This window comes from Aethalodelphis obliquidens, unplaced genomic scaffold, assembly GCF_003676395.1.
Source record: "Aethalodelphis obliquidens isolate GAN/ISIS:26980383/991018 unplaced genomic scaffold, ASM367639v1 scaffold23, whole genome shotgun sequence".
In the NCBI taxonomy this organism is placed as follows: domain Eukaryota; kingdom Metazoa; phylum Chordata; class Mammalia; order Artiodactyla; family Delphinidae; genus Aethalodelphis; species Aethalodelphis obliquidens.
Window position 1 is genome coordinate 22470467 of NW_020837967.1, and position 65299 is coordinate 22535765.

The window sequence follows — 65299 nt, forward strand, 5'->3', positions numbered from 1 at the left end:
CATGTTACCTTGATTATTAGTGATCCTGTGGCTTTGTGTTGGTTTCTGTGCATTTGAGGAAGTAGGCACCTCTTCCGGTCTTTACAGATTGGCTTCAGCAGGGAACGCCCTTTACTAGTGAGACATTCCAGGTGAACCGTCTGGTGTTGTCTGTGGTTGGCCTTGCTGATGGAGTCCCTGGGCTGGCAGCTCTGGTGCCTGGATCAGCAGATGGGCAGGCTTGGTGCCTGAGTCCTTGTGGTCAAGCCTGGATCCTGGCTGCACAGAGCCAGCTAAGTGCTGTGAACCTGGGGTGAGCCCAGTGTCTGGGTCTGCAAGTGTTGGCTTGCTGCTAGGCTGGGCACCTGGCTTCATGGAGCTAACATGGTGCTGGGGTGGGTTGGGAGCCTGGGTCTGTGATAGCAGACCTGGCACTGGGCCTGGCCGGGAGCCTGGGTTCATGGGGGCCAGTCTGGTGCCAGTGCTGGGATGGGCTGGGATCCTGGGTTTACAGGAGCCCACCGGAAGCCTGACACCACAGGAGCCACCTGGGGCTGTGGAAGCTGGCAGTGCTGGGTTCTGCAGTGAAGCTGGGTGCTCACTTCATTCTCCTGCCACGGGAAGGATGTCTGTTTCCCCAATGGGCTGCCCAAGTTTAGGTAACTTCACATAATGTGATTATCTTTCCTGCCATCTTCAATGCTCTTTTCTTATTTCTGTGCTCCATCCAGGTGCTGTAATCCCTCACCTGGAGCTCTTAGCTCCTCTGAAGGTATTTTTACAGGTGGATAGTTGTTCCAGCGGATGTTTCTGAGAAAGGATGGGCACTGGGAATTCTAATACTGCCGTCTTGCTGATGTTACTCCATCCCATTTTGTTCCTGTGTTCTCCTGATTTTGCTTAGTTGTTTATCTGTGTTCTTTGTAGTCCATTGGGTTTTTTAAGATGATTAGTTTGAATTCTTTGTCCGTCTGTGGAACTCCATTTCTTTAGGGTCAGTAACTAGAAGTAAATGTTTCCTTTGGTGGTGTTATGTTTCCCTGATTCTTGGTGATGTTTGTATCCTTTGTTGGTGTCTGTGAATTTCAAGACCGTCTCAACAGGCTGGCTCCAGAAGGGAAAGGACTTCATCAGTGTGACTCAGCCTGGCCTGGGATCCTGGGATTCTGTATTTTGGTGGCATCCACAGGCAGGGGTGTTCACTTCCAGGGTCCTTGGGGTCTGTAGTTCAACAGTGCTTGTGGGGTTTGTGATGGGCAGGACTGGCTGGTGGGGTCTCTAGTTGAATGGGGCCGGCTGGTGGAGCTCTGTGGTCAGGTGGGGTCGTTTGTGTGGCTGCGGTGCCGTCTCTGAGATCTGTGTGTACTAGCCGCTGAAAACCCCTACTTGTTTTTAACTTCTTAACCGTCTCCAGGTGGTCTAGCTGTGCCAGTTTCTTCAGTTTTCTGCATGAGGTGAGACAGAAGTGGGCCTCCTGAGGAGTGCCCTGAAATGCTGGGAAAGTTGGATATGCACCTTGGTCTCTCTTTTCTCCACTAGAGAAATCATGGGCCAAAGGGGATCCTTCTTGGTGTTGATGTGCCGGCTTGGGGGGCGTTGGGGGGCAATGCAGACAAAGTGAAACTGTTCTTCTTATCCTTTTAAATGTGATTTTTCTTAGTTTTCGTGCTCTACTGGGGTGCTGTAGCCTCTTCCCTGGGTTCTGGAATTCTCACAAAGGCATTCTTGTCCATGGATAGTTGCTAAACTGGTGTTTCTGTTGGGAGACTAGGGCTGGGGACTTCCCATTCCACCATCTTGCAGATGTCACACCTTGGAGCAAACTTAAAAGTCTATTCTATTAAGACCTTTGAAGGAATCTTCTATTTCTCTAGCTAGACTAGTTTCTTGAGCTCGAGAATGTGCCTGCTTTTATTCAGGAAACTTTACCTGAACCTCTGGGTTGACCATGTCCCCTTCATCTCTGCACTGAAGATGACTCGGACACGCATCTCTCATTGCACTCGTACTGAAATGATTCGTGGCTCTGTCCGTCTCTTCAACCAGATCGTAAGCCTGTAAGGGCAGAGAGCATCATGTCTTGGTAATCTTTGTATCCTTGCATTAGCATAGTAGCTAGCATAGAGAGTCCACTCAGTTCATTTGTGAATTCATTATGTCACTCATTCAATGAATAATTATTGAGATCTTACTATGTGCTAAGCACTAGTCTAGTATGAGTATATAACAGAGAGCAAAATTGGTAAAAATTCCTGCCCTAAAGAAACTTACCTTCTAGCTGGGGGAACAGACAATTAACGTAATAAATAAGTCAAATAAACATTATGCTATTAATAAGTAAAAAGAAAAAGTGGGGAGAAGGATAAGAAATTGAAGAGGGAGAATATTGGAGTTTTGGATAAGCAGTCTCACTGAGAAAGTGTCATTTAAGTAAAGACCTAAAGAAAATGAGGTAGTTGGCTCTTTGGATATCTGCAGGAGACAGCAGCAAGGAGGAAGGCTGGGTGAAGCCTTGACGCCTGGCGTGTTTGAAGAATATTGAGAGAGAGTAATAGGAAATGAAGTCAGAGAGAAATGTACTGAGTGGTAGGGCCTTGAAAATTCTGGTAAAGCCTTGGGCTTTTACTCTAAATGAGATGAGAAGCCAATGGGGGGCTTTTGACAGAGAAGAGATCAGCTGACTTACTTCATTTAATGTTTATCAAACTAAATAGTCCAAGAAGACATATTAATTATGTACATTTATAGTCTAAATGGTAATTTAGGTCAGAAGATTCCAAACCCACAATATCTTTAAAACTATCCTCTTAAAACAAACCAAAACAAACCTGCACCGTGCAATGGATTTAGGGAACGTTGCATTTAGGCCAACCACTTAGAGATTTTGTTCTAGCTAGATTAACCAAAATAACTGGATAATTGTCACTTCTGCATACTTTCTGAAGATATATCTACTCACATTGTTCTCAAGTTATTTTATCTTAAGTAAGGAACAGTTGGAGTGCTGCAAACCTACCATCATATCCTTAACCATGAAGATTTGGGAAATTTAGGTTAAATCATTCTTGTGAACTTTGGGATGAATATGCGGTAGTTAATTAGGGCTGCATCTACACTCAAATGGATTTTATTTCTTTGCTTAAATTTGTCACTTTGGAATACTCAAAAGTCAACTAGATTATTGTAGTCCCTTAAAAAATAAAAGCTGAGAATTACTGTAAAGAATGAAGTGACTTCCTTCCCCTCTTTAATATTCTAATTCTTAGGTCCCATTTATATACCACTACACACAATTTGTGTTTATATAGCAGGAGTGGGAAGTTTTAGTTCTTCCTTTCTTTCCTGTCTTCTTGAGATCTGGACAATTATGATAGAAAAAATTTTACAAGAGAGCACCATTACTTTTAAAAAGTAAGGACATTCTAGGGCTTTCCTGGTGGTGCAGTGGTTAAGAATCCGCCTGCCAATGCAGGGGACATGGGTTCAAGCCCTGGTCCGGGAAGATCCCACATGCCGCAGAGCAACTAAGCCCGTGCACCACAACTACTGAGACCACACCCCATAACTACTGAAGCCCGCATGCTTAGATCCCATGCTCTGCCGCAATGAGAAGCCCACACACCGCAACGAAGAGCAGCCCCCACTCACCACAACTAGAGAAAGCCCGCGTGCAGCAACAAAGACCCAACGAAGCCAAAAATAAATAAATAAATTTATTTAAAAAAAAAAAGTAAGGACATTCTATACAATTTGTTAATTTGAAGAATAAAGTCACTAGATACCAGATATTAAAAGGGTTACAAGAGTGAATACGCTGTCGTCTTTGCTCTTACAAAGTTGTTTATTTATAAATAGCCAGAGAGATGAAATTAATCCTTTCCCTATAATATGAATTTGTATAGTCTGGACTATGACAGCATAACATTAGTAAAGGGGCTTATATCACATGGTAACATAATCTTACTGAGTTTACTTCAGGTGATTTATTTGATGACATCATCTTATGAGGATCAGTAATGTATTTTGGACATACTCTTTGGAAATGATAAATAATCAGTAAATTAAGCATAGGGACACACTTTTGCCTCTTCCCTGGGCTCTTCGTAGATCCAGCTTGATCCCGAGAGCAGTTTCACTGCCACCAGACCCTGCCTTTTTGCATATCAACACCACATGATCACAGGAAACAAGCCACGGATATGCCAGAACATTCCTGGCAGTTTGTACATTTTGTTTCACAGAATGAAATGCCGAAAACAATGAGCAAAACTTGAGATTACAAATGATCTTACTAACAATTTAAGAGACTTTCAATTTTTGACTTCCTGCCTGCAGGAAGGAAATGACAGTTGGAAGTGTGGAGAACAGGTGCTACCCTGGACAGCATGATATCTTCTGCTTACTAAAATAAAAAACACTGCATCAACACTCCTGTGTGGAAGTGAGTTCTAACCACAAGACTCAGTCTTTCCACCACAGACCCAGCTTCAGAAAACCAAATCTGTTTCCTACCAGGAAGTTGTTAAAGCCAGCATTAAAGAGCAGACTCAGGGACAGATTTCTTCAAATCAGTCTTGTGCAAATCCAAGTAAAGAATTTGGGTGGTTTGAAAATGTCCCCCTCCGTGTCCTTCTAATTACTGGCAGTGCAGTTGCATGGTGGACTCATCAGGGGACTTAGAAGGGAAGGAATCAGGATTGGCATAAACTGGTCCCAGCTGAAGGGGTAGGTGATTGTAAACCCTCTCTTGTATCCCTTTGTCTTTGTCTCCGAGTCAGGGGTGTGGCATTATTTTTTCCCCAGTAGCTTAATGCTGGCATCATGGCTTTCTTTTTCTTTGGCAAGTTCGCTAGTTACTCTATCCCTCATGAAGGAAACTTCCCTGCCTCCCATTCTGTTCTGGAAAATTTAGACAAATGATACTTTGGAAGGGCTGAGGACCCTGAAATGATTAAAGGCTATGCCTCGGACCAGACAATTACCAGACAGTCCTCTCCAACGTCCTTCATTAACGATGCAAATTCATCATGGATATGCATTCTTGAGGGCATGTGGGTTGGAAAATGTTGGGAAAGACATTGTAACATTGGGACCTATAAAGTCTTTGTGAATGCTTGTAAGGGGCATAGTCTTTTCCGAACACACATCGTGAGATTAACAAGCTCTGCAATCCCTTGGAGCCATGGCTATCTAGGAAGGAGACATGGCGGCTGTCATTGGGACCACTCAAGGACATTGAAACTCATGAGCTGAGTGAACAGATTGTATTGGGACAGGTAGTACCTGACTTCTCCTTCTGAAGGGTCAGTGTAGGAACTGCATTCTCTTGGAATGAAAGACGAGTTAGCCATTTTCACAGCCTAGCACATTCTCCCCGCTGCCCCCCACTTCTCTTACCCTTCATCTGTTCATTTCTTCCTTTCCCAAGTATGTACTAAGGGCCTATTATGTGCCAGGCATTGTGCTTAGAAATGATGGTACAAAGATGAAAGCAGATGTTCTCTGCCTTCAAGGAGCTTGTGGTTTTGTAGGGAAACCAGTGTGCAAACATTGTAGGGAGACAAGTGCTCCAGTGGGAGTATTTGAAAGCTATTTTACATACAGGAGGAAATACTCGCTTCTACTTGGAGAAGGAGAGTAAGGAAAGGTTTCACGGAGGCTAAAACCCTTAATCTGAGGCTGAAGGGTGAAGACTACACTTATTCACACTGTCCTGTGAGGTCAGAAGACACTCAAATTCAACCCTAACTGCCCAGGGAGGAAACAGTTCTTCAGGGCATTCCCCCATCTCCTGCTTGCCTCTTGGCTATTTCACTGCTATTAACTACAGCCACTGCAGGGATAAGTGGGACTGAAATTTGTTCATTTTGCTTGGAAGTGAGGGAAAACAAATTTGTGGAGGGAAGATTCTAAAAGATAGAGCACAACATTTTTATTAAGCTGGGATTTCTTTGTTCAATTGACTTTTTTTTTTTTTTTTGTGGTACGCGGGCCTCTCACTGTTGTGGCCTCTCCCGTTGCGGAGCACAGGCTCCAGACGCGCAGGCTCAGCGGCCATGGCTCACGGGCCCAGCCGCTCCGCGGCACGTGGGATCTTCCCGGACCGGGGCACGAACCCACGTCCCCTGCATCGGCAGGCAGACTCTCAACAACTGTGCCACCAGGGAAGCCCCAATTGACTTTTTAATTTTTTTTTTTTTTTAAGATGTTGGGGGTAGGAGTTTATTAACTTATTTATTTTTGCTGTGTTGGGTCTTCATTTCTGTGCGAGGACTTTCTCCAGTTGTGGCAAGTGGGGGCCACTCTTCATCGCGGTGCGTGGGCCTCTCACTATCGCGGCCTCTCTTATTGTGGAGCACAGGCTCCAGACGCGCAGGCTCAGTAGTTGTGGCTCACGGGCCTAGCTGCTCGGTGGCATGTGGGATCCTCCCAGACCAGGGCTCGAACCCGTGTCCCCTGCATTAGCAGGCAGATTCTCAAGCACTGTGCCACCAGGGAAGCTCCCCCAATTGACTTTTATTAGTCTAAAATTATTTTCTAATTTTTGTGCTTGTGAAATATTCCAACTATGCAAATATTAATTTAAAAAACAACGCAAAAACCCCTCTGCCCCAACTCACCCATTCCCCAGGGATATCACTCTTAACAGTTTGGTGGACTATCTTTCTGGATCTTAAATTTACATTTAAATCTACAACTATAGTATTTCAGAACAAACATCCATTTCTTCTCTCTCCCACCCCTCTCCCCACCTCACTGCATCATGAAAATTCTTAAAACTATTTTTCAGAGAAAATACAATTATACTATATAAAGAAGATTGCTGTAACAATATATAGATCTTGCTTTGAGTCAATAGAAAAATCGATACATAAGTTCATTTGTGCCATTTTTTTTTAGATTCCATATATAAGTGATATCATGGGAAAGAATCTAAAAAAGAGTGGATGTATGTATATGCGTAACTGATTCACTTTCCTGTACAGCAGAAGGTAACACAACATTGTAAATCAACTATCCAGCAATAAAAATTTTTTTTAAAAATAAAGGTTTCTTAGAATTCCCCTGTGAAACCAAAAAAAAAAAAAGAGGAAAGAAAAGAAAAGAAAAATCAATGCAGGTCAAAATTCACCTCTAATCAACTTGACTTTGATTTTTTTTCAATCCTCTCCTCTGAATCATCCAGTAGTTTAACATATTGTATCTGTATGATATTTGACCCCTGCTCATAAACACATTTTTCTTTTTTTTTTTTTGTCTTATATTCAAGCCCTTTGGTTGCAAAGAATGGAAGCCCTGTTTTGTAAGAATACAGGTGACCTGGAGAGTCGAGCAGCTGGGGGACTGGTTTTCTTTGTGTGCTTGTATCGCCCCATCGATCTGTCCCAGTCAGCTCACTCTCTGGATTGACCTCTATTCCCTCACCATTTGGCTTCCATTTGTTCATTCATTCATTCACTCATTCATTCATTCACTCACTCATTCATTCAGCTAGTTACTGAGTTTGACCACATGTCAGGGGTGGTTCTAGCACATACAGTTTGAGCCGCTCTGATCCTGACTCAAAATCATGGCCTCCTTTAACTCCACTTGTCAAATTCTCCACGTTTTTTAGTTCAAATTCCTGTGGGTGAGAAAGTGATTGGCCTAGGTTATGCCAGGCCATGTTTAGACAGCTGGACCTTCTGTAGCCCCGTGCCTGTTCATCCAGATGTGGCTAGAGGAGGGGGGTGGAGGCCTGGGCAGGGTAGGGCTGTCCAACTCACTCCATACACCTTCTTAGGTCCTACCTGTGTGTCTGTGTCATCTCCCTACCAAAGCGCAAGTCACTCACTAAGCCTCTACCATGATCTACCATGATGTTACAAGGGTAACACAATCAGTCTTTCCTTTACATGGAGTTGGGCTCGTTGTGGGCAGAGGACAACAGTCATAAACTCCCTGCCACTCAAGGAAAGCACAGCTAGTATCAGGGCGTTCCCTGTGGTGGAGAACAGCTGGTCCCATCACGTGAATGTAACACTCTTGGCCTTATCTTTGAAGGTAAAGGTGAAGAGAAAATAGGAACTGGAGGAAGATTAGAGGCGAGAAATATAAAGTGAGTCTCAGTTTCAAATTCCCATACATGGAAATAAATGGAATTACAGTCCAGGTAAGAGCCAGGCTGTTTTTACTCGACACCTGTCTTCAGTTACTCAGATCACAATTCCTATTAATACACAAAATTTGTGGAAGAAATTATAATACATTGTAGCACTAGATGACTCAAGACCGAGGGTTAGGAGGTTAAAATCTAGTTTGTATCTAGTATCATTTAAACAGAAATTTTGTCAGGGATGATACAGAGAACTGATGTCGATGGCATGCTATTAGAAATAGTTGCCTTGACAGAACCGCTGCTCAGATGGTTTTCTGCCCCATCCTTTCGTATTCTTGCTGTCCTACCAAGTCTCTTCTTTCATTTGTGAGGGCTTCTGCTCCACGTCAGTGGATTCGAGGTCAAAGATGGTAACTTGACCGCTAGAGGAGCCACCTGTCTGATTACCCTGCGGTGGGAGGGCAGGAGGTGTGAATCCTCGGGGCCGCCCCCAGAATCCTGGGTGCATCCCGAGAGCCAGGCAGCCCCGGGGTCCCTTCTGCGAAGGGCCTTGGGGGAGAGAAGCTGAGAGAAATGCACGCGGGGGTCGGGTGGTGAGGAGCCAGCAGGTAGGAGGGGTTGGGTCAGCGTGTGTGGGTGCTGGACTCTCCTCGTCGCTCCTGCACTTGCTGTATCAGGCTCCTCTGTGGCGCCCAGGTGGCTTCCCTGTCTCTAGGTTAATACCACTCCTGCCCTCCCTTCACATCAGCACCATCCCTCCTTTCCAGGTGTTCAAGTGACTCCTCTGTTCAGAAAATGCTTTTTGACACAGACACACACACGTGCACACGCGCACACACGCCCCAAATCCTTCATGGGACCTGGGCGTTCTGACCCCAGACAATTTTTCTAGCATCGCTTTCCCCCGGGTCCTGCATACACACCGGGCTCACCAGCATTCATCCCTCCTTGCTGCTTTGCCTGCCTGAAATGTCACTGACACCCCCACACCCACCTTCGGGCCTCATCATCATCTTTCCCTCCCCTTCCCACAGCCCAGAGAGGGAGTTCTCTGGGGTACCATGGCATTTAGGCTATACTTCTGACCTCAGTTAATTTTTTGTTGCCGTAGGTTTGTTTCCTCCATGGATTGTGAGCGTTTTCAAGGCAGGAACCTTTGTCCCTCATTCACTGTTGCACCCCACACCCAGCAGAGTACTCATCACAGCTGTTCCAAAGCGGTTTGCAAAGGAGGGAGATTCATGGGGACCACTGTTGTCTTTTAAATATTTGATATTTGCTTTTGGACTAGATACAGATAACTCTGCATGTGTCGGTCCTGACAACCAGTTCCTCGTATCGCCATGTTAGCTTCCTGACCCGCAAAATAAAACTAATGCTGGTCTGTGTTGCATAGCAATCAATGTGCAAGAACAAATAAATATTTCAAGTACCAGGAAGAAGTCTTGTTAGGAGACTGGCCAAGTGAATGCAAACTCCCTTTTCAAGCACTTGGAAGAAAAATGAGGGGTCATTCTCCTAGATGAAGACTCAGATTTTAGGTTTTTCTCTTTGCCTGAATTTGCTTAGATATAAAAATAGGGGATTGGGGGCTTCCCTGGTGGCGCGGTGTTTGAGGGTCCGCCTGCCGATGCAGGGGACACGGGTTCATGCCCCGGTCCGGGAGGATCCCACATGCCACGGAGCGGCTGGGCCCGTGAGCCATGGCCGCTGAGCCTGCACGTCCAGAGCCTGTGCTCCGCAACGGGAGAGGCCACAGCGGTGAGAGGCCCGCGTACCGCAAAAAAAAAAAAAAATAGGGGATTGGATTATGTCTCTTCTTCCCCTTTAACTCTAAAATTATATTATTGCAATGGTTCTACTTAACAAGTGTTAAATATTACATAAATGTTTTTTTGTGCTCAAATTCACAATAAAGACTACATTAAAAGACCCCGCTTTTACCGATGCTCCAAAGCATATTCTGAAATTCATTTGACTTGTAGTAATGGATGTGGAAACACATTAAGTGATCACTTCCACAACTGCTCTGTTTCTTTAAGAGACCTCGGTTGTTAAGTTGGAAGATCACTGAACCATATGAGGGTCAATAAAAGAATAAAAAGTCACTGGTTAGTGATTCGAGTACAAGGAACTTGATCCCAGTTCAGTGTCTGTGTGTCCATATGCCGCTCCCGGTCAGAGTGGGAGCGTCTGGTCCCCAGGTGCTCGCCCTTCCAGGATGGCTTCGAGGAGACTGGTGAAGCTGCTGTTCTTTGAGCTCCTTGAGCTTGCTGCCTTCTCTGTCCCCACGCTGGTGATAATGGAACAGTTTGCCGATGCCTATCAAAGCACAAGGGGTACACCTGGCAAAGCGCATTATTGGCTGATTGTTTCCTGTTCCATCGCCTATGTATCTTCAGTGACTCTTTTGATTTGGGTTCCCGTGAAAGTTCTCTTGTACAGGAAACGTCATCTTTACCAAAAAATCAAAGGATGGTAAGTAACAGAATTCTTTAGCAGGGAACCCCTGGGATGCTTTCAAAGAGATTTTCTCATGTACTCTGGGTAAGGATGTTAGTGTAGCACACAGGTACATAATGGGAGATTAAGGAGAGGTAATAATCACTGTTTATATAAATGTGTTCCTATTATGGTATCTTCTATATTTTTTTATCAGGTCATTTTTTACTGACATGTGTTCCTAAGAGCTAGCATGAATCTCTGATACTCTGAGTAGTAATTGTTGTACTAATTCCTCTGTACACAGAACTGCACGAAGTTTTCACAGTTAATTTACAGAAATCATAACTGTAAGGTTCTAATATAGAATTTTTTCTTTTGTGTAAAACTGAAAGTAATGTCTGTTAAAATGTTTATATTGCATTATTTTGTAGCTCTAAGGAGTCCTTTGAGCATTAACCAACTGAGATTTTTAAGCAAATTGGTTCCTTTGCTTAGATTTTAAATAATTTGCTATGTTGGTAAATTCTATTACCTTGGTGAGGGGAGGGGTAAGTAATTCAAATAATAACACAAATATTTTAAATAAATCAAGGTTTAATATGGATTGAACTCAGTTTAACTAATGACTGTAATGATCCATGTAAAGGTAATGAGAACATGTAATTTCTGATCCTCATATATTTTTCCTTTTAAATCTTCAGATCTGGTTCTTGTCATCTGGGATCTCTTTGTTTTCTTTCATAAGTTAAATTTTTCTTTCATACTAATCTTTCGTTTTTGTTTTTTTTTTTTTTGGCTGCATTGGGTCTTCGTTGCTGCGCTCAGGCTTTCTCTAGTTGCAGCGAGCGGGGGCTCCTCTTCGTTGCGGTGTGCGGGCTTCTCATTGCGGTGGCTTCTCTTGTTGCAGAGCACAGGCTCTAGGTGCATGGGCTTCAGTAATTGTGGCACGTGGGCTCAGTAGTTGTGGCTCACGGGCTCTAGAGCGCAGGCCCAGTAGTTGTGGCACACGGGCTTAGTTGCTCCGTGGCATGTGGGATCTTCCCGGACCAGGGCTCGAACATATGTCCCCTGCATTGACAGGAGGATTCTTAACCACTGCGCCACCAGGGAAGTCCCCGTACTGATCTTTTAAAGTTGAACAACATAGGGACTTCCCTGGCGATTCCGTGGTTAGGACTCTGTGCTTCCACCGGGGGGCCTGGGTTTGATCCGTGGTCAGGGAACTAAGATTCCGCAAGCCACACGGTGTGGCCAAGAAAACAAAGTTGGACAACATAGAACACACTTGAAAAGCAAGGAGTCGGGAATTTTAACCCAAGCAAAGGCAGAAATATAAAAGTAATAGACACAGCAGTATAGCGAGAAATCCTGTTGCAAGGGTGTGGCAGGGGAGCCATGAAGCGTGGGGCGCAGGAAGGGCTCTTTAGGTACCGACACTGGGTGTCAACCCCCAAATCACCAAGGGACTCAGTGCCCCGCGGGCAGAGCTCCTGTGGGGCTTCCGAAAATAAATCACGTGGTTGGCATCAATGGGGTTTAGGTGTTTTCCAACACTTGACCCAAATCCTCAGCATCAACTAAGGGGTGGGTCTGAAGCTGAGCTGGGCCCTCCACCCCTCACACCTGCTAGGAGTGGCTTCAACTGTTGAAGGCTCCTGGCCAGGCTGGGGAATGTGTAAATGAGTACAGGAGTAAACCAGTGGCAAGCTGGTCACGCCCAGGAAGGTGCTCTTTGAGTTTTTTTACATTGGCTCAATCCCTAGGACCTTAGGTCTGAATATCATTCAGGCAGCAAACCTTCCCATGTTACTTACTATTATTAATATAATATTATTGTTATTGTCATTAAGCTATAATTGCTTCTTTACTGATCACTTATTATGTACTATAAAATTTATGTATGAATTTCATTTCATCCCATACCACCTTGTGAAGTATATATATTTTATGAGCTTATCATTATTATTTCCAAGACGAAACTGATGATTAGAGAGGTTAAGAAACTTACCCGGTCAATTGACGAGTGAAAGGACTATACTTTGGACCTAGGTCCATCTGATTCTGTAATTGGTACTTCTAACCACTACCCGAAACTGCTTCTTTGAAGGATGAGGTCCCAGTCTCTGGGGGCAATTGAAAGTAAGGAAGAGAAGTAGTCTTTCATTTCTACCCCCTAGTGTTTGTGTTTGTGTTTGTTTGCTGTTTTTGTCTGTACATCTGGTCCAGCTACTCCCCTTGTGCTAAGTTGTCTTCGACTGTCACAACAATTACATCTTCCAGTGATTTCTTTTGGGAAATACTCTTCCAGTCTTTTTCTTCTATTTGTGGGTGTGGCCGGCCATGAGTGTTCTAAATAGTTTTAGTTAGAGGACAGGTTATCTATGATTTCAGTGAAACTGTTCCCTCATGACCTCTTTTATGAGCCATTATTATCTCTTACTGGCCTAGAAAAGAAGAAACTGTTACTGAGTACTGGTCTAGGAGCCTTACACATTCCATACCATTAAAGTTAAACTTTATGACAGTGTAGTAGGTATGCACTAGTATTCTTGTTTTATAGATGGAGAAATGGAAACTTGAACATGTGATTAACTTTGTCTAGTGACAAAGCTTATAACTGGTGGAGCTGGGACTGGTGAGCCCACACTGATCTTATCGTGTGCTGTTTCTTCTAACTTACGCAACTTCTCCTGTATCTTTTCTGACTTTGAATGCAAAGTGTGTTTCAAGAAAAATGCAATTCTTCTAGTGTCATTAGGATACATTTCCCCTAAAGATGTATACTTGGATGTTATATATGGGTCCCAAAAACGAGTATAGGATATTTTAATATATGTGGTAACATAGCATGTGTGTGTCATATAACCTGATTCCTAGATGAAGATGATGCAAACATTATTGCTACTATAGAAAGTAGGGATTGAAAGTATGAATTATTTTTGAAGAATACTTAAATAGTTGTTTATATGAGATTTCATAGATTCTTAGCATTCACAGATACACTGTCGATGGGCCTATTTGAGAACCTCTCTGTATGTCCATGTTGGCGTCATGGGACCTGTGAGGCTGGTATTCGGGAGAGAGTGAGTCAGCCAGCTAGTGAAGCCCTGACAATATGGCTGAGGGTTGCAGACCTGAGTTCAAATCCCAGCATTGACCCTGATTGGGAGACCGTGTGTGAGTTCTTTAAATTCTTTAAATTTTAGTTTTCTCATGAGCAGAACAGGGACAACCTAGTTTCTTTATTGGGTTGTTTTAAGAAACTGAATAAGATTATGCATGTAAAGTTCTGAGCACAGTGCCTGGCACATAGTAAGAACCCAGTGAATATTAGTGTTATGACCTCAGACTGAATCATGTTTCCATTGAAAACATGATCTGGGGTAATCCTCAGAATGACTCTGAGAAGCAGTAGAAGTAATGATAAAAGTGATAAAACTGAAGAAAATTCTATGTTATAAGTGATACTCTGCATATCTGGAGAATCTTGTAGGTCTCTTTTATCCTTTGAGAGTAATGAGGGTCAATAAAGTGGTATCATGAATATCTTATAAAGTATTTTGCATATATACATAACATGCTTTTATTTTTTATTTTTTTTAAATTGTAGTTGATTTATCATGTGTGTTAATTTCTGCCACATGGCAAAGTGATTCAGTTATACATATATATACATTTTTTAATATTCTTTTCCATTATGGTTTATCTCAGGATACCGAATATAGTTCCCTGTGCTATACAGTAGGACCACATTGTTTGTCCATTCTGTATGTGATAGGTTGCATCTGCTCATCCCAAATTCCCAGTCCATCCCTTACCCTCCCCCATCTCCCGCTCGGCAACCACAAGTCTGTTCTCTATAGTGTGTGTTTTATTTTTCATTTTCTCACTTGACCTGCATGCCTGTGTTGTAAAGTTGAGGGAATGGATATAATTGCCATTTTATAAGGCAGGAAACAATGTCAGAGAGCTTAAGACACACACTAAACCAAAAGTAGTCTGAACTTTTATCTGGTGTTCTTTCCTTTATTCTTGTTAAACACTTCCTCATTCTTTTGGAATGATTGTTCCTTTTTAGGGTTGCCTGTCATAATTTATCAAAGACTAGGGAGCTGGTTTGAGGAACGAAGAAAAGCTATTTATATCCACACCAAATTTTATATCCCAGTAAATAAGAGGAATCTTTGCCCGGGATATCTGTGAATAGGTGAAAACATTGACAAACTAGCCGGAAACTGAAGCAGATTTCCTCAGACAGGGTACCTTGGGGCAGAATAATCCTGGAGGACTTTTGGGGATTCCCAGACTGCTGTGGAAGTCAGGGCTATCCTGGACGGTGCTAAGTTAGAAAGACTCCAACATTTTGGAACATTTTACCTTGTTTACATCCTTAACATATGCCCCCAGATTTGCTGTTGATTTGTTTCAGGTGGCAGTGGTGGTAGCAGCAGTAATAGTTATAGCTGTCATCAGAGTAAAATAAGAGAAAATATTGGCTGAACAATTACTATGTACCAAGCAGCGTTGTAAACACATCGCCTGTATGACTTTAGTTAATTCTCGAAGATTTTTGAAGAAAGCTTACAGTGCCCATTTAACAAGCGAGGAAATTGGGGCACGGAGGTTAAAAGACCACCCAGCCAGTGAGTAGGGAGCCAAGCCCAACCCCAGGGTGTCTGGGGTCTGAGCCCCTAAATGGTCCACAGTAACACACACGAGTGACAGGCTAACCCGAGGAGGGAGAGCTCGCTCTTTTCAGCACCTCTGAGAAGGTCATCAGTGAGTTACCACGAGCTAAACCCGGGTGCTTAACAGTTACCTCTTCCCAGAGCATCCCCTTTCTTTCAGTCTGTCTGTCATCTTCTGAAACACTCAGGACTGATCATTTTCTCCTCCTTGATTACAGGCTTTCTCTGCTTGTCCCACAATCTCCAGTAAAGCGGCGTGAGTGGATTCACTTTTGCTTTTCTCTGCTGCATATGCAATGTCGCCAGATTCCATGAGTTCTTTCTCTTTCATCTCTTTCTCTTTCATTCAGGACCTTGCTCTCCGTGGCTGTTTTCCTCTCCCCAGTCAGGTGCTGATTTCCAGGGAGGTGTGCACTTGAGGTTCTGGCCTAGTTCCCCAACTTTTCACCTGTTCAGGTCCAGCGTCAGATCCCTTGTTCTGGTCGCTTGTGTTCAAAAGGAGGCACGAAGAGCATTTTATTAACCTGCTGCGGCTCTGGCAGCCTTCACCAGCTGCTGTCCTTGCCTTGGGCCTCTCTGTCCCCCTCATTCCCTCCCAGTCCTGTTGACAGAGTCATAATCTGCTTGAAAAATGGTGTCTGCATGTCAGTTCCACCTTTAAAACTCTACGCTTCTCCTTGCTTGTAGAATTCAGTGTTGGCATCATTCTGAAGCTGGAAGGCACCATAGCGTTCATCTAGGGCACTATTTCTCACAAGACAGTCTGCCTCTGATTTTAAAGGGAATTTACGACTTTTTGTGTCTCTAATTATGAGAAGAGCCTTCCTTATTTCCTTGTATTGAAATAAACTCTGCCACCACGTAGCTTCCTTCCAGTCTTCCTTGTACATGTCACATCCTCTGCCCCCTTTATATGCCAGTGAATTTGGCCATGGCCGGGAGCTCTACCCATCACCCCCTGATTCCCGCTTTTTAATTGCTTTCCTTTTTTTTTTTTTATAAGATGCATCAAGTATTTTATTTATTTTTTTTGAATATTTCTTTGAATTTTTTTAAATTGGAGTATAGTTGTTTTACAATGTTGTGTTAGTTTCTACTGTACAGCAAAGTGGAGTTCCCTGTGCTATACAGCAGGTTCTTATTAGTTATCTATTTTATACATATTCGTGTATATATGTCAATCCAATTCTCCCAGTTCATCCCCCCCCCCCCCACCCCTCACCCCGCAAGATGTGTCAAACATTTTAATTCGGAAGTTGCATACTTCAACTTGCATAGAAAACTTTGGCCTCATCAATCAATTTTCAGTGATTCGACACTTGCCAATTTCAGAGTACTGTCCTTGTTATGAAATTACACTAGCATGGCTACAAGCAATTAATTAGCCCCATATAATGGTCACTCTCAGTAGCATGAGCACATTTCTTTCTCTTTTTAAAAAAATTGTATGGGACTCTAGTTGATGTACAGTGTTGTGTTAGTTTCAGGCGTACAGCAAAGTGAATCAGCTATACGTATACATATACCCCTTTTTATTGCTTTTCGAGCACTCTCATCGGCTCTCATAAACTGTCCCTTGTACAGTGACGACTCCCACGTTGTGTTTCTAGGGGTGACCTTTTCTCTGAGCTCACTGACATCTTCTCTTCTCCAGTGTCCAGGCTCCATCAGTATTTCTTGTCTTATGATTTCTGGACCTTTTACTCTTTGGGATGCCTCCTTGGGATGCTGGTTGGCTTGTTAATGTCTGAGTGTGGTCTCATTGATACCACACACCTTCAATTTATTACAAAGCACAAGAACGCAAAACGTGGCAAAACAAGGTCTGCCTGTATATTGGTTTTAGCCAACAGTTCTAAGTTTTAAGGCTTGGCAATAAACCTCTGTGTCTGGACACTGTCCTCTGGGCTCATCAAGGTGAAGGCTCCACCCTCTGGGCCTTGGGCAGCAGCCCTGCTCTCTGGATCTGAGGAGGGAACCCCTGGGCCTGTGGTGGCAGCGGCAGCTTCCCTGGCCTCTGCAGCATCATCAGAGTCGTTCTTCCCTTTTCTTGAAGGATAGTACATATTTGCATCCATATAGCTCTGTTTTAGCCTGTTTCCTGCCGATCGTACCCAGAAGTCTCACAGCCTTTCTTCATTTCGTCCCATCTCTGTCCCCCTTCAGTGCAAGCTGTCAGGGTTTCTGCTGAGATGGTTGATTGGATTCACAAGCCACACCCTTACTGTTGTCTCCAGAACATGCTGTCTCATTTTTTGTGTCTTTTGCAACATGGATAGGGTGAGAATTTTCTGAATCTTCAAGACTGGGCTTTTTTTTGTTTAACAATTCCTTCTTCAATTTCTCTCTCTCCTCTTGCATTTTACTCTAGTCAACAAGGAGAAACCAGGCAGTGCCTTCAACACTTTGCTTAGAAATCCCCTTAGCTAAGTGTCTGAGCTCATTGCTTACAAGTTCTCCTTTATACTCAACAGAACACATTTCAGCCAAGTTCTCTGTCACTGTATAAAAAGGATCACCGCTCTTCCAGTTTCCAGTAACACAGTCTTCATTTCTGTCGGAGATCTCACCAAAAGGACTTTTAATATTCATGTTTTTAGCAACATTCTGTTCATAATAATATATGTATTCTCTAGAACAGTAGAGGCTTTCTGTACAGCTCTCCTCTTTCTGAGCTCTCCCCAGAATCTCCTTTAACTTCCATATTTCCACTAACATTCTCTTCTGGATAATCTAGCCTTTTTCTATCCTGCATCTTCAGACTCTTCCAGACTATCCATTACCGAATTCCAAAGCCACTTCCACATTTTCGGTATTTGTTACAGCAGTATCTCACTTCCCTATAGCAAAATCTGTGTTAGTTTCCTAAGACTGTCATAACAAAGTACTTCTAACTGGGTGGTTTAAACAACAGAAATTTATTGTGTCACAGTTCTGGAAGCTAGAAGTTCGAGATTAAAGCGTTGGAAGGCTTGGTTCCTTCTGAGGGCTATGAGGGAGAATCCAGTCCAAGCCTCTCTTCTAGCTTCTTTTTTTTTTTTTTTAACATTTTTTTAAAAATTTATTTTTGGCTGTGTTGGGTCTTCGCTGCTGTGTGCGGGCTTTCTCTAGTTGCGGTGAGAGGGGGCTACTCTTCATTGCGGTGCGCGGGTTTCTCACTGTGGTGGCTTCTCTTGTTGCAGAGCATGGGCTCTAGGCACGTGGGCTTCAGTAGTTGCAGCATGCAGGCTCAGTAGTTGTGGCGCACAGGCTTAGTTGCTCCACAGCATGTGGGATCTTCCTGGACCAGCGATCGAGTCCGTATCTCCTGCATTGGCAGGCGGATTCTTATCCACTGTGCCACCAGGGACGTCTCTCTTCTAGCTTCTGATGGTCTGCTGGCAATCTTCGGCATTCCTTGGCTTATAGATGCATCACCCTGATTTCTGTCTTCATCTTCATATGGTGTCTTCCTGTGTTTCTTCATGTAATCTTCCTTCTGTACATATCTGTCTCCAAATTTCCTTTTATATAAGGCCACTGGTCTTTTTGGATGGGGTCCCGCCCTAATGACCTCATTTTAACTTATTACCTCTGTAAAGACCCTATTTCCAAATAAGGTTACATTCTGAGGTCCTGGGGGTTGGAACTTCAGCATGTCTTTTAGGGAGGACACAATTTAACCCATACCACTCATTAATAAATTAGAAGCAGACGTTAGCAGTGAGTCAAGATTTTCAAATACAGGTTATCATTATTTCTGCTTAAATAAAACACAGATTTGGATTAGTATTCACTTATTAACTGGTCTGTTCATTCATTTAGCATTTATTGAATTCCTACTCTGTGCCAGATATTCTCCAGGGTTATGGGGTTCTTGAACTTGGATGAGAAACAAGTTACATCTCTATTTTCGATAACCTCTGATTGAAAGATGGCATTTCTTTCCATTATGAATGTTGGTAACAAACCACAGTAGTATTAGCAGGACCTGTAATTTTATTACATAGATTTTTTTTCATATCACATTACAATTGTTGCAGATACTTCAGATTACGGTTTATGATCTTCACTACCTTGAAATTATGAGAGACTACAGTTTCCACTAGATCTTGAATGCTCCAAAGAAAATTAGAAGACACTGTATTCTTAGATAAGTGTATATATTACTAACTCAAAATTTTAAAAGAATGTGGATAACTGTATTACTTTTTTTTTTTTTTTTTTTTTTGGTGGTACGCGGGCTTCTCACTGTTGCGGCCTCTCCTGTTGCGGAGCACAGTCTCCGGACGCACAGGTTCAAGCGGCCATGCCTCACGGGCCCAGCCACTCCGCGGCATGTGGGATCTTCCCGGACCGGGGCACGAACCCGCGTCCCCTGCATCGGCAGGCGGACTCTCAACCACTGCGCCACCAGGGAAGCCCAGATAACTGTATTTCAATATAATTGCTTTGTTTTGTAGTCTATGTATTTTGTGCATTTAAAAATTCTATTCTGAGAAGGGTCCATAGGATTTAGCAGATTCCCAGGAAGTTTATTGTACAAAAAAGATTTAGAAACATTGTTCTAAATGCTGGAGCTAAAGTAATGAACAATTCAGATAAGGTACATAGTCCCATGGAACTTACCTTGGGGATAGGCACACAGGAGCCAGACATGGAAGATTATGATCTAGATTTAGATCTACGATCTAGAGACACCCTGGCAAAAAGGAAGAGCCAGTGTAAGCCTCGAAGGTGGGGCAAGCTTGGTGTGACCACAGAATAACCAGGGTGCTAGTATGGCAGGATTAAGTGGATGGTGGGGAAGAGGCAGGTCATTCTAAGTGAAGAGAGTAGGAGAAATAAGAGAAACCACATCACGTAGAACACTTAGGCAACAGTGATAGGTTTCAGTTTTATTCTAATTACATTAGTCATACATTGAAAATATTTTTAGAATCTCTAAAATATACAAATGAGTGTATTTTGTGGTAAAATACACCTAGCATAAAATTTACCATCTTAACCATTTTCAAGTGCACAGCTCATTGGCATTAAGTACATGCACATTGGTGTGCTACCATCGCCACCATCTATCCACAGAACCCTCTTCATCTGGCAAAACTGAACCTCTGTAGCCATTAAACAGTAACTCCCCATTCCCCACTCCTCCCAGCTTTGGTGATTTTTGAGCAGGGCAGTAACAAGAGGTGTTTTACATTTGAAGAATCAGACGTTTGCTCTACGGAGAAAATATTGCTAGGCAAGAAGAGGGACACTAACAGGAAACTGGTTACGAAACACTGCAGATGAGATATGATAGTGAGAGAACCACGGTGTTAGCAGAGGTTGATTCAAAATACATTTTGGCATTAAATCATCAGACAGCATTTGATGATGATTGGAATGAGTATGGGTTCTTTTTTAGGCATGTTAAGTTTGAGTTGCCTATTAGATTAGACATCTGAGTGGAGGTGCCAAATAGATAGTTGGGTGTCCAAGTCCAGAGCTCAGGATAGAGGCCAGTGTATATACACTATAATCTGTTTGTGAGTCATGGGCAAGTGGGTGGTGTTTAAAGCGATGGGATGGGCTGAGATCATCAGGGGAGATAATATAGATAAATAAGGGGTGCAGGAATAATCCCTGGGGCACTCTTATTTTTTAGAGGTCAAGCTGAGAAGAGGATTTAAAATTCCATCTTACTTCTGGTTTTAGCAGGTTGTACTGAGTCTGGCTATGAGAGATGGGCTATCCAATGCCCTATCTTATGTCTATACCTAGAACATCTAGGATGGGACTGGGGTAGAGTGAAATGGTGGGACCAAGAAGAATTCTTAGTCATTTGTAAGACTCCAACAATACTTTTTGAACTTAAACACATACTATCCTATATATGTAATTCATATAATACGTATTTAACTTAGGAAAGAGGGGGTAAATATTTCACTATAGAAAACCTCTGAGTATATTTTATCTTCCCATAAATTAGTGATGTTAAATATACATTTTAATTCTCTCTGTCATGATAGACTATTATATATTATATCTCAATAGCTATTTGTTTGCTTGATCATGCAAGGCTTAAAAAGTGGTCCAAAAACAAATTTAAAAACTATGTGATTTTTATGTCTATATGATTTTTTTTGGGGGGGGGGTGGTTCACGTAAAAAAATCCAGGTGTTTTCACTCTAAGTCGTCTTTAACTATCCAACAGTATATTGTTTCTAAATATATTGTTTGAAAAATCAGTTTTACAACATGGGGTATAGTATCACTTGAGAAGTTCATGCTGTTCTTTTTTTCAGTTGGTCGCCAGACCCTGAACGCTTGGGCAGGATTCTGATGAATGAATTTTGAAAATATTGAATGTCATTTGTCTTGTACTGTGATGCTTTTAGCAGTCGATGGTTTGCTAATTATTTGGAAACCTCTCACCCCTTTGTTCTAGAAAAGCATTCCGGCTTTTGTGTGTGTTCCCCTTTGCCATACTCAAACATTTGGGAAATGGAAATAGGGAAGTAGTAGCTTCTTAGAAAAACTATAGATGAATGGAACAGGAACTGCAAAATTGGCAAAATGTAACAGGAACTGTTGATCTTGTACATTATTGCTTTTGCTTATTTTTTCTCCTTTGCTAGGAGACCTGTTATGATGATGTGTGTAATCCTCACCACACTTCCCAGCTTCAGCTTCTCTATAGCAGTGACCAAGGTATGGAATTTTGATTTCTTGTCCTGCAAGATTTTGAGTTTTTAAAATGTCCCCTGTTATTAAAATTTCATAGAGTGGTGTGCCCAAACAAATTTCTTGAAGTTTATTATCTCCGGTCTTATTCTAAGTTGCAATATATATATTTAAGGTACTAAGATCATTGTTACCTCTGTGATTGTGGAGGCAAGTATAGCAGCCAATTAGAAAAATTGCTTCTGTGTTTGTATGTGTGAGAAAGGAAAGTTATTTGAAAATAATAAAAAAGCAAGGAATTTGAGAGCACATCCACATGTGTTTCTTCTAACCTGTTGTTTTTCATGAGTGTCCTTGGTTCTAAATGGAATATCCAATCAATATCCAAGGGAACAACCACTCACATGCTAAAGCTTTGATAAGATTCCATTGACAAATAATTTGTACACGATGTTTATTTGAAAATAAATTTGAGTTTATGTTTCAATAAATGCAGCTACAAAGGGACTCTGATGAATGGATATCTGCAGGGCAGGAATACTACAGGCAGAACTTTCAGCCTGTGAGGACTCTCTTACCCAGAGAGTTCAAAGCAGAATGCCCTGCTAATCTTATTAATTTTCAAGGTGCTGTGAAAGATTTCTTTTTTTTTTAATTTATTTATAAGATTTTCATTTACATGCTGAGCAGGTAGTCATTAAGTGCTTATTACATGCCAGGTACTGTGTTAGAAACTGAGGATAGAGCACTTAGAAAATTTGACAGTCTCTGGCCTTCAGTAATTTTTTATTGACAGTAGAGAGAAAGATAAACAGGCAGCTAGAACAGGTATGATCAGTTCTGTGAGAGAGGTGAGTACCAGGTAGTGGATGACATCATTAGAAATTACACGACTGTGGGAGATGTCCTACATGTAGCATTAGGACAATACATGAACACACAGAATAACCTCAGAAGGCCATACAGATGGACTTTGCATCAAATTGCAACACACAAATATTTTAATCTAGATTTATCATTTTCTCCTTCCTCCCCAAAGACCTTGTAAAGCACTTGGGAGGTTCCCAAGAGCTTTGAAAATTCAGTGTACAACACTTTCAAGGAACACCACTATCACAGATGATGCTCTGTCTACAGTTTAGTTGCTCTTTTGGGGATTCTTTCCCGTTATGTCTCACCCGCTGTTGGATATTTTTCTTTCCTTTTTTCTTATTTTTCACTGAAATCTAACACACAAACAGAAAAGCTGACACAACATAAATACACAATGTTAATGGAATACCACAAAGCAAACTCCCATAGAAACACTACTCAGGTCAAAAAATAAAACTTTGTCAACGCCCTAAAAGCCACTTCCAATGACTACCTTTCCCTCCATCCCAAAGGTAACTTCTATCTTAACTCCTAATACCACAGGTACCACAGGTTAGTTTATCTGTTTTTGAAAGTTTTATAAAGGGAAATCAAATTATCTATTATCTGTCTACCTACCTATCTATCTAATTTGTATCTGGCTCCTTTTATTCCAAAGTATGATTCATTCATGTTTTTCTGGTTAGCTGTAGTTCATTCATTTCCGTTTCTATATTTCATTTCATTTTATGAATTTATTGTAAAGTATTTTACGAATTCATCATTTTATGAATATATCACACTTTATTCATCAGTTCTACTCTTTGTTTTTAAATGGGCAAAATATTTTAATAGGCATTTCACAAAGAAGATCAACAAATAGCAAACAAGCACATAAAAATATGCTGAACAGGGCTTCCCTGGTGGCGCAGTGGTTGAGAGTCTGCCTGCCGATGCAGGGGACACAGGTTCGTGCCCCGGTCCGGGAGGATCCCACATGCCGTGGAGCAGCTGGGCCTGTGAGCCATGGCCACTTAGCCTGCGCATCCGAAGCCTGTGCTCCGCAACGGGAGAGGCCACAGCAGTGAGAGGCCTGCGTACCACAAAAAAAAAAAAAATGCTGAACATTATTGGTCATCAGAAAAATGTAAGCTAAATCACAATGTGATACTACTACATACCCACAAGAGTGGTTAAATTTTTTTTTTTTGTTTTGTTTTTTTTAAGTTAATTTTTATTGGAGTATAGTTTCTTTACAATGTTGTGTTAGGTTCTGCTGTCCAGCAAAGTGAATCAGCTATACGTATACATCATCAGTTCTGCTCTTAATGGCCATTTCAGTTTCCAGTTTTTGCTGCTGTGAATATCCTGGAACATGTCTCTTGGTGCCCATGTGCAAACATGTCAGTTGGTTAAATGTGTAGGAGTAGAACTGATGGGTCACAAGATGTTCAAGTACTCAGATGTAACTGACAGTGTCAGTTCTTCAAAGAGAGTATACTAATTTAGACTTCCACCAGCAGAGAACGAGCGGTCTTCGTGTTCCTCATCCTCAGCAGCACTTGCATTTTTTTTTTTTTGCGGTACACGGCCTCTCACCGTTGCGGCCTCTCCCGTTGCGGAGCGCAGGCTCCGGACGCGCAGGCTCAGCGGCCATGGCTCACGGGCCCAGCCGCTCTGCGGCATGTGGGATCTTCCCGGACCAGGGCACGAACCCGCGTCCCCTGCATCGGCAGGCGGACTCTCAGCCACTGCACCACCAGTGAAGACCAGCACTTGCATTTTAAGTCTTTTTATTTTAACCATTCTGGTGAGTATATTCTTGAATTGCATTGTAGTTTTCAATTGCATTTCCCCAATAATTAATGAGATTGAGCATATTTTTCATCTTGCCCATTTTTTCTAATGTCTTGCTTATCTTTAAAAATTGATTTGGAAGAATTATTTGTATATTCAGATTTCAAGCCCTTTTTTGATTATATGTATTGCAAATACCTTTTCACTCTGTGACTTCGTACTCGTTTTTTTTTTTTCGCGGTACGCGGGCCCCTCACCGCTGTGGCCTCTCCCATTGCGGAGCACAGGTTCCAGACGCGCAGGCCCAGTGGCCATGGCTCACGGGCCCAGCCACCCCGCGACACGTGGGATCCTCCCACACCGGGGCACAAACCCACGTCCGCGGCATCGGCAGGCAGACTCCCAACCACTGCGCCACCAGGGAAGCCCATGTGACTTCGTACTCTTAATCGTATCTTTTTTTTTTTTTTTTTTTTTTTTTTGCGGTTCTCGGGCCTCTCACTGTTGTGGCCTCTCCCGTTGCGGGGCAACAGGCTCCGGACGCGCAGGCTCAGCGGCCATAGCTCACGGGCCCAGCTGCTCCGCGGCATGTGGGATCTTCCTGGACCGGGGCACGAACCCATGTCCCCTGCATCGGCAGGCGGACTCTCAACCACTGCGCCACCAGGGAAGCCCTTAATCGTATCTTTTGATGGAGAGTAGCTCTTAATTTTAAGAGTCCAATTTCTTTTCTTTATGGATAGTTCTTTTGGTTACTTGTTTGAGATGATTTTGTCATATTGTGAATCTGAACCTTGAGGTCCTGAAGATACTCTCCTATATTATATTTTGGAGGCTATATTATTTTGCCACTCTCTTTTAGATTCACAATCCACCTGGAACTAATTTTTGTATATGTTGTGCAGTAGGGAATCAAGCGTTTTTTCCCAAATCATATCTAATGAACTGAGTACCATTTATTAAAAAGCCTGTCTTTGCCACATTTATTTGCAGTGCTGTCTTTGTTATAAATCAGATGTGGGTATACCTGGTCTATTCTGAGCTTTCTTTTCTGTACTGCCTACTTCTCTATTCCTGTGCCAACACCACACTGTCTTAATTCTTGTAGCTTTATAATAGCTCTTTATATCCAGAAAAGTAAACATTCCTATCTTTTCTTCTAGAAATGATTGCACTTGGTATCCTCATATTCATTTTTTAAATTTTTTTTACATCTTTATTGGAGTATAATTGCTTTACAATGGTGTGTTAGTTTCTGCTTTGTAACAAAGTGAATCAGTTATACATATACATATGTTCCCATATCTCTTCACTCGTGCGTCTCCCTCCCTCCCACCCTCCCTATCCCACCCCTCCAGGCGGTCACAAAGCACCGAGCTGATATACCTGTGCTATCCGGCTGCTTCCCACTAGCTATCTACCTTACGTTTGTTAGTGTATATATGTCCATGCCTCTCTCTCGCTTTGTCACAGCTCACCCTTCCCCCTCCCCATATCCTCAAGTCCGTTCTCCAGTAGGCCTGTGTCTTTATTCCTGTCTTACCCCTAGGTTCGTCATGACATTTTTTTTTCTTAAATTCCATATATGTGTTAGCATACGGTATTTGTCTTTCTGTCTGACTTACTTCACTCTGTATGACAGACTCTAGGTCTATCCACATCATTACAAATAGCTCAATTTCGTTTCTTTTTATGGCTGAGTAATATTCCATTGTATATATGTGCCACATCTTCTTTATCCATTCATCTGATGATGGACACTTAGGTTGTTTCCATCTCTGGGCTATTGTAAATAGAGCTGCAATGAACATTTTGGTACATGACTCTTTTTGAATTTTGGTTTTCTCACAGTATATGCCCAGTAGTGGGATTGCTGGGTCATATGGTAGTTCTATTTGTAGCTTTTTAAGAAACCTCCATACTGTTCTCCATAGTGGCTGAACCAATTCACATTCCCACCAGCAGTGCAAGAGGGTTCCCTTTTCTCCACACCTCTCCAGCATTTATTATTTCTAGATTTTTTGATGATGGCCATTCTGACTGGTGTGAGATGATATCTCATTGTAGTTTTGATTTGCATTTCTCTAATGATTAGTGATGTTGAGCATTCTTTCATGTGTTTGTTGGCAGTCTGTATATCTTCTTTGGAGAAATGTCTATTTAGGTCTTCTGCCCATTTTTGGATTTGGTTGTTTGTTTTTTTGTTATTGAGCTGCATGAGCTGCTTGTAAATTTTGGAGATTAATCCTTTGTCAGTTGCTTCACTTGCAAATATTTTCTCCCATTCTGAGTGTTGTCTTTTGGCCTTCTTTATGGTTTCCTTTGCTGTGAAAAAGCTTTGAAGTTTCATTAGGTCCCATTTGTTTATTTTTGTTTTTATTTCCATTTCTCTAGGAGGTGGGTCAAAAAGGATCTTGCTGTGATTTATGTCATAGAGTGTTCTGCCTATGTTTTCCTCTAAGAGTTTGATAGTTTCTGGCTTACATTTAGGTCTTTAATCCATTTTGAGCTTATTTTTGTGTATGGTGTTAGGGAGTGATCTAATCTCATACTTTTACATGTACCTGTCCAGTTTTCCCAGCACCACTTATTGAAGAGGCTGTCCTTTCTCCACTGTAAATTCCTGCCTCCTTTATCAAAGATAAGGTGACTATATGTGCGTGGGTTTATCTCTGGGCTTTCTATCCTGTTCCATTGATCTATCTTTCTGTTTTTGTGCCAGTACCATACTGTCTTGATTACTGTAGCTTTGTAGTGTAGTCTGAAGTCAGGGAGCCTGATTCCTCCAGCTCCGTTTTTCATTCTCAAGATTGCTTTGGATATTCGGGGTCTTTTGTGTTTCCATACAAATTGTGAAATTTTTTGTTCTACTTCTGTGAAAAATGCCTTTGGTAATTTGATAGGGATTGCATTGAATCTATAGATTGCTTTGGGTAGTAGAGTCATTTTCACAATGTTGATTCTTCCAATCCAAGAACATGGTATATCTCTCCATCTATTTGTATCATCTTTAATTTCTTTCATCAGTGTCTTATAATTTTCTGAGTACAGGTCTTTTGTCTCCTTAGGTAGGTTTATTCCTAGATATTTTATTCTTTTTGTTGCAATGGTAAATGGGAGTGTTTTCTTGATTTCACTTTCAGATTTTTCATCATTAGTGTATAGGAATGCAAGAGATTTCTGTCCATTAATTTTGTATCCTGCTACTTTACCAAATTTATTGATTATCCCTAGTAGTTTTCTGGTAGCATCTTTAGGATTCTCTATGTATAGTATCATGTCATCTGCAAACAGTGACAGCTTTACTTCTTCTTTTCCGATTTGGATTCCTTTTATTTCCTTTTGTTCTCTGATTGCTGTGGCTAAAACTTCCATAACTATGTTGAATAAGAGTGGTGAGAGTGGGCAGCCTTGTCTTGTTCCTGATCTTAGTGGAAATGCTTTCAGTTTTTCACCATTGAGGATGATGTTGGCTGTGGGCTTGTCATATATGGCCTTTATTATGTTGAGGAAAGTTCCGTCTATGCCTACTTTCTGCAGGGTTATTATCATAAATCGGTGTTGAATTTTGTCAAAAGCTTTCTCTGCATCTATTGAGATGATCATATGGTTTTCTCCTTCAATTTGTTAATATGGTTTATCACATTGATAGATTTGCATATATTGAAGAATCCTTGCATTCCTGGAATAAACCCCACTTGATCATGGTGTATGATCCTTTTAATGTGCTATAAGATTCTGTCTGCTAGTATTTTGTTGAGGATTTTTGCATCTATGTTCATCAATGATATTGGCCTGTAGTTTTCTTTCTTTGTGACATCCTCGTCTGGTTTTGGTATCAAGGTGATGGTGGCCTCGTAGAAGGCATTTGGGAGTGTTCCTCCCTCTGCTATATTTTGGAAGAGTTTGAGAAGGATGGGTGTTAGCTCTTCTCTAAATGTTTGATAGAATTCGCGTGTGAAGCCATCTGGTCCTGGGCTTTTGTTTGTTGGAAGATTTTTAATCACAGTTTCAATTTCAGTGCTTGTGATTGGTCTGTTCATATTTTCTACTTCTTCCTGATTCAGTCTTGGCAGGTTGTGCATTTCTAAGCATTTGTCCATTTCTTCCAGGTTGTCCATTTTATTGGCATAGAGTTGCCTGTAGTAATCTCTCATGATCTTTTGTATTTCTGCAGAGTCAGTTGTTACTTCTCCTTTTTCATTTCTAATTCTATTGATTTGAGTCTTCTCCCTTTTTTTCTTGATGAGTCTGGCTAATGGTTTATCTATTTGGTTTATCTTCTCAAAGAACCAGCTTTTAGTTTATTGATCTTTGCTATTGTTTCCTTCATTTCTTTTTCATTTATTTCTGATCTGAATTTTATGATTTCTTTCCTTCTGCTAACTTTGGGGGTTTTTTCTTCTTCTCCAATTGCTTTAGGTGCAACGTTAGGTTGTTTATTCGAGATGTTTCCTGCTTCTTAATGTGGGCTTGTATTGCTATAAACTTCCTTCTTAGAACTGCTTTTGCTGCATCCCATAGGTTTTGGGTCGTTGTGTCTCCATTGTCATTTGTTTCTAGGTATGTTTTTATTTCCTCTTTGATTTCTTCAGTGATCACTTCATTATTAAGTAGTGTATTGTTTAGCCTCCATGTGTTTGTATTTTTTACAGATCTTTTCCTGTAATTGATATCTAGTCTCATAGCGTTGTGGTCAGAAAAGATACTTGATACAATTTCAATTTCCTTAAATTTACCAAGGCTTGATTTGTGACCCAAGATATGATCTATCCTGGAGAATGTTCCATGAGCATTTGAGAAAAATGTGTATTCTGTTGTTTTTGGATGGAATGTCCTATAAATATCAATTAAGTCCATCTTGTTTAATGTATCATTTAAAGCTTGTGTTTCCTTATTTATTTTCATTTTGGATGATCTGTCCATTCGTGAAAGTGGGGTGTTAAAGTCCCCTACTATGAATGTGTTACTGTCGGTTTCCCCTTTTATGCCTGTTAGTATTTGCCTTATGTATTGAGGTGCTCCTATGTTGGGTGCATAAATATTTACAATTGTTATATCTTCTTCTTGGATCGATCCCTTGATCATTATGTAGTTTCCTTCTTTGTCTCTTCTAATAGTCTTTATTTTAAAGTCTGTTTTGTCTGATATGAGAATTGCTACTCCAGCTTTCTTTTGGTTTCCATTTGCATGGAATATCTTTTTCCATCCCCTTACTATCAGTCTGTATGTGTCTCTAGGTCTGAAGTGGGTCTCTTGTAGACAGCATATATACGGGTCTTGTTTTTGTATCCATTTTGCCAATCTGTGTCTTTTGGTGGGAGCATTTAGTCCATTTACATTTAAGGTAATTATCGATATGTATGTTCCTATTCCCATTTTCTAAATTGTTTTGGGTTCGTTATGATTGGTCTTTTCCTTCCCTTGTGTTTCTTGCCTAGAGAAGTTCCTTTAACATTTGTTGTAAAGCTGGTTTGGTGGTGCTGAACTCTCTCAGCTTTTGCTTGTCTGTAAAGGTTTTAATTTCTCCATCAAATCTGAATGAGATCCTTGCTGGGTAGAGTAATCTTGGTTGCAGGTTTTTCTCCTTCATCACTTTCAGTATGTCCTGCCACTGCCTTCTGGCTTGTAGGGTTTCTGCTGAGAGATCAGCAGTTAACCTTATGGGGATTCCCTTGTGTGTTATTTGTTGTTTTTCCCTTGCTGCTTTTAATATGATTTCTTTGTATTTAATTTTTGACAGTTTGATTAATATGTGTCTTGGCATATTTCTCCTTGGATTTATCCTGTATGGGACTCTCTGTGCTTCCTAGACTTGATTAACTATTTCCTTTCCCATATTAGGGAAGTTTTCAACTATAATCTCTTCAAATATTTTCTCAGTCCCTTTCTGTTTCTCTTCTTCTTCTGGTACCCCGATAATTCGAATGTTGGTGTGTTTAATGTTGTCCCTGAGGTCTCTGAGACTGTCTTCAGTTCTTTTCATTCTTTTTTCTTTATTCTGCTCTGCAGTAGTTATTTCCACCATTTTATCTTCCAGGTCACTTATCCATTCTTCTGCCTCAGGTATTATGCTATTAATCCCTTCTAGAGTATTTTTAATTTCATTTATTGTGTTGTTCATAGTTTCTTGTTTCATCTTTAGTTCTTCTAGGGCCTTGTTAAATGTTTCTTGCATTTTATCTAGTCTATTTCCAAGATTTTGGATCATCTTTACTATCATTATTCTGAATTCTTTTTCAGGAAGACTGCCTATTTCCTCTTCATTTGTTAGGTCTGGTGGGTTTTTACCTTGCTCCTTCATCTGCAGTGTGTTTTTGTGTCTTCTCATTTTGCTTATCTTACTGTGTTTGGGGTCTCCTTTTTGCAGGCTGCAGGTTCGTAGTTCCCGTTGTTTTTGGTGTCTGTCCCCAGTGGCTAAGGTTGGTTCAGTGGGTTGTGTAGGCTTCCTGGTGGAGGGGACTAGTGCCTGTGTTCTGGTGGATGAGGCTGGATCTTGTCTTTCTGGTGGGCAGGTCCACGTCTGGTGGTGTGTTTTGTGGTGTCTGTGGACTTATTATGATTTTAGGCAGCCTCTCTGCTAATGGGTGGGGTTGTGTTCCTGTCTTGCTAGTTGTTTGGCATAGGATGTCCAGCACTGTAGCTTGCTGGTCATTGAGTGAAGCTGGGTGCTGGTGTTGAGATGGAAGTCTCTGGGAGATTTTCGCCGTTTGATATTATGTGGAGCTGGGAGGTGTCTTGTGGACCAGTGTCCTGAAGTTGGCTCTCCCTCCTCAGAGGCACAGCACTGACTCCTGGCTGCAGCACCAAGAGCCTTTCATCCACATGGCTCAGAATAAAAGGGAGAATATGTAGAAAGAAAGAAAGAAAGAAAGAAAGAAAGAGAGAGAGAGAGAGGAGGGAGGGAGGGAGGGAGGGAGGGAGGGAGAGAGAGAGAAAGGAAGGAAGGAAGGGAAGAAAGGAAGAAAGAAAGAAAGAAAAGGAAAGAAAAGAAAGATAAAGTTATTAAAATAAAAAATATTAAGAAAAAAAATTTTTAAGAAAAAAAAAAAATGGACAGAACCCTAGGACAAATTGTGGAAGCAAAGCTATACAGACAAAATCTCACACAGAAGCATACACATACACACTCACAAAAAGAGGAAAAGGGGAAGAAATCATAAATCTTGCTCCCACAGTCCACCTCCTCAATTTGCGATGATTCGTTGTCTATTCAGGTATTCCACAAATGCAGGTACATCAAGTTGACTGTGGAGCTTTAATCCGCTGCTTCTGAGGCTGCTGGGAGAGATTTCCCTTTCTCTTCTTTGTTCTCACATCTCCCGGGGCTCAGCTTTGGATTTGGCCCTCCCTCTGCATGTAGGTCGCCGGAGGGCGTCTGTTCTTCGCTCAGACAGGACGGGGTTAAAGGAGCAGCTGATTTGGTGGCTCTGGCTCACTCAGGCGGGGGGAGGGAGGGGCACGGAGTGCGGGGCGGCCCTGCAGCGGCAGAGGCCAGCATGACGTTGCAGCAGCCTGAGGCGTGCTGTGCGTTCTCCCGGGAAAGTTGTCCCTGGATCCTGGGACCCTGGCGGTGGCGGGCTGCACAGGCTCCCCGGAAGGGTCTCTGGGGTCCGCGCTGTTAGCCGCGGCTCGCGCCCGTCTCTGGAGCTCCTTTAAGCAGCGCTCTTAATCCCCTCTCCTCGCGCACCAGGAAACAAAGAGGGAAGAAAAAGTCTCTTGCCTCTTCGGCAGCTCCAGACTTTTCCCCGGACTCCCTCCCGGCCAGCCATGGCGCACTAACCCCCTGCAGGCTGTGTTCACGCCGCCAACCCCAGTCCTCTCCCTGCACTCCGACCGAAGCCCAAGCCTCAGCTCCCAGCCCCGCCCGCCCCGGCAGGTGAGCAGACAAGCCTCTCGGGCTGGTGAGTGCCGGTCGGCACCGATCCTCTGTGCGGGAATCTCCCCGCTTTGCCCTCCGCACCCCTGTGGCTGTGCTCTCCGCCGCGGCTGCGAAGCTTCCCCCCTCCGCCACCCGCAGTCTCCGCCCGCGAAGGGGCTCCTAGTGTGTGGAAACCTTTCCTCCTTCACAGCTCCCTCCCACTGGTGTGGGTCCTGTCCCTATTCTTTTGTCTCTGTGGGGACTTTCTAGCCTTTTAGGATGTCAGAGGTCTTCTGCCAGCATTCAGTAGGTGTTCTGTAGGAGTTGTTCCATGTGTAGATGTATTTCTGGTATATCTGTGGGGAGGAAGGTGATCTCCGCGTCTTACTTCCGCCATCTTCCCCTCGTCTCTCATGTTCATTTTAGAATCAGCTTGTCATTTTCCACAGAAAAGTTGGAATTTTCATTGAGGTTGTATCAAATTGTATCATTTTTTAAAATCTTATTTTCTAACTCTTTGTTTTTGGTGTGTAGGAATAATTTATCCATTTTGTGGAGATTTTCCCCATTTATAATCATATAGTCTATGAATAATGACAGTGTGTTTTTCTTTCCAATGCTTACACTGTTTATTTCTTTCTATTGCCTTGTTACACTGGCTAGGACCTCCAGTACAGTGTTGAATAGAAATGGTCATAGTGTAACCTTTGTCTTATTCTTGATCTCAGAGGGAAAACTCTTAACATATCACCATTAACATGATGTTTGTCATAGCGTTTTTTGTAGATACCTTAAACAGTTGAAGGAAGTGCTCCAAAGCCGAGCTGGGTTTACCCAGCTCTCTCTTCTTGGAAGACCCAACACTCTAATGTTTGCCCCCCTCACTCTTTGAGCTAGGACTCTCAGAGGCTCTGCTTAGCAGTTGGGTTGGGAGAGATTCCCCATTCCACTATTCCAGGAGCCTACTGTTAACTTTTTATGCACATTTACCAAGCTCTGTCTTTAACTGAAAGCTCTTCCATTGATATGAACCCTTATTACATCTTTAGAAATGGTTCAAAACCTTGTGGGGTTGAGCACCTAAAAAGCTGAAAACCAAGCTTCTAGTCTTTTAGTAAATGTATGTATAATTAATTTAGCACTGCTTTCAAATCTTCAAAGAATTGTGAACAAAGAAAGTACAAAAATTTAATGCTTCTAAATGGTCTTCTGAAAACAGGTTCAAAAGAATATTAATGGTTCCACTAGTATGTTACCTGACCTGCCAGTCTCTTTGGTTCTGACCTGCTTGATCATGGTTGATATTATTGAAAAACTCAGGACATATCCTCTTAGAGGGAGGCAAAAGAGTAAGTATTCTTTTAAATACAAATATTTTTTAAAGTTTCACATATAGTTCACCTTTCTCCCACTCTTGTCTGTTGACATGTTTAATGATATATTTTAAGAGCTAAGATTACAGATAGAAGATTACAAATGAAGATATCCAAATGTAATTGTAGCTATACAGTTATTCTTTTTTGATTTTGATAGTACTGACAAATGGATAAAGTTACTAAATATTTAATACTAAATCTTTAATGTTTATTCTAACATGAAAATTACCTAAGTCAATTATTATAGATTTGTATTTTTAGGAACTCTCTCAAAACCTTAAGTTGAGATGAATAGAGAGTTTAGTCTGCATACCTTTGATACAGGAATTAATATGACTGCTGCAGATACGTCCTAGAGATTTCTGTGTTTTTAATCGTGGATTGTCAAAAAGCTAAAGATCACACTCAAAACCAAGATATGCCACATTCTTCCAAAGGGAGCAGTTGAAACTAAATATTGGTTGGCCTTTAAAAAAACTATTTTGTTAATTGAATATTTTGTTCGGTCAGTCAAAAATCCCCTCAACTTTCATTTAATTTTATGTGATGGTATCTGTGTTTGATTTACAGTATTTGCATGGTATGGTTATTGTATGGCAAAGATTTTGCATTTGAAATGGGTAGGTTTTGTTAATCATTCCCTGACGGAGTGGATGGGAGAAATTGAGTGAGTCACAGGAGAACGCTTTGGGGTAATAGGGCGACTACTACAACCAGGAAGGAAAGCACTAGGCTCATTTCTTATGAGCCATCACGCCTCCAGTCACTCTTGCTCCTCAGATTGAAAAGCAAAACTGAGTTGGAGGCCACCAGGAAGCCTGAGACTCTGAGCTTCATATTTTGCACTTTGCCCTTGGGTGGCAGATGATAGACTGTTAAGTTTAACATAACACAGGTGACAAGGTAGATAAGATGGCAGCCAATGAGTCTGTTGAAGAAAAGGTACTCCCAAGGTACATCTGCCCTCCACAGACAAGTGTATTTGTCTTAAACTGAGGATATTTGGGAATCGCCAAACCCTTTACTACTTCTGTGGACTGCTTAATGACAAGCCCATTTTGAAATTGGACTGTTTTTAATGAGTCTGTATTTTCCATGTTAATCTGAAGTTGCTACGTTTTTAGTGAAAATTCTCTTTTAAAAAATGCACATGTATATTTTTGGGAATCATTTATTGGCGTTTTATATTTTAAGTGATGAGTTGGATTTTTAAAGGGGCATTTTCTTTGTATTCAGAAGTAGTGATGAAAAGAGAATCAAAATAAGAGAACCTCAAGGAAGAAGTCAGTCTTGGGGAGAAGACTCTAGAACATCTTGTTCAATTGCTGCTTCTTAGTTGAAGTGCCTCTTTCTTGAGCTTTTTCTTCTCTGCTCAAACTTAGGAAGGCTAATGTCTGGTTAAATAGCGCCACCGTTTAATAAAATCACACTTTAACATACTAGCATTCATTCAAAATACCTTTGTAAATATTAATTATATGTGTATTTAATTTTTGTGCAAACTTTGAACTCAATTAGTCTCCTATACTCATTTTAACAGGCATACTAATAAAATCAATTGTGTGAATTTTTAACCAATGGGGTATTCTCATTTATCCTCTGGAACGTAAATTAATACATAAACTCATAAACATAATACGTAAATCTGAATATAAGCAAGTATGCTATAAATACGGTTTCACTGCATGTGCTACCTCAGAATCAAAGCAGTAGGGTAAGGGTGTGTGACAGCAAAGTTTAGAATAATTTGTGTCCCTTTAGAAAATGTTGAGAAAGAAGTACATTCTCTTCTTTGCTATCCAGATAGTTTGACATGCATCCATACTAGTCAACTTATAGCAGTTTTCACTTTATACCAGATGAAACTAAGGTACTCTGCAATGCTTGGATTTATGGACACACTTGCACTACCCTACCTTGAAGTACAGTTGATTTACAATGCTGTGTTAATTTCTGCTGTACAGCAAAGGGGTTCAGTTGTACATATATAAACATTCTTTTTTTATATATTATTTTCCATTATGGTTTATTACAGCATATTGAATAGAGTTCCCTGTGCTCTACAGTAGGGCCTTGTTGTTTGTCCGTTCTCTATATAACAGTTTGCATCTGCTCATCCCACGCTCCCAGTCCATCCTCCCCCACACTCCCTCCTAACTATACTGTCTTAATTCCAAGCTACCAAAGTTTGATCTTTGTATAGTTTTTCTTTTTCTAAATTTAAAAATAAAAGTTCTATATTTGACATATGCTTAAAACAATCTTTCGTGGCCCAAAGAATCCTTTCTGCTACTTCATACTACCAGTTGAAATACCTAAGTATCGAGTGATTACCAAGCCGTAACATTTAAGTGGATCATTTCCCATAGACTGGGGCTCACTTGGGAATATTTTTTGGAACACAGATCTCTGAGGCATGGCAATCTCACAGATGCACATAGCACCGAATAGTGTCAAATCCCGGTCATGGGAATAAATAATAAGAATACAATATATAGCCTGCATGTCCCCCACTCTTACTAGTATGTGGGTACAAATGAACACACTTTTACATTTCCATCTGAATTTTGCTAGCTCAGTCCCAACCTGTTAGTGACTGGACCTCCATTTCTCTTCCTCTCCCATATTGTTCTCTCTCCCATGTTTTAATTTTTTTGGCTGCGTTTAGGGTCTTCGTTGCTGCGCGTGCGCTCTCTCTAGTTGCAGCAAGCGGGGGCTACTCTTAGTTGTGGTGTGCGGGCTTCTCATTGTGGTGGCCTCTCATTGCAGAACACGGGCTCCAGTAGTTGTGGCCCGTGGGCTCAGTAGTTGTGGCTCGCAGGCTCTAGAGCGCAGGCTCAGTAGTTGTGGTGCACAGGCTTAGTTGCTCCGTGGCATGTGGGATCTTCCTGGACCAGGGCTCGAACCCATGTCCCCTGCATTGGCAGGCGGATTCTTAACCACTGTGCCACCAGGGAAGCCCCTCTCTCCCACTTTTAAATGAGACCCTATATGGGTCTCCCGTGGTCTCATTTGTTGGTCTAGACTGTTGAATATCCTCTTGCCCCTACTTTCCTCTCAGCTGTCTTTCTCATGTTCAAACAACTTCGTGTGCTATTTTCCCACCACCCCTGCTCGACTCTGCTCCAAACACCCTTAGTTACTGCTGTTTCTTGCCTCTGGGATATTGCTTGATGTTCTGCTGGTGTTTTGAATTGATTACCTTTCCCCTGCCATTGGAGTATTGACTTCCCTCCCCTGAGTTCTACGTTCCTAGAGAAGTCCCACACAGAGTCATGGAATAGCTATTTTCACTTAGAAACACAACGCTTTTATCCCCAGAATGTATATGGAATCACAGACTGTCTGGGCTTTAATGATTTCAAGTAATGGCCATTCAATCCACTGGAAACCACTGTTTCCTCTCCTGCCACTAGATGTTATGGCTGATTCTGGTAGAGCTAGACTCCTTCTTCTTTGGGAGTGGCTTTTTTTCTGAGGAGCCTCATAGTTTGTCCTTACATCAGCCTCACCTTTATTGTCTGAACCCCAAATCATGGTCACCGTTAGATTCTCCTCCCTGCCCCCACCAAGATTCCTTAACTCCCATATAAACCAGTGACTGCAGACAGACATATAAGGGAGTCTGTGGTTAGGAAGTGAGTTTTCAGTTCTCCCTGCAGGACTTATTAGAGTAGCATGAACCCAGCTTGGGCACCATATTACAAAGCGGTATAATAGCGTATCGTGGTTAAAGTACTGTAGGGCCCCAGGTGACGGCAAACTTCATTTTATCTAAGGTGCTGGAGGTCAGAAAAGACTAAGGGGAATACCTGGAATTTGTACGAGTTTGTAGGCAGACATGGTGAAGAAAGCTTTCTCCACAGAAGGAAGGTTGGGTCTCTAGAAACTCAGGTGTCCATGTAATAAGCGGGCATGTTTGGGAGGCAAAAATAACTTCGGCTGCATTTCTCACCCTGAGTAGGCAAACCTAGCGCTGGAACGGAAGTTGCCTTCTCTTTTTTTTGTGGTACGCAGGCCTCTCACTGTTGTGGCCTCTCCCGTTGCGGAGCACAGGCTCCGGAGTGCAGGCTCAGCGACCACGTCTCATGGGCCCAGCTCCTCCGCGGCATGTGGGATCTTCCCGGACCGGGCCACGAACTCATGTGCCCTGCATCGGCAGGCGGACTCTCAACCACTGCGCCACCAGGGAATCCCCTGGAAGTTGCCTTCTTAAGACCAGCTACTGTTTGCTTTTCAAATAGTCAATTTGGAAACCTCCAAAGCTGTAAAGATCTTCTGGAGGTGGGGAGAGCAGGAGGGGGAGGCTGAACTGGGGTCTCTGGATGCCCCAATTCCTACTTCAACCAGAGAAACACAGCTTTTGTTTGTTTAGGAGTTAGCGTTTTATGTAAGATTTCATTGGAAAAAGTGCTTCTTCTAAATGTCTGCAAATCAATGTAGGACCTCATTTAGAGTTGTTGGCTGTACCTATATCCAGCCAATTCTCAGCATCTCCAGCCATTAGTCCCATGATGACACCGCACAGTCTAGAAAAAAATGTGACCCCCTCCAAGGTCTTGTGATCGTTGCTGCTCTGGGGGATGAGACGATGCAACGCAATCCAATCCCATCTAATACAGTGCAATTCAGCTTTGCAGACAGAGCTGGATCATCCCGGTGGAGTACACACAGGTTTGAGGCCCAACACATACAAAAACCAGATAACATTTTTAACATTCCACTTTTGAATTTTTAAAATTTCCCATGTTTTCTGTTTCTCCAAAATAACACATATTTATTTAAGGATTATCAAATAGACATAAACAAAAAAGAAGAAAATGGAAATCAACCAGAGTTCTACACACTAGAGATCTATAACTGATAGCATCTTGATGGGTGTTCTTAAGAAAACCTACTTTATAACTTTTTTTTCCTCAACAATGTGTGGTGGGTATCATTCTTGTTAAAAAATGGTGGATATTGGGCTTCCCTGGTGGCGCAGTGGTTGAGAGTCTGCCTGCCGATGCAGGGGACACGGGTTCGTGCCCTGGTCCGGGAAGATCCCACATGCCGCGAAGCGGCTGGGCCCGTGAGCCATGGCCGGTGAGCCTGCGCGTCTGGAGCCTGTGCTCCGCGACGGGAGAGGCCACAGCAGTGAGAGGCCCGCGTACCGCAAAAAAAAAAAGGTGGAGATTATTCTTGTTATTACATCTTCTACTGCATCATTTGTTGGCTGAAAAATATTTCCATGTATTAAGGAGCCATGACTTATTAACTTATTGTTGGACAACTAGATTTTCCCCCTAGTTTTGAGCTATTGTAAACACGACTGTTAATGACTTGTTCGGAAGTGAGAAGGGTTGAGAAGAAAAGGACAAGGATGTGGTTAAAATGAGTAAGGTGGTGTTTGTTTGAGTTGGGCAGGGGAAACAAGCCAGGTTAGAGGACACAAGTGTGGATGGTGCAGGGGTCTGTGTTTACAGGGACCCTGTGCTGTGTATGGGAGCCATCAGCCACTGTACGAGGTAACTAGCCAAGCAGAGGCTGGGGACAGAGTTAACTGCTGCTGGGCGGCAGCCGAATGGTGTCAGGATGATGACCATAGACAGTGTCCTCAGAAGACCCTGAGCATCCGCACATGCCCAGACTCCTTGGCAACAGCGCTTGCCAGAAGAAAGGCACAATTATGGACTGGCTGCTCATGAGGACAAACACAGAGGGGGTCGCAGGGGGTTGTACCAAGGGGGTGGCAAGATGGTTTGGCTATATTAGGGCTATCTGCATAGTCAGACGTGACTGGCTAGAAGTGAGATGGACAGGCTGTTTGAGTAGAAACCATCATAGCTCTGCAGAGGAGGCGGTTTCCGTCAACACATCAGGAACAGGTGCAGCGTAAGGTTTTCAACTAAATCTGCTCTCAGTGGCCCTACTCCAGTTCCTTCCGTGTAGCCTCAGAGACTTGAACCAAGTGCTGCAGGGACTTTGGCAGCACAGATGAATTTTTCTTTAGGTGAAATGCCTCCGTGTGCGACCTCGGGCTCAAAGGATATGCAAGGTTTTAAGGCTGGCACCTGTAATTTTTTTTAAGTTCTCCAAGCAATTCTGATGCCCACCTTGATTGAGAGCCTTTAATTATACATTAGGAACTGAGACAAAAAACAAGTTAAAAGCCGAGAGATGAAATCCAAATTCCTAAAGGAACCTCCTTTCCAGATTTCCTTGGAATGGAACTCATCACTCTGTAACCAAATAGAATGTAAGAGACGTCACAGAAGGTAAAAGAAAAAAAAAGGGGGAGACACTACTTTTCTCTGAATAAAATGAATGGCGTTTTGAGTCCCCCTTTGCTTCTTTTTCAGAAAAAGCTTATCATACAATCTGAGCCCAGTATGTGAGCTGGGTTTCCATAAGTGTTTTGCAATGTGGTTAGAGAGTACGTGTGAGGAACACTGTGTTTGCGGCCATGCCAAGAAGGGGGAGGATTTCCTTTTAAACCCTCCCTTTGCTATTTAGAAGAAGGAAGTTTCAGGAAAGTATGTCAGCTCTAGGATTTTTTCCCCTTCTCAAGAAGCAAGTAGCCATTTACCGGACTGGGAGTGAGAGAAGGGTAGAATTTCTGATTTATACCTTCTACAGAGGGACCAGCTGTCAGGATTAGGACAGTGTAGACCGAGCCAGAAACTGGACTGCAGTGGGTCCCTGTGTCAAAAGGCATGGGGCATCAGGTGCTGCCAGAACTGAGTTAGGACTCCCTTTAATTAGGACAGCTTTCCACGATTGTAACAATTTGGCATTTAATTGTTAATTTTTTCCTAGGGAGGTAATAAAATGTGTGAACAATTTTAATACATAAAGTGAGATTTTTGAGAATTGCAAGATATTTTCAAAATAAATATTTTCGAGGACTCTAAGAGTAAGGGAACCTAAAGAATTCAGCATGCATTACTTTATAATAGCAACAAAATTTTATGGCTCCAGCAAGAAATTAAAGGCATAAGTCACTGATTTTCAGTATCTTGATTTCCTTGCATAGGATTGAAGAGAGTGACACAGGTTGTTGAGCTGATGGCCAGACAGCCTTTTGTTTGCATCGTGTATACATCAGTGGTAGGGTCCAGTGCATAGGGACACCAGTTTGCTCAGACTCTGCTTTCACAGGTGATTTTAGGCCCCCAAGTCCCCCCTTTTCAGGTGGGATGGATGTTCTAAAGCAGCGGTCCCCAACCTTTTTGGCACCAGGGACCGGTTTCGTGGAAGACAATTTTTCCACGGCCCCATGGGGGGCGGCAGATGAAGCTTCCCTCGCTCGCCCGCCGCTCCCCTCCTGCTGTGCGGCCCGGTTCCTAACAGGCCGAGGACCTGTACCCGTCTGTGGCCCGGCTGCTGGGGACCCCTGCTCCAAAGTATGCTTCCTATGAACTCACAAACGCTTTCTTCTGGGAACCACGCATCGGCGCTTTCATCCCCTGCCTGGTGCCTCCTACTGCCGCCAGTGCCCGGGAGGCTTTTGAATCCCTTGAGCCACCCCTGGCACCCCTGGGGATGCCGGCCCGAGTCCAGGGACTGTGCAGGCGCTGTGCCGCGCATGCGCGCACTCTGCTGGGCCCACAGCCAGCGGTCTTCCCTTACCGTTGAGCTGCACGGTCCCCAGGCTGCGCTGCCAGGAGCTCCAAATGCCTTTCAGGGATTCTTTACCAAATCAGTCCGTGGTCTCGCTTAAAGGGCTCCATCTAGCACCCAGGCCAAAGGACAGTCTGTGCAGGATTCCCAAGTCTTCCTGTGATGGGAGGGGATTGAGAGCATGGGGGCCGGGGTTGGGGGGAGGGCGGGTATTATTCAGCCTGGCTTTGACGCTTTGGCTTACCTGCCTTAGTGCAGATTTTTTTTTTTTCCTCCAGAATGCGCATGGCTCCATCATGCTCATAGTCTCCGGAACAGGAATTCCTCCCATCTTTTATGCAGCAAATCTTTATGGAGGATCTGTTCCATACCAGACACTCCACTAGGCTCTGGGAGTGAAGTGATGGGTGAAAACAAGCAGAGCCCCCATTGCATGGAGCTCACTGTCTAGTGGGTGTGGTACCACGTTTCTGAAGGACACTAACAAATACCTATGATTAAAACTGAGGTAAGGGCTCGGAAGGCCACAGATCAGGCTCATTCCCACATGTGTCCATTTTTGTCACCCTCATTGGGCTCACACTGGGGATTCTAGCTCTGGTCTATATCCAAGCACTTAACTAGTAGAGGAATTTCAAACCACTTAGAAATCTAGAATTATTTATTGTATATATTAATGCATATTATATATAATATACTTATTACATTGTTAGCATAATTCATATTATCATTATTATAGTATACATACTATATTAATATAAATGTAGAAAAATAAGTTTTCTACTTATGTACTGTAAATTAAATTACATTCTCTCAAGAACAAATACTATATGCTAAACACATACATATGAAATCTACACACAAAAAAAATGGTTCTGAAGAACCTAGGGGCAGGACAGGAACAGAGACGCAGACGTAGAGAATGGACTTGAGGACACAGGGAGGGGGAAGGGTAAGCTGGGACGAAGTGAGAGAGTGGCATGAACATATATACACTACCAAATGTAAAATAGATAGCTAGTGGGAAGCAGCCGCATAGCACAGGGATATCAGCTCAGTGCTTTGTGACCACCTAGAGGGTGGGATAGGGAGGGTGGGAGGGAGATGCAAGAGGGAGGAGATATGGGGATAGATGTATACGTATAGCTGATTCACTTTGTTATACAGCAGAAACTAACACGACAATGTAAAGCAATTATACTCCAATAAAGATGTTTAAAAAAAGGGAAAAAAATAAATTAAAAAAATTAATTAATTACATTCTCTGATATAAACACATATCAAAGAGGAGAAGGACCAGAATATCCCAAATGAAAAGGTGAAGATTAGAAAATGAAGAAAGTTTTCTCAACCTTAACAAATGGAATTTTTAAGAATCGATAATATTGTCAGTTTTTAGCAATTCGTGTCCAGTATTAGAGGGAAAGATGGTCTTTAAACTACGAAGCCTTCCTGCCGTGTCCTCAGACAAAAGAATTCCCTTAGAATTTCACATTGCCTAAAATTCAGAAATGAATTTATTTCTTGTCAGATTTATGCAATGCCTAGCAGGGAACTGGAACTGAATCTGAGGGCTTTTGAATTTACCAGATCACAATACAATGCCTTTTGTAAAGAAAGTTGTCACAATTGTCTCACAACTGAGAATGTATGCCCAAGAAGTCTTGCAGAACTGATGATAGGTTGAATTCATTAGTATTATTAATTATTATTATTTGATGAAACCGTGCATACAGTTTTGAGCACAGAGAGTAGTACGCTGGTCAGTGTTTAAACAACCGTCTCTCCGGGTGGGGGTGGTGGGGAAGCCCTGATTTGTAGCATTTGCCAATTTTTTTCCGGGGTGAATACTCTCACAGTGACCAATTTACAGATACCAAGGTGGTATCGCTGAGCACTGATCATGGAGTTGAGAAGAGGTACACATGGCTATCAGCTGGTGCAAGCTGTCTCTGCCTGTGCAGAGGGTATATCTGTGCAGTAGCATATTTCTTTGTGAATAGGCAAATCTAAGAATTAAAGAATTAGTCTCTGTTAGTTTGACACTATGTCTCCAAAGTTTTGACCTCCCCTGATATATGGGATACTGGGTAGCAGTGTAACTATAACCAAAGTTTAACTGTAATCACTGTTTACTGCATTCTATTTTCTATTCTCTTCTAATTCATTTAAAACAATTATTTAATGCACATAGGGCTGTTTCTCTGTGTCACGCACTATTTTAAATGCTTTACAAATGTTGACTCAATCCTTCATCATAACCATGCTGGGAGGTCGGCGCGGGGTTTCGTCATTATTACTTGGCAGTGACGTTACTTGTCTTCCCAACCTCAGACGTGCTCCTCAAAGGAAACTGTATAGACACAGGTCAGCGAGTTTAGTCAGTGGAGACGGTGAAAATAACAATGTTTGTAATTTGCATTTTAAACACTTAAGAGTATCAAAGTGTTTATTTTAGATGGAGTGTATTTTATTATTTGTGTATTTGTTTTATTTTATTTTTTTAAACATCTTTACTGGAGTATAACTGCTTTACATTGTGTTAGTTTCTGCTGTATAACAAAGTGAATCAGCTATACATCTACATATATCCCCATATCTCCTCCTTCTTGCATCTCCCTCCCACCCTCCCTATCCCACCAATCTAGGTGGTCACAAAGCACCCTGTTGATCTCCCTGTGTTATGCGGCTACTTCCCACTAGCTATTTTACATTTGGTAGTGTACATATGTCCATGCCACTCTCTCACTTTGTCCCAGCTTACCCTTCCCCCTCCCTGTGTCCTCAAGTCCATTCTCTACATCTGCGTCTCTATTCCTGTCCTGCCCCTAGGTTCTTCAGAACCATTATTTATTTTTAGATTCCATATATATGTGTTAACATACAGTATTTGTTTTTCTTCTTCTGACTTACTTCACTTTGTATGACAGACTCTAGGTCCATCCACCTCACTACAAATAACTCAATTTTGTTTCCTTTTATGGCTGAGTGATATTCCATTGTATATATGTGCCACATCTTCTTTATCCATTCATCTGTCGATGGACACTTAGGTTGCTTCCATGTCCTGGCTATTGTAAATAGAGCTGCAGTGAGCATTGTGGTATATGACTTTTTTTGAATTATGGTTTTCTCGGGGTATATGCCCAGGAGTGGAATTGCTGGGTCGTATGGTAGTTCTATTTTTCGTTTTTTAAGGAAACTCCATACTGTTTTCCACAGTGGCTGTATCAATTTACATTCCCACCAACAGTGCAAGAGGGTTCCCTTTTCTCCACACCCACTCCAGCAGTTATTGTTTATAGACTTGTTGATGATGGCCATTCTGACTGGCGTGAGGTGATACCTCATTGTAGTTTTGATTTGCATTTCTCTAATGATTAGTGATGTTAAGCATCCTTTCATGTGTTTGTTGGCAATCCGTATATCTTCTTTGGAGAAATGTCTGTTTAGGTCTTTTGCCCATTTTTGGATTGGGTTGTTTGTGTTTTTGATAGTGAGCTGCTTGTATATTTTAGAGATTAATCTTTTGTCAGTTGTTTCGTTTGCAAATATTTTCTCCCACTCTGAGGGTTGTTGTTTCATCTTGTTTATGGTTTCCTTTCCTGTGCAAAAGCTTTTGAGTTTCATTAGGTCCCATTTGTTTATTTTGGTTTTTTTTCCATTTCTCTAGGAGGTGGGTCAAAAAGATATTGCTGTGATTTATGTCATAGAGTGTTCTGCATATGTTTTCCCCTAAGAGTTTTATAGTATCTGGCCTTACATTTAGGTCTTTAATCCATTTTGAGTTTATTTTTGTGTATGGTGTTAGAGAGTGTTTTAATTTCATTCTTTTACAGCACCACTTATTGAAGAGGTTTTCATTTTCCATTGCATATTCTTGCCTCCTTTATCAAAGATAGGGTGACCATATGTGCATGGATTTATCTCTGGGCTTTCTATCCTGTTCCATTGATCTATATTTCTGTTTTTGTGGCAGTGCCATACTGTCTTGATTACTGTAGCTTTGTAGTATAGTCTGAAGTCAGGGAGCCTGATCCCTCCAGCTCTGTTTTTCTTTCTCAAGATTGCTTTGGCTATTCGGGGTCTTTTGTGTTTCCATACAAATTGTGAAATTTTTGTTCTAGTTCTGTGAAAAATGCCAGTGGTAGTTTGACAGGGATTGCATTGAATCTGTAGATTGCTTTGGGTAGTAGAGTCATTTTCACAGTGTTGATTCTTCCAATCCAAGAACATGGTATATCTCTCCATCTGTTTGTATCATCTTTAATTTCTTTCATCAGTGTCTTATAGTTTTCTGAGTACAGGTCTTTTGTCTGCTTAGGTAGGTTATTCCTAGGTATCTTATTCTTTTTGATGCAATGGTAAATAGGAGTGTTTCCTTAATTTCTCTTTCAGATTTTTCATCATTAGTGTATAGGAATGCAAGAGATTTCGGTGCATTAATTTTGTATCCTGCAACTCTACCAAATTCATTGATTAGTTCTAGTAGTTTTCTGGTATCATCTTTAGGATTCTCTATGTATACTATTATCTCATCTGCAAACAGTGACAGTTTTACTTCTTCTTTTCCAGTTTGGATCCCTTTTATTTCTTTTTTGTGTCTGATTGCTATGTCTAAAACTTCCAAAACTATGTTGAATAATAGTGGTGAGAGTGTGCAACCTTGCCTTTTTCCTGATCTTAGTGGAAATGGTTTCAGTTTTTCACCATTGAGAACGATGTTGGCTGTGGGTTTGTCATATATGGCGTTTATTATGTTGAGGTAAGTTCCCTCTATGCCTACTTTCTAGAGAGTTTTTATCATAAATAGGTGTTGAATTTTGTCAAAAGCTTTTTCTGCATCTCTTGAGATGATCATATGGTTTTTATCCTTCAGTTTGTTAATATGGAGTATCACATTGGTTAATTTGCATATACTGAAGAATCCTTGCATTCCTGTGATAAACCCCACTTGATCACGGTGTATGATCCTTTTAATGTGCTGCTGCATTGTTTGCTAATATTTATTGAGGATTTTTGCATCTATGTTCATCAATGATATTGGCCTGTAGTTTTCTTTCTTTGTGACATCTTTATCTGGTTTTGGTATCAGGGTGATGGTGGCCTCGTAGAATGAGTTTGGGAGTGTTCCTCCCTCTGCTATATTTTGGAAGAGTTTGAGAAAGATAGGTGTTAGCTCTTCTCTAAATGATTGATAGAATTTGCCTGTGAAGCCATCTGGTCCTGGGTTTTAGTTTGTTGGAAGATTTTTAATCACAGTTTCAATTTCAGTGCTTGTGATTGGTCTGTTTATATTTTCTGTTTCTTCCTGGTTCAGTCTCGGAAGGTTGTGCATTTCTAAGAATTTGTCCATTTCTTCCAGGTTGTCCATTTTATTGGCCTATAGTTGCTTGTAGTAATCTCATGATCCTTTGTATTTCTGCAGTGTCTGTTGTTACTTCTCCGTTTTCATTTCTAATTCTGTTGATTTGAGTCTTCTCCCTTTTTTTCTTGATGAGTCTGGCTAATGGTTTATGAATTTTGTTTATCTTCTCAAAGAACCAGCTTTTAGTTTTATTGCTATCGTTTATTGCTATCTTTGCTATCATTTCCTTCATTTCTTTTACATTTATTTCTGATCTGATCTTTATGATTTCTTTCCTTCTGCTAACTTTGGGGTTTTTTGTTCTCCTGCCTCTAATTGCTTTAGGTGTAAGGTTAGGTTGTTTATTTGAGATGTTTCTTGTTTCTTGAGGTAGGATTGTATTGCTATAAACTTCCCTCTTAGAACTGCTTTTGCTGCATCCCACAGGTTTTGGGTCATTGTGTTTTCATTGTCAGTTGTTTCTAGGTATTTTCTGATTTCCTCTTTGATTTCTTCAGTGATCTCTTGGTTATTTAGTAGCATATTGTTTAGCTTCCATATGTTTGTAGTTTTTACAGGTTTTTTCCCTGTAATTGATATCTAGTGTCATAACATTGTGGTCAGAAAAGATACTTGATACGATTTCACTTTTCTTAAAATTACCAAGGCTTGATTTGTGACCCAAGATATGATCTATCCTGGAGAATGTTCCATGAGCACTTGAGAAGAAAGTGTATTCTGCTGTTTTTGGATGGAATGTCCTATAAATATCAATTAAGTCCATCTTGTTTAATGTATCATTTAAATCTTGTGTTTCCTTATTTATTTTCATTTTGTTTGATCTGTCCATTGGTGAAAGTGGGGTGTTAAAGTCCCCTTCCATGATTGTGTTACTATCGATTTCCCCTTTTATGGCTGTTAGCATTTGCCTTATGTATTGAGGTGCTCCTGTGTTGGGTGCATAAATATTTACAGTTGTTATATCTTCTTGGATTGATCCCTTGATCATTATGTAGTGTCCTTCTTTGTCTCTTATAATAGTCTTTATTTTAAAGTCTATTTTGTCTGATACGAGAATTGCTACTCCAGCCTGCTTTTGATTTGCATTTGCATGGAATATCTTTTTCCATCCCCTCACTTTCAGTCTGTATGTGTCCCTAGGTCTGAAGTGGGTCACTTGTAGACAGCATATATATGGGTCTTGTTTTCGTATCCATTCAGCCAGTCTATGTCTTTTGGTTGGAGTATTTAATGCAATTACATTTAAGGTAGTTATCGATATGTTATGTTCCTATTACCGTTTTCTTAATAGTTTTGGGTTTGTTATTGTAGGTGTTTTCCTACTCTGTGTTTGCTGCCTAGAGAAGTTCCATTAGCATTTGTTTTAAAGCTGGTTTGGTGGTGCTGAATTCTCTTCTTTTGCTTGTCTGGAAAGGTTTTAATTTCTCTGTCCAATCTGAATGAGATCCTTGCTTGGTAAAGTAATCTCATTGCAGCTTTTTCCCTTTCATCACTTTAAGTATGTCCTGCCACTCCCTTCTGGGTTGCAAAGCTTCTGCTGAAAGATCAGCTGTTCACCTTATGGGGTTTCCCTTGTATGTTATTTGTTGCTTTTCCTGTGCTGCTTTTAATATTGTTCTTTGTCTTTAATTTTTGATAGTTTGACTAATATATGTCTTAGCGTGTGTCTCCTTGGATTTATCCTGTATGGGACTCTCTGCACTTCCTAGACTTGATTGACTATTTCCTCTCCCATACTAGGGAAGTTTTCAACTATAATCTCTTCAAATATTTTCTCAGTCCCTTTCTTTTTCTCTTCTTCTTCTAGGACCCCTATAATTTGAATGATGGTGCATTTAATATTGTCCCAGAGGTCTCTGAGAGTGTCCTCAATTCTTTTCATTCTTTTTCTTTATTTTGCTCTGAGGTAGTTATTGCCAGTATTTTATCCTCCAAGTCACTAATCTGTTCTTCTGCCTCAGTTAGTCTGCTATTGATTCCTTCTAGAGAATTTTTACTTTCGTTTATTGTGGTGTTCGTCATTGTTTGTTTGTTCTTTAGTTCTTCTAGGTCCTTGTTAAACATTTCTTGTATTTTCTCCATTCTATTTCCAAGATTTCGGATCATCCTTACTATCATTACTCTGAGTTCTTTTTCAGGTAGACTGCCTATTTCCTCTTCTTTTGTTTGGTCTGGTGGGTTTTTACCTTGCTCCTTCATCTGCTGCATGTTTCTCTGTCTTCTCATTTTGCTTAACTTACTGTGATTGGGGGTCTCCTTTTCACTGCCTGCAGGTTCATAGTTCCTGTTGTTTTTGGTGTCTGCCCCCAGTGGGTAAGGTTGGTTCAGTGCGTTGTATAGGCTCCCTCGTGGAGGGGACTGGTGCCTTTGTTCTGGTGGATGAGGCTGGATCTTGTCTTTCTGGTGGGCAGGTCCAAGTTTGGTGGTGTGTTTTGGGGTATCTGTGATCTTATTATGATTTTAGGCAGGCTCTCTGGTAATGAGTGGGGTTGTGTTCCTGTGTGGCTAGTTGTTTGGCATGGGGTGTCCAGCACTGTAGCTTGCTGGTCGTTGAGTGGATGTGGATCTTAACGTTGAGATGGAGGTCTCTGGGAGAGCTTTCACCAATTGATATTACGCGGGGCTGGGAGGTCTCTGGTGGACCAATGTCCTGAACTCGGCTCTCCCACCTCCAAGGCCTAGGCCTGACACCCGGCCAAAGCACCAAGACCCTGTCAGCCACATGGCTCAGAAGAAAAGGGAGAAAAAAAAAGAAGAAATAAAATAAAATAAAATTAAAGGGATTAAAATTAAAATTTTTTTAAGTATTATTAAAATTAAAAAGCAATTAAAAAATAAGAGAGCAAGCAAACCAATAAACAAATCCACCAATGATAACAAGTGCTAAAATCTAAACTAAGATAGACATATAGATCAGAAACTAGTCAGTCGCATACAGCAACCCCAAGTGTACAGTTGCTCCCAAAGTCCACCTCCTCGATTTTGGGATGAGTCGTTGTCTATTCATGTATTCCACAGATGCAGGGTACTTCAAGTTCGTTGTGGAGGTTTAATCCGCTGCTCCTGAGGCTGCTGGGAGAGATTTCCCTTTCTCTTCTTTGTTTGCACAGCTCCCGGGGCTCAGCTTTGGATTTGGACCTGCCTCTGCGTGTAGGTCACCTGAGGGCGTCTGTTCTTCCCTCAGACAGGAACGGGTTAAAGGAGCCGCTGATTCGGGGGCTCTGGCTCACTCAGGCCTGGGGGAGGGAGGGGCACGGAGTGCGGGGCGAGCCTGCGGCGGCAGAGGCTGGAGCGACATTGCACCAGCCTGAGGCGCGCCGTGCGTTCTCCCGGGGAAGTTGTCCCTGGATCCCGGGACCCTGGCAGTGGCGGGCTGCACAGGCTCCCCGGAAGGGGGTTGTGGATAGTGACCTGTGCTCACACACAGGCTTCTTGGTGGCGGCAGCAGCCTTAGCGTCTCATGCCCGTCTCTGGGGTCCACGCTTTTAGCCGCGGTGGTTCGCACCCGTCTCTGGAGCTCCTTTAAGCAGCGCTCTTAATCCCCTCTCCTGCGCACCAGGAAACAATGGTCTCTTGTCTCTGTGGCAGGTCCAGACTTTTCCCCGGACTCCCTCCCGGCCAGCCGTGGCGCACTAACCCCCTGCAGGCTGTGTTCACGCCGCCAACCCCAGTCCTCTCCTGGCGCTCCAACCGAAGCCCGAGTCTCAGCTCCCAGCCCTGCCCGCTCCGGCGGGTGAGCAGACAAGCCTCTTGGGCTGGTGAGTGCCGGTTGGCACCGATCCTCCGTGCGGGAATCTCCCCGCTTTGCCCTCCTCACCCCTGTTGCTGCGCTCTCCTCCGTGGTTCTGAGCTTCCCCCTCCGCCACCCGCAGCCTCTGCCCGCGAAGGGCCTCCTAGTGTGTGGAAACCTTTCCTCCTTCACAGCTCCCTCCCACTGGTGCAGGTCCCGTCCCTATCCTTTTGTGTGTGTTTATTCTTTTTCCTTTTGCCCAACCCAGGTACGTGGGGAGTTTCTTGCCTTTTGAGAGGTCTGATGTCTTCTGCCAGCGTTCAGTAGGTGTTCTGTAGGAGTTGTTCCACATGTAGATGTATTTTGGGGAGGAAGGTGATTTACACATTTTACTCCTCCGCCATCTTGAAGGTCCTCATTGTTTTTTTAATCTCTAAAAGTACTTTGACTGAAAGTGCTTTGTGTGCTTCATATGTTTTTAAAATTTTTTCATAAGACTGTGACTTTTCTTCTATTCCTGATTTTTTTTTTTTTTTGGTCTCAGCATGTTATATTTAAATCATTAGCAGTTTTTTTTCTCTAGACCATTTTCCTCTCAGGGAAAAATTGATTTCAGGGACTGTGCATCAAGACTAGTCATACTTTTTCTGAATGAGTCTTTAATTTGATCTTCTGGTTGCTGTGAGTTGAATAACAACCTCATTTCACATCAGCTGCCTTGACGGCCTCAAGAGCCTCTTTGATGAACCCCCAGGTCCTCTCTAGCTCCCGTGCCCTGCATTGTCCTCATCTTTGGTGAACTTAGAATAAACTTAGAATCAAGTCCAAAACGTTTATCGTGGCCCATTAGCTCCACATCAGCTGGCTTTGCCACGGACAGTGTTGTCTAGTTCTTAAGGGTCTGAGGTTCACGCTCCATCCCTCTCCTTGCTCGCTGTGTGACCCTGGAAACAATCCTTAATCTCCCTCTGCCTCAGTTTACTCATCTTTAAAATGGGAACATAATAGTATCTACATCATAGAGGTTTATTATTCTTATATTGAAGTATAGTTGATTTATAATATTGTGTTAGTTTCAGGTATATAGCAAAGTGATTCAGTTATATATATTGTGTATATTTCAGATTCTTTTCCATAATAGGTTATTACAAGATGTTGAATATAGTTCCCTGTGCTCTATGGTAAATCCTTACTGCTTATCTGTTTTATATATAGTAGTTTGTATCTGTTAATCTCATGTTCCCAATTTATCTCCCCCCACACCTTTCCCCTTTGTTAGCCACATCATAGAGTTTTTCTAAGGATGAAGTGAATGGATGCATAGAAAGGGCTTAGAAGGGCACCTGGTATGGAGAAGACACTTAGTAAGTCTTAGCTTCTCTCCTCTTCTTCCCTCTCTTGCCCCCCACCAGCCCCTCACCACACTCTCCTCCTTTCAGCTCATTTTAGCTGAAGGAGCTTTACACCTACTCTTCCTAACACCTGGAAATTTCCTTTCTCCATTCTCACATGATTCATTCCTATTTATTCTTCAGTCTCTGCTTAACTGTCACTTCCCAGATCCAGGGGGCGGAGTGGTGAAGGCAGGGACATTATCCGCTGCATCATTCTCAATGCCCAGCCTAAGCTTGGAACAGCACTCTACAGTGTGTCTGCTAACAGCAGACAGCTAGGGTGTCCAAGTGTTCTAGCCCTTAACCAACATCAGGTGCAGTCTTTTGGCCACGCCATGCGGGGATCTTAGCTCCCCAACTAGGGATTGAACCTGTGCCCCCTGCAGTGGAAGGTGAAGTCTTAACCACTGGACCACCAGGGAAGTCCCCGTCAGGAGCGGTTTTGAAGCTGTTGTTTGGAGAGGCAGTTTTGAAGCCTGTCCCCCCACTAACGGCGCTACCTAGCACTCGCCTGCTGTTGGCACTTGAGTCCAGCTCCCTTCCCCTTCAAAAAGGCCATTTTACCCCTAAGCTGAGATTTCCCTTTTCCAAGTTGCCTTTATACAGTGAAATTTTTGAATGAATAAAATTAAAATGTTGATTTCATTTAAGAAGTTCATTTTTAGTAGCAACATCATTCCTGTCTTGTTTTTAGGTGCCCTTTTTTGTGATTCTTCTCTCTCCTTTTGCTCTCTTTTTATTTAAATAACTTTTATTGCTTTCTTTTTCTCTTTGCAAGAGGAATACATGTCACTCTAGAAAATTCCTCACTACTGATTTGTTATGTTGTACTTACACTTTCCCTGTAAGTGATCTAAAACTTTTGGGGAACAAGTTAGAGATAGAAATACATCACTATGAAGAAATAATAAAGCAAAAGAGGTGTGAGTTACCTACTTAAACATTTATCTGTTATCAAAATTGCATTTCCTGGGCTTCCCTGGTGGCGCAGTGGTTGAGAGTCTGCCTGCCGATGCAGGGGACACGGGTTCGTGCCCCGGTCCAGGAAGATCCCACATGCCGCGGAGCGGCTGGGCCCGTGGGCCATGGCTGCTGAGTCTGCGCGTCCAGAGCCTGTACTCCGAAAGGGGGGGGCCAAAAAAGGGAGGGGCCCGGGTAACCGAAAAAAAAAAAAAAAAAAAAAAATTGCATTTCCTTATTTATTTGGCGTGCACGGTGAGGATATAAAGTTGTTTTGGCGGCTGGCATAAGCTGTGGGGAACTACGCAGCAGGCCTGCTATTTTTACTTTTTATTTTTTATGTGTTGTATTTCTTTCTTTTAAAATTAATTAATTAAGTTTTTGGCTGTGTTGGGTCTTCATTGCTGTGCTCAGGCTTTCTCTAGTTGCGGCGAGTGGCGGCTACTCTTCATTGTGGTGCATGGGCTTCTCATTGCCGTGGCTTCTCTTGTTGCGGAGCATGGGCTTCTAGGCACACGAGCTTCAGTAGTTGTGGCACACTGGCTCAGTACTTGTGGCTCTTGGACTCTAGAGAGTAGGCTCAGTAGTTGCAGCACACAGGCTTAGTTGCTCCACAGCATGTGGGATCTTCCTGGACCAGGGTTCGAACCCACGTCCCCTGCATTGGCAGGCGGACCAGGGAAGTCCTCTACTTTTTACAGGGCAACGTGAGCCTTTAAGGAAGTGAGTAGATTGCTCTCTTTGTGTTGATATCTTTTACAGATTTTGCACAAGTAAATATAATTTTCCTCAAATAGAAACCCTGACAACTAACAGCAACAATAAAAAGAATTCCAGCTATAAGTGGAAATTTTAAAAATAATAATTTGGAGGGGAACTAATCATGGAGCCGAAGGGAATAGTATTGAATACATGAAGGTTTATGTGACTGGAGGATAAACTTGCTGGTCTGTTCTAATGACCAAATGAATTCTTGACATCCTTAGCTCTACCCTGCCCTTTGGGAGGCCAACAGAGCTTTCCAGCTCATAGTTATAATGCTTCTTACTTGGAAAGAGGACAGCAGAGACCCTAAACTAGTCCCCAAATCTAAACTAGTCCCTAATGAGCCGTGGAGAAATGTGAGGCTGATTTTACCAAATACACATGGATTAGGGCTTTTGTATTTCATTAAAAATGAACCCTAGCTAAGAATTCGTTGTTTGTACCAACAGCTCTTATCCTCAGATATTACGACTCCCAATGACTGTTTAAAAAATGTTATTGTGTCACTTCTTAGATTGCACTTCCTGGCTTTGAAACAATGCTGAATTTGCAGTCATCCTCAAAAGCCCAAATTATATGCTTTGTTCCTCATATTGACAAAGGAATTTGGATCTTCATTTGAACACCTTGATCTACTATGAGAGGTGAAGGAGAGTGCTCTAAGACTTGACACACTCTAAGAAACGTATTTTCTATATTGATTTTTTTTTGGTAAAGTAAGAGATACAATTGATGCAAGTGAGCATCTGAGTTTAAAAACAGATGATATTATGATTGTTAAAATAATAGTAATTAGCATATATTTTTCTCTCTTGAATGTAATTTATCAGAATGATTCCTTTCTCTGTCTGCCTTACTTCATTAAGTATGATAATCTCTAGGTCCATCCATGTTGCTGCAAGTGGCATTATTTTTTTCTTTTTTTTATAAATTATTTTTTATGGCTGAGTAATATTCCATTGTCATATGATATCACTTATGTGTGGAATCTAATTTTAAAAACAACACAAATGAACTTATTTACAAAACAGAAACAGACTCACAGATCTCAAAATCAAACTTATGGTTACCAAAGGGGAAACGTAGGGGGAAGGGATAAATTATGAAATTGGGATTAACAGATACACACTACTGTATATAAAATAGATAACTAACAAGGACCTACTGAGCCCAGGGACCTACTAGAGCACAGGGAACTCTACTCAATATTCTGTAATAATCTATATGGGAAAAGAATCTGAAAAGGAATGAAAAAAAAAAAAAAAAATATATATATATATATATATATATATATATATATATATATATAAAACTGAATCACTTTGCTGTACACCTGAATTGACAAAACATTATAAATCAACTATATTCCAGTTAAAAAAAAAAGATTCCTACTCATGCCACTGTGACATCTAAGTTTGATAAGGAAGTTTCTAAGGGTTATGGTTCCTAACATTTATTTATGAATGATTCATACCAGAAGCAAATAATATCTCATCAAGAATTTATTTTTTACTTGATAAATATACTCAATTCACACTTAAAATTTAAAAATAATTAATTGTATAGAAAGAAAACTGAGGTTTGTCCTTTAAACAACTCCTACTTATAGTAAGCAAGCCTTTTATTAGTCATTAATCATAATAACTTATTTGTTTTAAAATGTTTTCACTTCAGCTCAGTACATCTCAGCAACTTTTATTGACTTTGTGTCTTTAACCTTTAGAGCTATTCCATCTAATGACTCCCTTTAAATTTTGTCTTATCAAGTAATGTGGCAGCTCAGCACATTTGCTGAGTAAGCTTTGTCAAGACCTGAGAAATTCCTTAGCAATGAAAACGGTGCTTAAGTGTTCAAATATTTGGAAAATAATGTGCTAGTCCTTTCATGTAGAAAAATCATACCATCAACAGTTAGTAAGTTCTGCGATTTGAGCTTCCTTCATAACCCCAACCTCAACACCCATGTGTATACAGAGAGCCACACACATTCCCTTTCTCTCTCTCTCTCCCTCTTTCTCTCTCTCTCTGTCTCTCTGTCTCTCTCTCTCTGTCTCACACACACACACACACACTCACTCACTTTATGATGTTAATGAGGAAATGCCCTACTCATTCAGATGCCTGACATGTTGACCAGCCACAGCTTCATGGTCACAAATGAGATACTTTAGTCTAACCCATCGCACTGACGAGTTCAAAAACTCCGGGGGAAAGAACAGCTTAAGAATCTTGGATACAGAATGTTATCCTTCACTAAGGCTCTCTCGTGCTCTCTCATGATCATGCTCAAAAGACCCTCTTAGCACCAGACTCTAAGCTTGGCGATCTGGGTTGTAGTGATCTCTGTGGGCGTCTAATAAAATAAGATTGGACCATTGAACTTTTGATTCATTTGATTTTATGATATGTATCTGTTTTATAATTAGCATGTGATGTATTGCCTCTAGAAAGTGCTAGCAGCCATAAAGTTAAGGGATTGTCAATTGGGGTCAAACAAGTCTGGGCGTGAATTCCAGCTCTGCCCATTCCTAACTGTGTATTTGAATTTAGGCATCATTTCACCTCTTGTACTCCAGTTTCCATATTTATCGAATGGGATAGTAATCCCTATCTCTCACCTTTTTATCTGAGGATTAAATGAGATAATGTGTGAAAGTGCTTACTTAGCTCAGTAACCAGTAATGGCTATTATTCTGAAATGGTAAAAATGACTTGGGATCCATACCCAGGGAAATACAAAGACACAAAGAGCCTTCTCTGCCTCTGTTTTTTTTGCACTGTGCTACTCATTGCTATCTTGAAATTCCATGTGTGAAACAGACCTCAAATAAGAGAACACTTAAATTTCATTTTTAAATTTAAATAAAAATTTAAATATCTCACTTTAAATAAAAATTTAAAAATCACAGTTAAATAAAAATTTAATTTAAATAACAATTAAAATTTAATTTAAATAACAATTAAAATTTTACATTTTAATTTAAATAACAATTAAAATTTAAGTAAAATTGAAAGAAAAGTTAAATTCTAAATAAAAATTTAAAATTTAAATAAAAATTTAAATAAAATTAGAAGAAAAGTTAAATTCTAAATAAAAATTTGAAGTTAAAATGTAAATAAATCAACTTATTGCAGGTAACGAAGACAGGCACATCCACACGACCAGTTTGCAGCAAATAAAAACTGTGACGGATGAATTGAGGCAAAATGAAAACCTGACACCTTCGCAGCCAGCCGGGAGGACCCGGCTGTCATGGCTACCAGGAGCCACAACAGAGGGCTCGACTCCTCAGCTGGAGGGACCCCAAGAGCCCACCTTCAAACGGGGAATCCTGAGAATGATGTCGCAGCAGGATGTGCGCGCTGAGATCTTCCTCTGGAGCTTTCTGCTGTGGTCGGACACCATAGAAATGGTGCGGGTGGCCGGGCACCCCAAAGTGTACACGTCAGGCTGGGTCTACCCCGTCTACATCTTCAGTTTCATTTCTCTTCTTCGAATGATACTGACTCCCCGGAACCCGCTTCTGAATTCCCTGGGCATCGTGCTCCAGGATCTACCCTTTATCTTTGTTAGACTTAGTTTAATCATTGGCCTGGGAACGATCACACCCGTCTTGGGCCTTTGTAAAAATGTACTCGTGACTCTCTCTTATGTTTACTTCAATTACTTAACCAAATTCAGGATTTTCTCTCCCTTTGAGGTATCTTTTTAACAAGGAAATGTCCCATAGTCAAACCTCTTTGTTATGCACATGCACGCATTTATAATCTTTTTGGGGGGCAGGGATAAATTTTTGTGCTATAGGAAGAAATGAAGAATAGATGCTAGAGAAAAAAACTATTTTTAAAAACTGTAGCGTATCAATTTTTAAAATGTATACAAATGGTGCTAAATTTAAGCAAAGTTATAGTCTTCTAAGTTGGTTCCCCTTGATCTCTAGAAAATGTTAATAGTTAATTTTAGTTACGTATTCTGCACTTTTTCTAAAAGCACCCTTCAATAAAGCCTCTTAAAAATTAGAACATGTTTTCCCACTAAGTTAGTCCAAGAATGAAATTTTTTTATTGTTTATATAAAGTGCATCACAAGAATTAATTAGTTAAAATTAATTTTAGGAAATACACTTGTAATTATGGAATAATGTTTAGATTCTTTAAAAACATTTGAATTGTAGTTTTAGGGTCTCCTTCAAATATGGAATTATGCTCCTTATTCTGCTGTGACAAGCGACTTTTATGTAATCAATTGGTTTCAGCATAGAAAGCAGTAAATTTAGTTTCAGACATTTGACTCAGTTTAATATAATGAAGTCAAGGTACACCAGTAAGACCTAGATAAAGTTTTATAATAGGAAGCCATTAATTGAAGAGGGAGATTTCAAAGTAGAAGAATATTTTATTTGCGGAATTGGATACCATCATGAAAACAGTCAGGTACAAGCCCTGTTTAAAATTAGAAGTTCAACTTACAAATATAACAGCAAATGCATTAGTGTCTTATGTGATAATAAATAATGGTTATCCTGATGTTAAATAATTAGATACAGAATTATGCGATTTGCTTTCCTATGTTGGGATGCTCTCAGATACTCATAGCAGGGGCTAGCCATTCTGCATACATTTTCAGATGCTAGAAAGATTTCTGAGAGGCTTATGTGTGCAGAGTAATGTTTAACATAGGCATTCTCTGCAGTGATCTGTGATAACAAATAGCCTAAAGAATGGATAACTGAACTTGCCTGCCACTCCACCAAATCCCCCAATCTCACTCTCCCCTTATGCTTTATGGTTTTTCCTTACACCATAAGAGGAGATCTATTCACAGTTGTTGAAAGCTTAGCTTCTGGCTTTATGACTTGGGGCGAAATCTTTGACTACTGTAAACCCCAGTTTCCACATCTAAAAGATGAGTATATTACTAATACTTTAATAGGGTTAAATAGTACTTTATAGGATTGAGAGGATTAACCGAGATAGGGAATGTTCTCATTACCTTGTCTGGTGAACTATAATAACCCAATGAATACTGAGTATTTTAATTGTACCCTAAGGAGAAACAGGTAGCTTAAAGCATTGTTTAAATTTTCCTGTTTTATTCTTTTCTGTGTTCTACTTACCCTCTGGGAATAATAATTTAAATCATGCATTTGTGAAAAGTAAAATATAAAATCTTCAGATTACCTCAGACCATAATTTTTCATCAAGTAGTATTATGTCCAGAAGTGAGTAATCCACTGAATATACAGATTAAAGTTGAAGTATATAAGTATTCATTCATCAGGCATTGGAGTGTCCCTCCTATGAGTTCTCATAGAACCCTAACTATAGCACTTTTTTAAGACTTTCATTATGTGTTTTACTTTTCTGAGTTCCCCATTAATCTTTAAATTCCTTAAAGAAAGGCCCAAGGATATCTTGTTTAACAATGTATCTTTATCTTCTTCTGTCAATCCCACAGAAACTTACAATACTTATAATTCTAAAAAAATTATCATATAAATAATTTCTTTCAAGTCATACCATGATAATCTTCTTTATGAAGAAGAATTTATAACCAAGTAGTTGACTCTAATATCCTTAAATATGAAAATATTTTACATACATTTATATTTATCTTTGTATTGGAATTTATAGAGTGAAAAATGCTCAGATAAGCTGAAAAGTATTACTTATTTGAGTTTAGGATGCATTTTGTATCTAATATTTGAATATGAATATGCCTGATATTTTGGAAAGTGGCAACACTTTGTATAAATAATGAAGGCGTATACAAAAGGCTCCATGTAGGAGGAAAATTATTGAGTATGTAGTTTAATTTAATAGTTTACTAAGGGTGTACACATGTATATAAAGTTCAAGTCTATGATATTTAATAGGCATTGCAGCAAATTTGAATGAAACATTGGTAGTTCTACACTGTGTGATTAAATGTTATGCTATTAAAATTATATTGTAATTCTCATTGCTTCTAATGATTTTTGGTATTAAGACCCATGTAGCTTTTGTGTCCTTATAAAAAGTTATGAAGTTAACTTAACATATAGATTAAAATTAAATGGATGGAGAAAAATATACCATGCTAACATTAAGAAGAAAGTAGAAGTACTTATATTAATTTCAGACACACCAGACTTGAAGGTAAGGAAATTTTTCGAGGGTTAAGAAAGGCATCATTACATAATAATAAAGGAGTCAGTTCTCCAAGGAGACATAATCCTTAATGTGTATACACCTACAGAGCATCAAACCACATAAGGCAAAAACTGATAGAAATGCAGAGAAATAGATGAAACCACTATTATAGTTGGAAACTTCAACACCCCTCTCTCAGAAATGGACAGTTCCAGCAGTCAGAAAATCAGTAAAGACATAGTTGAACTCAATGACACTATCAATCAACTGGATATAATTGACATCTACAGCCTACTTCATCTGATAAAAGCAGAATATACATTCTTCTCAAGCTCACAAGGAACATTTACCAAAATAAACCACATTCTGGGGTGTAACAGAAACTAACAAATTTAAAAGAATAGAAATAATATAATGTCCGTTCTCATAATGGAATTTAATTAAAAATCAGTAACAGGTAATAGAAAAATCTCCAATTATGTGGATATTAAACTTTTCTAAATAACACATGGGTCAAAGAAGAAATCTCAAGAGAAATTAAAATATATTTTGGAGTAAATAAAAATGAAAACAAAACTTCGAAATGTGTAGAACGTAGCATAAGCAGTGCTTAGATGGAAACTTATAATATTGAATGCACATATTAGAAAAGAAAGATCTACAGTCAATAAATTAAGTTTCCACCTTGGGAAACTAGTAAAAGGAGAGCAAATGAAATGCCATGTAAGGGGAGGAAAAGAAATAATAAGAATTAGAGCAGAAATCAGTGAATTTGAAAACAGAAAATCAATAGAGAAATCAATAAAACTACAGCCTGGCTCTTTGAAAAGATTGATAAAATTGTTATGCCTCTAGCCATGCAAACTAAGAAAAAAAGAGAAGACGCAAATTAGCAACATCAGAAATTAAAGAGGGGACATCACTACAGATCTCACTGAAATTAAAAGGATAACAAAGGAATGCTATGAACAATTCTATGTCCACAAATTAGACGACCTAGACAAAGTGGATCAACTCCTTGAAAGAAGCAATCTGTCAAAACGCACACAGGAAGAAATAGATGATCTGAATAGGCCTATACCGAGTAAAGAAATTGAATCAATAATTAATATCCTTCCAAAACAGAAAGCACCAGGTACAGATGGGTTCACTGGTGAATTCTACTTAACTTTTAAGGAAGAAATTATACCATTTCTCTGCAATCTCTTTTAAGAGGACAGAAGAGGAAGGAATATTTCCTAACTCATTCCACACAGCCAGCATTATCCTAATACTAAAACCATACAAAAATATTACAAGAAAACTACAGAACAATATCTCTCATGAACATTGAGGCAAAAATCCTCAACAAAATATTAGCAAATCAAATACAAAAAGATATAAAAAGAGGGAGGCAGAGTCAAGATGGCTGCACGGAAGGATGCAGAGTTCCTGTCTCCCCACAGGTAGGGCACCTGCCGGTTGCTGTTGGGAGACCTCAGCACCCAAGGAGATGGGAGGAACCCCCGAGAGACTGGGTAGGACATGGGGGGAAGTGAGGAGGTAGGAGAAGTGGAGGCTGTACAGGACTGGTGCCCCGAGGGGTGGCTGAGAGAGGGGAGGGGTTCCCATGTCTGGAGGGACCCTGGGAGGGCTCAGAGGATAAGGGGGGAGTGTGCCTAGTATGTCCCCTGCCCAATCAGCTCTGGGAAGCCTGCTGGGCTCCTGGGCCAGGTCCTCCACCCTCTGAAGGCCCCCTCCAGCCTGCCTGGGTCCTCGGGGCCTAGGAGGGAGATGGGGGGTGGGGGAGCAGAGGAGAGGCGGATGGAGAGGGGCCCTCCAGGATCGGAGGATCAGGGGAGGTGCAGAGGGTGTTTCCCCTGACACTCGGGCCCAGGGAGCCTGGGTCCCAGACCTGGACCTGGTCCTTCACCCTCCAAGGCCAGAGGCACTCCTTGGCCCTTCCTGCACGTTGAGACTAAGCCCCACACCCCCGAACCTCCAGGGCCTTTTGTGGCCCTGTGGGTCCTAAGCATAGGCCCCGCCCACTGCCTAAACCCCACCCCTGCCTAAGCCCCACCCCCCCACAGCCAAGGCCTTATTCAGCTTTTTTTTCTTTTTCCCTCTTTTTTTCCTATTGTGATTCTGTTTTACCTTCTGGTTGTTTAATCTATATTTTTATTTTTTCTAACATATCTGTTAGTTTTCTAATTTTATTTTTTTCCCTTTGTTATTGTTTTGCTCCTTTTTTTTTTTTTTTTTTTTTTTGCTGCCCTGTATGATTTGCAGGATCTTGGTTCACAAGCAAGGGGTCGGGCCTGAGCTCCTCTGGTCGAGCTCCGAGTCAGGACCACTGGACTAGCAGAGGACCTCAGACCCCAGGGAATATTCATTGGAGTGAGGTCTCCTGGAGGTCCTCATCTTGGCACCAAGACTGAGCTCTACCCAACAGCCTATGAACTCCAATGCTGGAAGCCTCAGGCCAAACAACCAGTAAGACAGGAACACAAACTGACCCATCAAAAAAAAAAAAAAAGAGACCACAAAAAAAAGGGTCACAGATGAAGGAACAAGGTAAAAACCTATAAGACCAAATAAATGAAGAGGAAATAAGCAACCTACCTGAGAAAGAATTTAGAGTAATGACAGTAAAGATGATCCAGGATCTCGGAAACAGAATGTAGGCACAGCTTGAGAAAGTATAAAAGTTTTAAAAAGTTCTAGAAGAACTAAAGAACAAACAAACAGAGATGAACAACACAATAGCTGAAATGAAAAATACACTAGAAGGAATCAACAACAAAACACCTGAGGCAGAAGAACGAATAAGTGAACTGGAAGACAGAATGGTGGAAATAACTGCTGAGGAGCAGAAAAAGAAAAAAGAATGAAAAAAATTGAAGACAATCTCAGAGACCGCTGGGACAACAGTAAACGTACCAACATTATACAGGTCGCATCCCAGAAGAAGAAGAGGAAAAGAAAGGGTCTGAGAAAATTTTCTAAGAGATTATAGTAGAAAACTTCCATAATATGGGAAAGCAAATAGTCACCCAAGTCCAGGAAGCACAGAGAGTCCCATACAGGATAAATACTAGGAGGAACATACCAAGACACATAATCAAACTAACAAACATTAAATTCAAAGAAAAAATATTAAAAGTAGCAAGGGAAAAGCAAAAAATAACATACAATGGAATCCCTGTAAGTTTATCAGCTGATTTTTCAGCAGAAACTCTGCAGGCCAGAAGAGAGTGGCAGGATATACTTAAAGTGATGAAAAAGAAACACCTACAACCAAGATTACTCTACTCAGCAAGGATCTCTTTCAGATTCGATGGAGAAATCAAAAGCTTTACAGACAAGCAAAAGCTAAGAGAATGGAGCACCACCAAACCAGCTTTACAACAAATGCTAAAGGAACTTCTCTAGGTGAGAAACACAAGAGAAGAAAAAGACCCACAAAAACAAAGCCAAAACAATTAAGAAAATGGTAATAGGAACATACATATCAATAATAACCTTGAATGTAAATGGATTAAATGCTCCAACCAAAAGACACAGACTGGCTGAATGGATACATGAACAAGACCTGTATATATGCTGTCTACAAGAGACCCACTTCAGACCGAGGGACACATAGAGACTGAAAGTGAGGGGATGGAAAAACATATTCTATGCAAATGGAAATAATAAGAAGGCTGGAGTAGCAATTGTCATATCAGACAAAACAGATATTAAAATAAAGACTATTACAAGAGACAAAGAAGGACACTACATTATGATCAAAGGATCAATCCAAGAAGAAGATATAACAATTGTAAATATTTATGCACCCAACATAGGAGCACCTCAATACATAAGGCAAATGCTAACAACCATGAAAGGGGAAATTGACAGTAACACAATAATAGTAGGGGACTTTAACACCCCACTTACACCAAAGGACAGATCATCCAAACAGAAAATAAATAAGGAAACACAAGCTTTAAATGACACAATAGATCAGATAGATTTAATTGATGTTTATAGAACATTCCACTCAAAAGTGGCAGAATACACTTTCTTCTCAAGTGCACATGAAACATTCTCCATGATAGATCACATCTTGGGCCAAAAATCAAGCATCAGAAAATTTAAGAAAATTAAAATCGTATCAAGCATCTTTTCTGACCACAACACTATGAGATTAGAAATCGATTACAGGAAGAAAACTGTAAAAAATACAAATATGTGGAGGCTGAACAGTGAACTACTAAATACCCAAGAGATCACTAAAGAAGTCAAAGAAGAAATTAAAAAATACATGGAAACAAATGGCAATGAAAACACAATGACCCAAAACCTATGGGACGCAGCAAAAGCAGTTCTAAGAGGGAAGTTTATAGCAATTCAATCCTACCTCAAGAAACAAGAAAAATCTCAAATAAACAATCTATCCTTACACCTAAAGCAACTAGAGAAAGAAGAACAAAGAAAACACAAAGTCAGTAGAAGGAAAGAAATCATAAAGATCAGAGCAGAAATAATGAAATAGAAACGAAGAAAACAATAGCAAAGATCAATAAAACTAAAAGTTGGTTCTTTGAGAAGAAAAACAAAATTGATTGATAAACCTTTAGCCAGATTCATCAAGAAAAAAAAGGAGAGGACTCAATCAATAAAATTAGAAATGAAAAAGGAGAAATCACAACTGACATAGCAGAAATAGAAAGGATTTTAAGAGACTATTACAGACAACTATATGCCAATAAAATGGATAACTGGGAAGAAATGGACAAATTCTTGGAAAAGTACAATTTTCCAAGACTAAACCAGGAAGAATTAGAAAATATAAACTGACCTATCATAAGTAATGAAATTGAAACTGTAATTAAAAATCTTCCAAGAAACAAATGTCAACGAACAGATGGCTTCACAGGAGAATTCTATCAAACATTTAGAGAAAAGCTAACACCCATCCTTCTCAAACTCTTCCAAAAAATTCCAGAGGGAGGAACACTCCCAAATTTGTTCTATGAGGCTACCATCACTATGATACCAAAACCAGACAAAGATATCACAAAAAAAGAAAATTATAGGCTAGTATCACTGATGAACATAGATGCAAAAATCCTAAACAAAATACTAGCAAACAGAATCCAACAACACATTAGAAGGATCATACACCATGATCAAGGGGGGTAGGAATGCAAGAATTCTTCAATATACGCAAATCAATCAATGTGATAAACCATATTAACAAATTAAGGAAGAAAAAACATATGATCATCTCAATAGATGCAGAAATATCTTTTGACAATATTCAACACGTATTTATGATAAAAACTTTCCAGAAAAAGGTCCTAGAGGTAACCTATCTCAACATAGTAAAGGCCATATATGACAAACCCACAGCAAACATTAATCTCAATGGTGAAAAACTGAAAGCATGTCAACTCAGATCAGGAACAAGACAAGGACGTCCACTCTCACCACTCTTATTCAACATAGTTTTGGAAGTCCTAGACTGGCAATCAGAGAAGAAAAAGAAATAAAAGGAATACAATATGGAAAAGAAGAAGTAAAACTGTCACTGTTTGCAGATGACATGACACTATACATAGAAAATCCTAAAGATGCCAC

The 65299-nt window shown here is 41.0% G+C and overlaps 1 protein-coding gene across 1 annotated transcript; it reads left to right on the forward strand.

Moving 5' to 3' along the window:
• The first annotated feature begins 10298 nt into the window (after positions 1-10298).
• Positions 10299-59525, forward strand: TMEM236 (transmembrane protein 236). Its single transcript, XM_027121982.1, has 4 exons — positions 10299-10555; positions 21813-21885; positions 33588-33717; positions 56699-59525. Exons 1-4 carry the CDS (start codon positions 10299-10301, stop codon positions 57274-57276), a joined length of 1038 nt encoding a protein of 345 aa, XP_026977783.1. The 3' UTR covers positions 57277-59525.
• Positions 59526-65299: the final 5774 nt, after the last annotated feature.

Bases quoted from the DNA above. Each gene is read 5' to 3' on its own strand.
- TMEM236 (XM_027121982.1), top strand. From the start codon at position 10,299: ATGGCTTCGAGGAGACTGGTGAAGCTGCTGTTCTTTGAGCTCCTTGAG. The intron at 10,556-21,812 runs GTAAGTAACAGA...CTCCTTTGCTAG, and splicing joins TACCAAAAAATCAAAGGATG to GAGACCTGTTATGATGATGT. The intron at 33,718-56,698 runs GTAAGTATTCTT...AACTTATTGCAG, and splicing joins TCTTAGAGGGAGGCAAAAGA to GTAACGAAGACAGGCACATC.